Below are 72,089 nucleotides of genomic sequence, written 5' to 3'. Positions count from 1 at the left end.
GTCTCATGCTTTGGGAAATTGTGATCCTTATGAAGCAGAAGAATGGGTTGTTCTAAAAGGCATTCGAATAGCTTGGGATATGGCCTTTAAAAAAATTATTGTCAAGTTTGATTCAAAGAGTTTAGTGGATTTAATCAATAAGCATCACTATGGGCTAAATAGAGGAAGTTTAGTTTTTCTAGAAATTTGCTCTTCCTCCAATTCAATTGGAATGTCTAGGCAAACTAAATTTCTAGGGAAAGGAATAGGGTAGCAAACCTATTGGCTAAAGAGGGCATTTCTAGCTCTTCTTTTTTTCTTTTATTCAGCTACATCTTTTTGGAGGGATTTAGTATAGGAAGACTACTTGGGGTTTCAATCCTATCTTGATGTTTAGTTTTTTTTTATTTTAATTTGGGCCTTGCCCTCTTTTCTAAAAAATAGAAAAAGAACATCTAAAATGCTGCAGCACCAAAAGTTGGACCTCCACGATGCTACATCCCATGAAGACCACAAGGAGATTCATTCACTACACTGAGGTTTTTTGGCAAAACTAGAACTAAGAGCAAGATATGTTTTAGCAAAACAAAAGAAACTTTCTTTTCTTAACAGACCTTAAACGAACCAAATCCTAATACTAGGTGCAACAAAACCGAGCTTTGGTAAAGGTGATGGCATATTACATCTTTGTTCAAAGTATACCAATTGCCAATAAAAATACTCTCCACAATAATGAGGGAAAGGTATTAGTTCTCTATGAGCTTTCTATTACATGTATTATAGAATTAATATTATAAGCATGAACATTGCACATTTAATTATGTCTCCTCAACTTAAACTCCTTTCATCAATTTTAGAAGAGGTGTTATAGATTACAACAAGCTTGTTGTTACCATGCTCAAATCAAGACCGGTTGCCACATGGACATCTCCTTGATTTTCTCCAATTATCAACTATTTCTGTTTTATATTAGTCACTTTTTTGCACAAGCAATAGTTGCCTAACATTACAAGAAAATAAAAGGGAAAGGCACTACTTTTTGTTTAAATACTTTGCTCGAGTTTTGTTATAAATTTCTACACTTTTTTTTTGTTTTAAGTCTCTATATTTTTCTTCATCTACAAGATTGCTCCCTATAATTTCATAATAATGTTGATGTGGTATCAATGGTGTTAAAATTGCTGACATGTCCACTAACACTGTCAAATTTGTGTTGATACGTTATGGGTGTTGAATTAAACTTTTTAATAAGAAAAATAAATTTTAAAAACGTGACATCAAATAAAAAAAGCTGACAAGGAGTTAAGAAAAACTCTTGACTTAAAATATCTCAAAAATATTTAAAATGTATTTTAATCTTAATTTTAAAACTTTAACACTCATAAATGTTTTTAAAATAAATTTGAGTCTTTTACATTTTTTTAAGTATCCCAAAGATATATTCTACTTTTTTATAATATGAAAATAACTAATTTTAAAGTAAAAAAATTTTATAAATTTGAGCTCATTCTAGCTAGCTCAAATAAGCTTGATTCGCTTAAATTATTAGTTCTAGTTGGAAGTATATCAGGTTGAGAGTTTCAATTTTTTCCATTGCCCTTTTCTTTTAACCCTTCAAACTTTAGCTTTGGGTCAAGCTTATTTTAGTTGGCCCACTATAAAAAAAAATTATATATTTAAGCTCAATCCTAATATATTTGAGCTTATTTGAGTCAACTAGAATATTCGAATTGTCGAATTTTTATTTTTTTAAATAAATTTTTAGTTTAAAGTAATTATTTTTATATTTTAAAATATATAGTATATTTGTTGGATACTTAAAAAATATAAAAGACTCAATTTTCAAAAACAATTTTGGGTCGTAAAGTTTAAAAATAAAGATTCAAATACATTTTAAATATTTTTTGATATATTTTATAAATATTTTAAGTTGAATGTTTTTTAACTCTTGGTTTGCCTTTTTTATCTAGTATAAGATTTTTAATTTATTTTGCTATTAAAAAGTCCAACTCAACACATATGTAATACATCGACACAAACTTAACAGTGTTAGTGAACATGTCAGTAATTATAACACTGTCTATGCTACATCAACTTTCCTCTAAAATTATAAGGACTAACATTGTAGATGGAAAAAAGTGGTGTTAAGGTCTAATTTTGTCCCTGTATCTTTTTTCTAGAAGTGTTGGGTACCCTATACTCTTAAATGGGGCAAAATCTTTCTTAAACTATTTTTTAAGGGAGCAAAGATCCTCTTTATCAATTGGCTGTTTATTCTCCTATTATCTTATTACTTTTTCATGGTGTGGGGTCCAAGAAAATCTGACTTGGCTTCCAACTTGTGAAGGTTAGCATTTTGACTACCTGACTTGGCAACACACCCATACCACTTCCCCCTTTCTCTCTCCTTCTCTCTCTTATCATTTGAGCTCTAAAGTCTGAAAGACTAAACCCCGGTACTTAGCAAAGAAATAAAGAAGAAACCTCTCACCTAAAAATGGTGGCAAACTCTACGTTCCTAAATCGATCTTTTAGCTTTCATTAATTCACAGTGAAATTTTTTGACGAAAATGTATGGTCATAGAAAAGGAGGTAAGGGTATGGGCAAGGGAGGAACAAATAGGTGTCACAATATCCTCTCCAATAACACCTAGGGCATCAAGAAGCTTACGATTTGGAGATTTGCTAGAAGAAAAGGCGTCAAGAGAATTAATGGCTTGATCTATAAGGAGACGAGAGATGTGCTTAATATTTTCTTGGAAAATGTTATTAATGCATTGAGTTCTCGAATTAGAGGGATTAATGTAGAAATATTCTTTAGGTGAAATTATGTTTATCCTATGAAAACGAAATCAATCTTCAATCAACAAGTAGCTTTACTTCAAGCAACGATGATAATGAATGCAATTCAATTTTAATGCTAGGTAAGAAGACACACTTGAGTAGGTGAGGTTGTTGATTCCAATCTAGATATGGTCTGGGCTAAAATGTAACAACCCTAACCCTATACTCATACTTAACTATCTTATCATGGTAGTGAATGATTTACCTACCATGATAGAATTAGAACAATCTAACTATCATGGTAGAAAAGAACTATCCTTTGTATTATGATATTTTGAACAAACCTAGTTCATTAATATGAGCTCCTACTATAATATTCACATATCATATAGTAAGGTTTTCCTTACTAATCCACGTTAAACTTTAAAAACCAAGGTAATCATGAGTTAGGCCATTAGATTACCAAGTTAGTAGAATTTACACAAATGGAATTTCAAGTTTTTATAGTTTCAAAATTTTATTAAACATCATATAATAAACCTTAAATTAGAGTAAAATATTGTTTCAGAAGCATAAGATACCATAAAAGAGTCAAAAGACTCAAAATCAATCAAAAAATACCAAGAGTGAAAAATAGGGTGATACATCGTGACATATGCACATATGTTATGGTTGTTCTTTTCTATGCCACGTGCCGTGGTGTATTGCACATATCAAATAGCATTTTGGTATCAAATGACAACAACTAGTGGTGACTTCTGACACGTCCCATTTCTCCATTTAACATCCGATTGAGATGATCTAGATATCTATAGAAAACTCTTTTTATAAACTAGCTAATGGTATATATTTTACTTTCAAATTCTTTCACACAAGGAAGTGGATAACCAAATACATTTTCACAACTTTTCACAACTCACGGGTGTTCAAAACTCCGTACATGTGCCAAAAGCTATCACTAACACCCGTAACATACTCATTGGAATTATGACTACCTGTACAACACACCACATGCACACAATCTCAATAATACTGAATTTTCACTCATCAACCATTTTAATAGCAAAAACAGAGGGGGAGGTTTAACATTGCATAAATTTCTAAATCTATACTTGCACTAGTATTTTAGCCTTAATAGAATCATTCAAAATGCTATTACAACATACTTAGAGCTCAAAATACAATCATTTAATCACAATTTTACACATAGTGCAAGTACAACAAAAGTGCATTTTTTAATTGGCAATATGTTATTAATTACACAAAATAAATAAAGTTAGGAAGTTTTACAATAGGAATACTAAGATTCCTAAGCCTTTAAAGTTTTTCCCTTATCCACACTTAAGCTAGAGCTAATAAATATTGAAAGAAAGGGGTGAGTACAATTACTCAGTAACTATGGTACATCTATCATATGCAGTTGAATGCAATTGTCAAAAACATGTGAATGGGAGTTGAATACTTGATTTCATAAAATCATACATAAAACATATATATTACAATTTACATCATTAACTTATTCTCAAATTTTCCACATGTTCACAATACATAAGATGTTGCCACAAGATAGACAACCATATGATAATGGCACAATCAACTATTATGACTTACCACAAACTTAACAACTATATGATACGTCAGATAAAAATATACATGATCAATTTCCTCTTTATATCCTCCATATTTCTTCTTACTAAAACTGTGGGTTTTAATATCAATCAAGGCTCTATCTATGTGACTGGACTATCCAAACTCACTAATTGTGAGGTGTGACCTGACCAAAGATCATAGTCCTCACTCTCAAACTATGGCTTTTCCCATCCTTGAATCCTTAGAGTGTTGTATATCCTAGGCTAATCTCTCGGACAAACAGGTGAAGATAGCTAATTCTAGTCTCTTAACAAACAATAGGACAAGGTTAGCCTTCATGCACTGAAAGGCTGCCATAAATATTATATGAATTTTATTTGCTCCTCTCCTTAGGTGAACTCCTACTAAACAATCATGCAACATCTCAAGCTCTCATACACAATTACACATTCTTGTAATTCATGATAACAAGCTTATTAATTTCAAATCATTTGATCAATTAACACACGTGAGCATAAACAATTATTGTTTATCACACACACAACCTCCCCCTTACTCAAGCGCAAATTTCTTTATAACACACAATTATCATAACACATACCATATACCTCTCATTCCATATATAGTAACTTGCTTCCAAGCTTGCTCTCTAAGCCAAATATGGTCCAATGATGATTAATCTACAATTAATCAAGTCCACAATCATCAACATTACCATATACATACTTCCAACTCTAATTTTTCACTTTTAAAATACCCAAAGTGCTTATTTCTTACATTTAGGCTTACCCATTGGGTGTATTAACTTCTATCAATCCCTAACTAATAATCATTAATCTCACATAAGGTCATTAATGCCTCAACAACTCTTATAACTCATATTTAATGTTTATTTTTAGACATTAATGTGTCTAACCAACCAAAAGTGTATAAAAACCTTAATCATTGGTTTAAATACCTCAAACAGCTACCCTTAACTCCGTTTAAGTCAATAGGTATAGACTCATAACCTATATAGACTGAAAATTATCTCCCACTTACAAATCCTAACCATAGATTTAAGAAAATGAATTAGGGAGGGAGAAGAAGAGGTTAGGAGACTTATTCTTAGAGTTTAATGGCTTAAAAACACCTCCAATCTTCAAGGAATTGAAGGCCTAATAAAGCCCTTTTCATTCTCTTTGTTTTTCTCACACTTTCTCTTTTAATTTTTATGAATTAATGATCCCCTTCTTTGCAAAATTTTGGTCATGCATTGTAGCCCACACTGTTGGCTATGCCATGACATGTGGCATAGAATGCCCCAACTCTGAGACCATGCATCGTGGTGGATGGCATAAAGAAGCTCCCCTCTCTCTTTCTCAACCTATTACACCAAGGTGGACCATGTACATGCCGTGACACATGATACAGAACCATACACCTCTATTTTCCCTTTCTTTTAGGACTACATGGCCTACACTCAGTTCTCAAACCCCTTTCTTAAGGTCATTGCCTAGCCCAAATGGTCTTTTAATCCTCTTTAACCATTCTCTACATCAATTTCATTTAATTAAACTTAATTACTTTGTTAATAAACTAAATATTAAATTTGAGATGTTACACCTACTAAGGTAGAAAAGGTTTTTATGCCACATTTAGGGCTACCATAACAGAAACAACTAAAAGCTTTTGATCCCGTAGTAAATTTACAATCAATTAGTTGTCCATATCTACTATGGTAAAAAAAGAAAAAACTCCCATATGCTGCCTACTATTGTAGGAAAGGAATAAACGTACACAATTATAATTCAGATAAATGATAAAGGCAAATATAAATAGAAACAAAAATAAATAAAAATATCACGCATGCCTCCAATCAAATCCCCTCAACCTAGGGCCTATAGACAAATAGAATGCTACTATCCAATACAAATAGAAATATCAACTAGATAAATAAAATGTCCAAACTAAATGCCCTTCAGTATGGTAGCAAGCTTATTCCTCCACGGTCATACTTCTCATAAAGCTAGTGGTCCCTAGGTTTGTTCCCTTCTTTGAGCTCCATTATTAGTTCCTACGATATTTAAGAAAGGGGTAAGACAATGTCTCAATAATCTCTTAGAGGTTATGGTGTATCCATGGCCTGTAAATGATCAATTTAATGGGTTTTCACAAATGTTTCACTTCCCACTAATAGTCATCACAAAGAAATTTTAAGTATATCTCAATTCAGTGCAACAATCCCTACTAGCTAGCATGCTGGAAAAGGTTTTTTCTAATATATAATTATCTCACAAATAACACAGACATGCTAGAAAAGTTTCCTTCATATAACAAAAGAATTTAGATAAACGATATGAAAATCCATCAACATCATCTAGTAATTCAAGTATATACTATCTAGAGAACATCAATAATATTAAACCAATATCACAATAAAAAAGTATAAACCATCTGAAGGACAATAATAATAGATTAAAAGTCTATTTTATTTCGTATTAAATTCCTTTTGATCTCCTTATTTCCTCAGGCTGAAGCCTTAGGTGAAAGGAGCTAATGCCTAACCAAAAGCTCCATTACTCCATATCAAGCCTTAGATTCCCCTTTTGATTGAAAGAGGTTCCCAAAAAGGTATTGAGCTTACCCAACCTTAGTCAAGAAACTGGGTAGCTCAGGCACAAAATAAGACCTCTTCATGCTGCTACATGGAGGTAAATGGGTGATTATAATCCTACCTTATTTCCTTTATTTTATCCCACAACTTGCAAACACCTCATGTGCTGAACAATTCCAATACATTATAGAGTAAATCACAGTTTCATTTATTACATTGTTATTTAGTAGCGTTCAATGACCAAGAACTATAATCCAAAACAGTTATATTTAAGTCCTCACCCTAGAATCAAATTTTACATGATATATCATATTTATGCCATAATGACAATTAAATTATACAATCAATCAAGCTCAATCAATATCTATCCAATTCTAAATTTTTCATACAAGAAAAGTATCATTCCTAAAGGTTTCATCATGAAACATAAATTCTCAATTTCTTTTTACACTTCACAAGACAGAATTTTCACAAAACGTTAAATAGACATACTTTATTAGATTCAATTTAATATAAGTATTATAAAATATATAGTTACCTACCAACACTTGTATACAAAATAACCCAAAAGAAGTTACCTGAACTCAAGTTTACTCAAAAAACCCAAGGTTTGTTTATAAGAGATAATCCAACTAACTCAATATCAAAGCAACTTTAGAAGCTCCTTAGGAAACTCCTAACACCTCTACAAATAATAATTTAAACAATTAGAATCTCATAAAATTTATATTTAATTATTTGTTACTCTCAAGTTATCTCAAAATACTTATGGAAGTTATATTTAATTCTAAAACTATACTTGTTAAACTCTACTAATTTTATTTTATACATATCACACTTTTCAAAGATTCCTCAAAGCAACTTTGTATCATATTAATTATTATTTAAAGTGCTCGTGAGCATGTTTTATTAGTTTCAAGTATTTAATAAGTTAAATTTTCATCCCCAAATAATTAAAATAAATTTCAATTAGTTATAATCTATTTCATAAAGTCACTTTTAATTTATAAACGGTTTTAAAGGGGACTAAAATAATTTCTATAGCTCTCAAAATTACTCAAAATTATCTAAAATTCTCAAAAATTACTCTTTTTTTATCGTCTCAATATAATTAAAGAGTTACAACTCAACAATTCTATCTAGTCCCTAGGATCTCTCCAATTTTAAATCCACCTAAAATTAGTGATATTAGCTAGAATAAAAATTATGCAACACTTACCCAATCTTGAAAAGTTTCAACCTACTCTTACTCTAATAATTTTGATGTTGCTTCTCCAAGATTTATATTCAACGCTCGTTGTCCTTATTTCTCTCTCTCACAGTCATAGCATTATAGCAGAACAGGAATAAAAGCCCTCTCTGAAACTTGAATGAGGGTATGTATAACCCTAAATTTTCAATAAAGACCATTTAACCACACTTATTTAAATTTAAAAGTCTTAAATTTTTGAAATTTTACGACAATATAAGGGTATTAATTTGATATAAAATTTTTGAGAAAAATAACAAAATTACCCTACATTTAAATTAGTATAAAAAATTTTATACTTCACTTATTAATTGCCTTACTTCACTTATTTATTTATATGTGAAATGTTGTTAATTGCCCCATTTCACTTGTTCATTTCCTATAATAAAATCAAGTGAAAGCCTGACAATGAACAAGTGAAATAAGACAATAAATAATATTTCGTAAATAAATGAATGACATATAATATAGGAATCAACAAGTTGTCTTAAGATGAATTAAATACACAAAATGAAAACAAGTTAAATTGGGTGATTAATAACATTCTATAAGTAAATTAATAAGTGAAGTAGGCTTATGAACAAATGAAATAAGGAAGTTCTAATATTAATTTAATGAGGGGCAATTTTGTCATTTCTCTTAAAAATTTAAGATCAAATCAGTACCTCTAAACTGCAGTGTAATTTCAAAAATTTAGGAGTTTTGAATTTAAATAAGTATAACTAAGGAGTTTTTATTGAAAGTTTCCTTATATATAATGCCTTTATTCAACAAATGGTGGGCCTGCACGCGCGCGCATGCACGCACCTAAAAATACCCACAAAGTGATTAGCCAGGGGCATCTTGTATCTTAAAGTGAGAAAAATAACAAAAATACCTATAATATTATATGAGTGGAAGTAAAAGTGACCAAACCATTAATTTTGACCTAACGTCATTAACTTTAACCATAAAATGCTAACTATGCATGCCATGTGTCAAACTTTACTTATGTATGTGGACTAATAAAAGGGTAAAAATACCTACAAATTCATCGACCAAGAGCAAAAATACCCATAATGTTACTAGAGTTAGTGCAAAAGTAATCAATCCATCAAATCTTTTAAATATTGATTGTTTAGCTTATACCTGAATAAAAGTTGACCATTTTTTTGCTGACACAGACAAAATATTTCCAGATAAAATTTTCTGAAGGTTAATCGATCATTATATAAATATCATATGAGAAAATGTCATTTTAACCAAATATCAAATTAAATCACTTTTTTCTTTATAGCAGTGGCGAAAACCATTTGAAAATTTTGAACTTATCATGAGCGAAATTACTTAAGGTTGTTACAATATTCTCAAAGTAGTGTGGCATAGAAGGTGTGTTCAGTCTCAATCTTTAATGTGTAAAACCTATCTTACTATATTAAATATTCGGTTTTACAAACAAAAAAATTAATGGAAAGGGAAGAAGGAAAAGGACAAGATATGTTACGATAGAAAGAAATCATATGGCATGGATTTTGATGAATTGGTCACTAATTATGAGTACTCATATGATGATTGATTAACATCCATAAAAATTCATTTGGGAATATTTTTGGTCTACATCAATAAAAAAAAGTAATCAACTTGTGTTTTAATGTCAGCTAAACAGTTAACATTTAAAAAATTTGATAGATTGATCATTTTTGCACCAAGTTTGGTAACGTTATAAGTATTTTTGCTCTTAGTGTCAACTTCGTGGATAGTTTGGCCCCTTTATTAGTTCCCATCAATAAAAGCTAACACGTGGCATGCACAATCAGCATTTAACGGTCAAAGTTAACGGTATTAGTTTAAAATTAAAGGTCTGGTCATTTTTATACCCACTCATGTAACGTCATAGGTATTTTTGTCCTTTTTTTCACTGTAGGATCTTGGATGCCCCTAGCTGACCACTTTGTGGGTATATTTTTCCCTTTACCCTTATTTTTTTTCTCTTTCTTCTTTTTTTATAAATACAATCATTACTTTTTTATTTTTTCTCTATAAACTATTATCATTATCAGTATTAATATTATTATTATCCAACTTACTCCACTATCATTTATCATATATATAATTTGTTAAAGTTCTTTTAAAATCAAAAATTAAATGTTAACTATATTTGGTTTCAATATAATTTAAATTTAAATAATATTTGAATAAATATAATTTTTAAAAATTTAAGATCCTATTGATTTAATCTCATTCAACCTTATAAATTTTTCCTTCCTCAAAAATATGCCTTAAAATTAAATGCCCAGATTTTATTTTATTATACGTAAATCTTTCTTATTCAAGTAATTAGATGATAAATTCATGAAGTCTTTCCCTTCATTTATGTGGAGGTAGATCATCAAAAGTGAACTATAATTTCTTCTTAATATTAATTAAGTTCTAAAAATTAAGGGTTATGATTTTTTTCAAACCCCAACTATCTTAAACTATTTTAAATGTGACCTTATCTTATTCTTAAACCCAAAAATAATTCCAAGGGACTTTCTAGAAAGGGAGGATGTTATGTAATACATTGTGATGTGGTCTACATTGATCTAATATGGTCTTGGTTCATCCTATTCTTGAATTTTTTTTTTTCATATTTATGTTGAATTGGTTGTTAATTGCTATTATGAAATTTGGATTTCTAGATTTGTGAATGAATTGATTCTTCTATGATTGATTTTCTTGCATAGTTTTTGGGTTTGTGATTGATATGCAATTTTAGGTTTCTTGTGTAGTTTTCTGAGCCTATGATTGATTTGCATTTTTGGGTTTCTTATCTAGTTTCTAGGTTTGTGATTTCTAGATTTTTGGATTTGCATTTCACTCAACACCAACAAAAGATGCAACTATGTTGGAGAGACTGAGCATTTAATACCTTAGGTTTGTTTGCCTATTTAAAAGGAATTCAATCAAAATCCTTGACTTAACTAAATAAGATGCTCAAATGATCAGAATGTCAGCCTTCATAGGTTGGAAGTCAAGTCAAATTTCCCTAAATCCCATCTAATGATAAGTTATCAGATAATAGGAGACTAAATAACAAATTAACAAAAGGAAAATTTTACTCTCTTAAAAAATAGTTAGGAAAAATTTGTTCACTCAATGTTCCAAAAAAAAAAGATACAAAAGAAAAATTCAACCTTAATCCAAAAAAATATAAAGACATAGAATAATGAAAAAATTGCAAGTACTTATAATAGGAGAAAAATACAGCAACCAAGGGTAGTTTTTTCTTGGATAAAAACATAGCGAACTTTGAGTAATATATGTAATATCATCCTCATGTAAAACTAATCAATAGATAATAATAGTAATTAGTAGGTAATGTAAGACGGCAAAATGAGAATTTTTTTAATAACTATTTAACATAGAAGAGTTGAGTATAAATTTATAAATATAAATTAATTAATTATTGAAATACAATTAATTATTTTAGAGTAATTAATTTGTATATTTGAATAATTAATTTTGGACCTGTACGATATTCTTCCTAAAATAAACCCCGATAACACCCATTCTCGTGGGTGGCGCCGGCGGACCCAATTCTCTTCGCCGTGGAACAAGCATCACATACTCCGTCGGACGCTGTCCGCCGTTGTCAGCCCTGCGTGGTTGTCCTCGGGAAAGCAGTGAAGAAGATTCGAACCCTGGCGCTTTTTCTACTCCCACGGTGACATTGCTTTGTTCAATCTGGTGTTTTGAATCTTGATTTGAATTTTTCCTCGCGTACTCTGTTCCCGCTGTTCTTGCTATGTTTTAAACTTTTCATTTTAATTTGGCTTTGAATCTGGTCGTGTAATAGTTTAATATTGACACCTTTGGATTTGGGAATATTTGCATGTTGAGTTTATTTGTTTATTTTTGTTTAACTAGTTTTTGCTTGAATGGTGTGTAATTGGCTATTATACTTCTTCCCTCTTCATTTTGATTACTAGGGACTTGTATGATTTGGATTTTTTTTTTTTTTTTGCAATGTTGGATTTGTTGTGTTTTGGTATTCTGTTTATTAATCTTTTTATATTAACATCAAATTTGGAAATTCTCAAGTTACTTGTGATGTATAATCTTGTAAATGACTTGGCTCGAGTTGTGTCAAAGTATCTGGAACAAAAATTAAAAGGACCTTGTATCAACTATGCATATTTCAAAGTATGATAAATGCCCCCAGTGAGTGTAGTATAGCTCCGCCTATGGATTGGTATTCTCTTATATGAATTTGAACTCTGATTGGAATTAAATCTATGACTGGTATAATCAGCTTTGATTCTCATCTATTGATTCGGGAATGGCATGAATTCTGTGTTTCATTGTATCTGTGAAATGGTTATATGGGGAAAATATCCTTAACAGGTTGGGGACTATTGTTGGTGTATGTAAAATGGTTTCATCATAAACCCCGATAAAATCCTTTCTCGTGAGTAGTGGATCCAGTTCTCTTAGTCGATGAACAAGCATCACATTCTCCGTTGGATGTTGTCTGCCGTTCAGCCATGTGTGGTTGTTCTCGGGCAAGCAATGAAGAAGGCTTGAACCCTAGGGCTATTTTCTACTCCCAAAATCTGGCGAGATTGATTTGTCCAGTCTGGTTTTGAAGCTAGATTTGAATTCATTTTCTACTGCCAAATTAATTATAAGATTAAATGATGCACTTAATTGCTGCTGTTTTCCAGTACATATTAATGCTTCTCATATGATGAAAATTAATTGCTACAATTTCTTAATTTGTTGCTCACCCTTGGCGTTCCTTGAGAAGCTAATGAATATCACCTCTGTTTGATTAGTATGAGCATGGACTTGGATCTCAAGAAGGTGGAATAAATTGAACATGTCCACCTTATTTTTTTTTTTATCCTTCTGAATGAAATGTACTTGAACAACTAATATTTGACTGAACATGCAAGCACAGAGTGTTTACTGTATGTGTGTAATTTATTGTATGGATAAAGCTTGTTGGGTGGAACTTTAAAGTTTCCATTATAGGGTGTCAATTGACAGGCTGTCTTACTATTCTCTGCACGTACCAATGCCAGTTGGGTTGTATAATCATATTTGAACAAGCTAGGTTTCCGTTGCAGATCTAAATCCATGAAACCTTAAAGGAAGGAGAATTTTTGGCAGCAGCAAAGGTTTTTTTCCATTATTCCGTTCTGGCTATCCCATGAGCAATTAAAACAACCTGATATTAATTGCTAGTAAGTTTTGGTCCCACAACCTAAAGTTGGATTTTATTTTTCTTTTTTTCTTTTTTGTTTTGTTTTTTTTTTTAAGTTTGGGTTTCAGTGATTTCTCGTTTTGATACCCTTTGAGATGTACCTGGATGATTGACGTGATATAGAATTCTTTCTATTTGTTTAGTTGACCTCGATCATATCCAAAATTTCCTTTATAGATGAAGTTTTTGAAATTCTGAAGCTGACAAGGTTTGGTATTTATTCTCTTTCAGCAATGCCAACCATAAATTTTCATTCATTGCTTGTGTTCTCTGTCTTTTTCCGTGTGGCTTTAATTCTATATGGAGAATGGCAAGATGCTCATATGGAGGTTAGGTATACTGATGTTGACTACCTTGTATTCTCTGATGCTGCATCTTATATGGCTTCGGGTGATTCCCCTTATAAGAGAACCACTTATCGCTATTCCCCCTTACTTGCTTTTCTTCTTATTCCAAATTCTATCATCCATCGATCATGGGGGAAGTTTCTATTCTCAGCATCAGGTATGAAAACATTTCAATGTTCAGTTTCTCTAGACAATTGTGGCTGATCTACTGAATTGAAGTGGTTATTGCTCACTTGTTTTGGAAAGATTTTTATTCTGTATTCCTAAGCATGTGTCAAATCCCTGTTTGAAAGTATTGATTTGTGGGGCCATTTGTTTAAGGATGGATCAATTGGATGAGTAGTAATTAGCATGCACACATTAGATGCCATTTGCTCATGAGCCCTGTGCTTGTTGCAACTTGTTTGACCTTTTCATGGTTGGAAGGCTTTTACCTATGACGCAAAGTGAGTTTGTAATTGCTAGACAAGTAACATTTAGTAACTGTCATCTTTTATAGATTTTATCTTGTACCTTTGCATCAAGTCCAAATCCCTATACTTTTATTGAGAAGGCATTGCCTGCAGTTTTTTCAATTGTGGTTCATTACATCTAAGAACATCTTATCATGTTCAAAATTCAGATATACTTGTGGGATACTTCATATATTATATTTTGAAGCAGCGTAAGGTGCCTGAAAATCTATGCAACTACTGTGTCATGACGTGGCTCTTTAATCCATTTACCTTCACCATCGGGACGCGTGGGAACTGTGAGCCCATTGTTTGTGCTTTGGTCTTGTGGACCATTATCTGTCTTATAAACGGTATGTTTTTGCTTTCTTGTTGGCTTAAATTGATGCTGTTGTGATATTAGATTCGTGAGTATGGATGGTCAATCTTTTAACCTGTTATTGGGTATTGGCTTTAATAATAGGTTTTTAGTTGTTGTTTACCATTATTTGGTTATATATATATATATATATATATTTTCTAAGATGTTAGTGAGGGAAATTAGTTGTGAGGATTATGGTGGAAACCTGTAGTTTACTATCAAAACTAAAATATTACCTGCAAAAGTAGAGAACATCTCGTATTAAAAAAAAAAAAGAACAAAAGAAAGAAAGAAAGAAAGTAGAGAACATCAGAAGCGAGAAAAGGAAAACCTGTACGGAGAGTAGACTCCTTACCAAGACTTACTGAAATTCCCCTTTATTCTCCTACTTCTTCCCAAGTCTCTTTTTAACCTTCAACTTAGCAAATTTCTTCTAGAAATTCTACTCACCTGTCTCCATGTGTCATTCGACATAGCTTCCTCCTATCAACCATTTTTGTGCCAGTGACGCTGCTCATTTGCCCAACCATGCCAGTTTTCTTTCAAACTGTATAGACTTCCCTAATTGTGGTTTTGAGATGTAAGGTGCTTTTAACCCATTTCCCTATTTTTTTCTAGACACCAGGAGACGAAAATTATAACCTTTTCATTCTTTTTTAACTTCACCCCCTGTTCTGTTTTCCACCTCTCCTACCATGCAAGGTAAAAGTTCAAAAAGGTGCGGTATATAAATTAAAACATTAGTTGACACGTAATAAACTCAAAGACTGCCTTTCCCCTGGCTTTTGAATCTTTTGCTTTCTCGTTATAAAATTGAAGAGTCCAGATGTATGATTATTAGGCTTCTTGTTTGTTGATGCATCATGCAACAGATAAACCCTCGTTTGCTGATGGTATAAAATTAAATCCTAGCATTTCTCTTGATGTTTTTCTTATTGGCTGTCATTTCTTTAGATGCCTTATTTTTTTGGCCATTTTCCTGGCTTTGGTTTGCAGGTAATGTGGTACAGTCAGCATTTTGGTACGGAGTTGTAGTCCATTTCAGGATTTACCCTATTATATATTCCATTCCTATATTGTTGGTTCTTGATCCTAGCTGCTTCCACTCTGGTCAGAAACCTGTCCTAAGGGTCTGGAGTGCTGTTGAAGGAGAGAAACCCAAGGATGGGGATAAATGCTGTTCTTTATATAATCTATTAAAAAGCATATTTACAAGGGATAGGCTAATGTTTGGAATAATATCAGGGGGAGTTTTTCTCCTTTTCACTGCTCTGTTCTTCCATTTATATGGGTGGGAATTCCTGCATGAGGCACTGCTGTACCATCTTACACGGACAGATCCGAGGCACAACTTCTCCATCTATTTCTATCACATATATCTTAATTACAGCAACAAAATTTCAATGGTGGAGAAGCTGGTCTCCTTTTTGCCGCAATTTGTGGTGCAACTAGTTCTTATATTCAGCCTCGCACGGGACTTGCCGTTTTGCCTTTTCATGCAAACTGTGGCATTTGTAGCGTTCAATAAGGTTTGTTCATTTATAATCTAAAGGAAATGAAATCCTGATTCAAATAGCCACACAGAGTTACTTTCCCCCCAATTCAAGTTAATACAAATTCAGTGAAATTGAACTTAATTGTTCCAAGCACAACTTTTATGTTGAAGTCCTCTCTGGCTTGCATAAGGATCATGCTTCTAGATTGGGATCCTCTAAATTTCCCAAGGGAAGTAGCATTATCATTTTTAGAGACGAATACTCCATGCAAGTTTCTTGATTAGTTGTGTAATTAAATGTGGATCCAACAAGCATTGTTTTATTTTTTCACTGTTTGATTTCTATTTGTTGCCACAAGATGTATATTATTTGATTTGACAAATCATCTTAGCAAGAGAAGAAAATATAGGGAGGGATACAGAGGATCCTAGTCCCAAGCTTCATACATTTGAGCCCTTCAATATGCCCATCTGATTTCTGCACACTGTTGCATGAATTTTTGTTTTGGCAGGTGATTACTGCACAATACTTTGTTTGGTTCTTTTGCCTGTTGCCTCTAATACTTCCATGGAGCAAGATGAAACTCAAATGGCAAGGCTTGTCATGCATTCTTTTGTGGATTGGAGCTCAGATCCATTGGTTATTGTGGGGTTACCTTCTTGAGTTCAAGGGTAAAAATGTCTTTTTACAGCTTTGGGCAGCGGGCCTGCTGTTTTTGGCAGCCAACGTTTTTGTTCTTGTCATGATTATCCGCCACCATAGATGTGCTTCAATTTTCAAAAGTGTTGAGCATGCAAATTCCAAGAACGTGGCTAAGCTTGAGTGACTGTGAATAGAGTTTTATCCTAGTCATCAGCATCTGCCACTGTAGGTGTGCTTTAGTTTTGGAAGATTCAATGTATTGATAGCTACAAATTATTTAGAGGATCCATAATCACAGATCACATTGAAATTTGAAGTTTAATGATCCTTATTTGTATGTTATTTGAACCTTGAGCAATTTTCATGATCTTTAGTGGCCAACTAAACTGTGTATCTATACTTTTATTTAGAGCCTGTTTGATATCTTTTTTTAATAAATATTTTTTTGTTGCATGCAAATGGCATATCCGATTCTGATCAACTACAAATTTTAATTTCTGGTTCGCAAATTATAAAATTAAGTTATTCATCTGCCTAATCTCATGAAATTAATAATTATAATCACAAAATTGATGGTTGATTTTCTACAACTAAATTAAATATTTTACCTTATTTAATGTATTATACTATGTTAATTTTTTTTAAATTTGTCAATTTATCTTAGATTTTTCAATTTGCCTTTGTAAAGAAATTGTTATTTAAAGTCTATTATTCTTTTACCAAAAAAAAATTTAATAATTGTTTTTCAAAAACTATCACATTAGTTACAAATATATATATATATATATATTATAAATTTCATGCCATTTTTTATCATTATATATCTAAATTGGTTTTTGAATTATACTCCCTCTATTTTTAATTTAAAAGAAAAACTATCACTTTTAGCTTTTTTTTTTATATAAGTAAAATTATATTTTTCAATAAGCATTTATTATAATTTTTTTAAATTATCCCTCATAATTTCATCATTCACAATCTTAAGGAACAATTAATGAAGGATATTTTAGTCTAAGTTTTTTATTTTTAGAGATAATTAATATAGTTAATTAATTTTTTAAACTGTGTAATATAATTTTTTCTCCTTCAAATAGAAACAAAGGAAGTATCATTTAAACAAGTTTCAATTTGTCTATCTAATTCTTTATTTTTTAAAGAGAAGATATTCAAATATAAATTTTGTTACAATCACAAATTTTTATCATAATTTTAGTTTGCAAGTCTCAATTCATTTTAACTTTAGTTTTGCAATTTTTATTCCAAACACACTTAGATCAAATTGAGTAAATTCATATTCAATACTTTTTTCTCAAAGCACATTCATAAAGAGACCTTCATCTCATTTTTTTTTTTAATGTCCAAACAATTTTTAACTTTCAAAGTTTTTTTATATCCAAATAATTTTGAACTTTAAAAAAATATCTAAAACACTCTCTATAAGTTAAAAATTAGATAGCCTAAGGGGCTTAATGGGTATGATGTTCTTTATATTTCATTCACGTTCAATAAAATGTACCCCTTAGCCAAATAAAATAAAATAAAATAAAATATATTTCTTAAAATTTCAAGGAGGATAAATGGTAAAAGGTGTTAGTCTCATTATTCTTTCTTTTACTGTATCTTTTGTATAGTCCAATGATTTAATAGAACTTCTTTTCATCCAAAAAAAAAAATTGCCTTCATCTTCAATGTAATTGTATGAAGTCATTCTTGTCATTATTTATTTTCAAATCAATCCTATCTTTTTATATTTATTTTTATTTAATAAAATATTTTATTTTAAAATAAATATAAAATGATTTATTTAAAATAAATATAAAATAATTTATTTAATAGGAACATTTTTTTTAAATTAGTTAATACATTTTAAAAAACTTAAAAATATTTTACATTTTTAAATATATAAATTTTTAAAAACCGAGGCAGTATAAGTTTTTTATATAAAAAAATTCGACCAATAACACTTCTTAAATTCAAATTAATTAATTAATTCAATAATTCGTTGATTAAATTATTATATTTTTCTTCTTCCATGCCACAGCAAATCTGTGCAGTGAGACTGGGCTCCAAGGCCATGAACAGTTCATCTTGCGTGCCTTTGTCCACTTCCACTTCTCTTCACATCGTTATCATATTATCTTAAGCTCTCTTTAGTCATTCCCTTCAAGCTCTCGGCTTCCTTACTTCGTTTTCCTCCAATTTTGGTGCTTTTCGCCCCTAGAGCTACGAAACATCACTTTTGATTTTCGGAGGCAAAGAGAAACCCTAATTATCGTTGCATTCTTGGTTTGGTTCTCTGAGAAAATTTAAATGCTTTGTCCTATTTGTGGATCCGAGTTTTGAACATATTTGATTTGCTTGTAATAGCTGTCTCCCCCTCTCTGTTCTCTCTTAATTAGAATTTGGGAGCTCTGCTCCTGGAGAGCAAGAGGCTTTTTGAGTACAAAGTTTGTTCTTTTCTGCTGAAGAGTTGGTGGTTCTTTCAGAGAGATTGACTTAGAAACTCTAGTATGGTAAGTTTTTTCTTGTTCTTCTACTTATCTCTTAGAAAATACTGCCTATGAGTTCGGTTTCGCTTGTTGAGTGATACATTGTCGTTGGTTCAGAATTTGGTGGTCAAATCAAAATATATGCACTACGAAGGGCCAAATTCGCGTGGAACCTTGTTATCGTTTATTCTGTTTTCGATTACTGTAATTAAGCGTCTCGTTTTGTTGACTTCAGGAAGTGTTTAAAAGGGCCATACTGGAGCCTGGCCCGCCTGAAAGTTTTGCTTTGCAGACTGTTCAGGAAGTGATAAAGCCTCAGGTATCTCTTCTTATCCAATCTTTCGAGTTTCCAGCTCCTCTCCTGTTAATGGAAAATAACCATTGTTTCACTAACTAGCCTATAGAGTATAGACTCCCAGATGTACTAGTGATTTCAACTAGCGTTTTGATGAAATATGCTGTTTTGTAGTTTCTGTAATTAGTTATAGATTTTCTTCTGGTGACTTGAATCTTTAAGATGTGTAGCCATGTGTAGAGTTTAAAAAGATTAGATCACAGAATTTAATATACCATAAATAAAAGAAGGGGCGGAGGTGGGGGCAGGGGCAGTTTTTGGGTAAGTAATAAGCTTGTGCATTATTTGGTATGCATGTCCAGAGACTGTTAAGCCTTCAAAATGAAAGAACAATAATCTTGAAAGAAAAAAAATATCTTTATTAGTTTATGAAATAGTGATCATTTATTTGTTGTATACAAGTCAAGCTTTAAACTCCTTTTGTTTGACAGAGGCAAACAAAATTGGCTCAAGACGAGAATCAGTTCCTGGAAAATATTCTACGGATGCTGCTTCAAGAACTAGTGGCATGTCTTTCTACTGCCTTCGTTCATATATTAGTCTTAGTAGTTTATTGCACTGATTGAATTGATAATATTGATTTGTTTTATCATTAAAGAAAACCAAATCAGAATTATACCTCATCGTTAATTTTTGTGGCAAAATTCTAATGTTCGTATCATATGTCATGTCAAATATCTTTAATAACTACAATTGACAGTGTTGTGGAGATTCCCTCCTTTTTTTCATGTATTCTTCAAATGATTAAAAGTCTGAAGAAACGCTGCAAGTTTTCTTGTGGGAGATCCAATCATATATTTCTGTCAGGCGGGGAATGAAGCAACATGGGAACCACTCAAATGTGAAGAAACTTATGAACATAATTCTTTCTATAAAGTCCGTTCAACTATATGTTGTTTGCCCTTGATCCCTTTCTACTTTATTTGTTTAATTTTTTTTTATATTGGCCTTCAATTTATATTGCCTTTCTCAGTAATATCATATTTAGTCACCTTATAATCCTTTGCTTTGCTGAAATCTATGTAAGTCATGACAGATTCTTTGATCAACTTGATATTAGTTACTTAGACTTGCCTCCTAAGAATTGTCTTTATTTTCTTTATTCAAGTATTGAAGTAGTCTTCGATTCTTAAATGGTGCTATATAGCGTGCTAATGCAGAATATTTTATGCCATTGTGACACTCTGTCTACTTCTTTATAAGTGAAGCGTAAACAAAAAATGTTATTGTGCCAAAAACAATGGTTCATGGACATCAAGTTATGTTGCAGATATAATTCTTCCTTTTATTTATTTACTTTTCCTTCTGCCAGTATTCTTTATCATCTGAGTTATGTCTATTTATGATATGTATTGTTCGTTTGCACTTTTTCACAGTCCTCTGCAGTGCAGTCAGGAGAGCAGATAATGCTGTATGGACAATCAATGGATGACAATGAGACAACTCAGGGTCACATTCCTCGCCTTCTTGGTTAGAACATGATTTAACTTGCCAAACTGTTCAGTCTTGTGTTTTTCCTTTTCCTTTTTCTTTTTTCAGAGCAATTTTTTAACTTTGAATGATGCAGTGTGTATTCCTTATTCTAATTAGAACTGTAATGGGTGAACTGGAATTGAGCTGCGTAGTTTATCCCAAAAAATGTAAATAAACAATATAAATATGAGAAAACTGGTTAACAAGCTGGAGGAATTTTAAATAAATAGACGCTACAGCCAAAAAAAGCTAAGGACTAAGCATTTTAGATTATGTTTTACAAATACGACATGCATGTTGAACAACATATGATGGATTCAGCTAGTAATTGTTGACAAAAGAAAATTAAAATACTGCCGAGGACTAGTTAAATTCACAAATTCAGCTAGCCCGTGAATTACTTTATGAAATCTCTAACATACTCCCTCACAGGAAAGCCCTCTGGGTGTGTAGTGTGTGGGAAATCAGCTTATCAAAATTTATGCTGATTGAAGGAGTCAAGGATCAAATTCTTGACCTTATGGTTATGAAGGCTGTGATATCATGTCAAGGAATAATTCAACACAAAAGCTTAAGCTATTAAATGGAGGCCTAAAAATAGTCTATTATAATATCTAGCAATCACATTCTAATCTACCAGTTATTTTAGTAGTTTATAAATTGTTTTTCTTTCTTGTGTATTGCTACTTGGAACTTTGCAGTGAATGTCTCCCATGGCAACATCTTGTGTAATTGGCATTCTTCACCTTGATAAACATGTGCAATTATAAAGCTTCTAACAATAGTTGTGTTATTGTTTTCTTGAATTAGGGATGGATTTTCATTGACTAGAGTGCTAAACAGGAGTACTAGCATTTAAGGTTTTGAGTAGTGAACTTGTATGATAATTTCTTATCAACTATTAGTATTTGCTTCATCACAAAGACCGTTTTAGGGTTCCTATCTTGTCCATTCCGTGATGCTGGGATGGTTGGAATAGATACAAAGGAAGGGGGTCTAGAATTAAGTTTGCAGCATTTTTAGTGCATGATTGGACATCTCGTACTGTGTTTTTTCTGAATGAATCAACTTGATGGTTCATGCTTGCTACCTTGGTCAGCTTTTGAGAAATTCATGCTTCAATTCTGCTTTGTTGTTCCAATTTGGGTCGGCTTATTTTAGTGGCATGTTTTTTATATCAAGTGTGAAACTCTATCTTCTTCTTATCCTTGGGTATGTTTCTCTGCCATTTTCAGATATAGTGCTATATCTTTGTGAGAAAGAACATGTTGAAGGTGGCATGATTTTTCAGCTGTTGGAAGACTTAACAGAAATGTCTACAATGAAAAACTGCAAAGACATTTTTGGGTATATTGAGAGCAAACAAGATATTTTAGGAAAGGTGTGTGCTGTGTATATGTTATACGGCTTCTTTCTTGTTTGTTATTATCTCTTTTACTTTAATAACTATTTATTTGATAGCTATCATCTTGTGACCCTCTATTTGTCTGGATTTTTTATGGTTGCATCACATACAGCAAGAACTTTTTGCTCGGGGAAAACTTGTGATGCTGAGGACCTGCAATCAGCTTCTTCGCCGGTTGTCAAAGGTACACTCAATCCTAGTAATATTCATAGCATCCTTAAAATTTAAGCAATAGAGCTAGTTTCCTCTCTTTCCAGTTTACTGTCTCAGTTTACTATACATTTTACTCCTGTAATCACTCCAGCATCTTTCATCAATTGACATGCTTTGCAAGTGAAGAATTGAGACTAAAATCCAATACTCAAATCAGTCAGCTCTTTAGATTTAAAGAAGAAAAAAACCGACAGTTTCTGTTAGATGTTTGTTATTCTGATAGGAGGGAGAGAAGGGAAAGAGAGGGTGTTGAGAGAGAATTGAGTGAGGAACAGGAAGGAATTGAGAGTGAAACAGGGGAAACAGAGTCTGACTAATGCACCCTGAATTATTCGTATCATAATCTGAATACAGGATAGCTGAGTGTATCTTATTTATAGGCTCAATATAGCAAACTAAATCAGCCTGAATGGTCACTTAACTAAGTATGTAACAAACATTGATTTGCTCTCGTAATTACAAATGTACAACAGTTTCCTTACTTGTTTCACTTATTTTATGATTCTATTTAAATTTATGTGAAAACCAATATGATGCAAGTCTACAACAACGACAAAAGCTTTATCTGACTAAGTGGGGTCGACTATAAGGATCACATGATGCCATTATGCCATGTCTGAGACCAATTCTTTGATGAGCCATTAATTGAGAGATCTTGATTAATGAATGGCTTCTTTAAGTGTTCTTCTTGGTCTCCCTCTACCTTTCTTTATAAGGTTAAAGTCTATCTGCACGCACCTCCTCATTGGTGCCTCCAATGGCCTTCTTTACACATGGCCAAATCATCTTAAATGATTTTTTTACAATATAAATTCTACCATCTTCTTCTCAATAAATGCGACACCAACTTTTCCTCTTGTATGGTCATTACTTATCTTATCCATCTTTGTATCTCAGCATCCTCCTCTTTGCAAGCCCTCATTTTATGCTCATGTTTCCCCTTTAATGCCCAACATTCACTATCATATAGCATTGCTGGCCTTATAGCGGAACTATAAAATTTCCTTTAAGCTTATTAGGGATCTTGCAATCACGAAGAACTCCTGATGCTGTTCTCCATTTCATCCACCCTGCTTGTATCCTATACGTAATATCATTAATTTCACTGTTTCTTTGTAGGATCGATCCTTCGTACTTAAACTTCATGATTTGTGGTGCATGAATAACTTTCCAATATGATATAAGGATTTGTGAAACAAATTTCTACGTCAATAACTCAATTTGAATGTATCAGTTTTGATATTAATAGGCAAATGATGTGGTCTTTTGTGGACGAATTCTCACATTTCTGGCTCATTTCTTCCCACTATCTGAGCGTTCAGGTACATATCTGTAAATCTATCTTCAATTTTGGTTTTGATTATTTCCTGAGTGCTCTGTCATTCGATTTGCTTGGTAAATTTTTGCAGCCTTAAATATTAAAGGAGTTTTTAACACATCAAATGAAACAAAATATGAGAAAGACCCCCCTGAAGGTGCATCCTTGCTACACAATCTTGGCTTTTGCTTTTCTGATCTCTTCGTAACATGAGTGCTTCAGTAAAGTTTGCTCACTTGATTCCAGCTTCTTATTTCTCTTTTTTCCCTTCCCTTTTATTCCAGGTATATCTATAGATTTCAATTTTTATAAGACTTTCTGGAGCTTACAGGTAGGTCATCTCCCTGAAATAATGTGTCTTGAAAGATGTGTCTTTGACTCTATCTCAAGTGAATAGTTAGTTTATGAACAGTATTTATCTTTGTGCATTGCAATCTAAATTACCAAAAAATAATAATAATATAAGATTACAAAATCTGTTGACCTCTGTTAATTGCTGGCTTAGCATGCTACTTGTGAGTCAGTAAAAGGTGTTTATGGCAGTTGCCTTCTGTCAATATTTCAGTGGTGATGTTGATGGGTCTGAATGGCCCAGCCCGATGAAGCTTGAAAAAAACAGAAAGAAGAGAGAGAGGTGGGGTGATGAACGGGCATAGAGAGTTGGTGAGGACATTGTAACAAACTCTGACAAATATAGCGGGGACAGAGAAGGAGAAGGCAAGGAATGGGTAATGGAGAGTGCTAGCACCTTTTGAATGCTAGTGTGAAGAAGTGTGTCTGATCTCTTTTCTGGTTTTCCTTTTCCTTTTCATTTCTTTTTTCAGTGACTCTAGTGTGCTTTACTGTTGTTATTAACTAAGCTAAATGATTCATTCTTACACTGATTGGAGGTGTGCTTGTTAATATATAATACTTGCACTTCATTTGAAGCCTTAACATGAGCTGTTCATGAATGAGATGACTTGAATGAAAAGAAACTCAAAATTTGGGGCATGACGCCACTCCTTTCCTGTCCCCAGGATTGCATGAATTGCATGTCCTGTCTTGTGTTAGTGTCCATGGTTCTTAGATTGAAATTCATAAGCTGACGTTTAAGTCATTGAGTGAGTACAAGCATTGTTCTTTTGGTGTCTTGACACGGAATAATTTCTTATGGGAGGTCCTTTAGTTTATATTATTACAGGAGATTCAGATTCTTTAACCGTGTGCTTCAGAAGAAATCCTTGGATTTTTTTAATGTATTTTTTAATCTATTGGGTGCAGGAATATTTTTCTAATCCGAATTCTCTAAATCTTGCTCCGACAAAGTGGCAGAAATTTACATCTAGCTTAACGGTTGTCCTTTATTTTATTTTATTTTTTATATTGATTTTCGATTTATAACATTTTCTTTGTTTTTGATGTCTTACATTGTAAATTTTTCTGATATAAAGGTCGTGCTGAATACTTTTGAAGCACAACCTTTAAGTGATGAAGTAGGAGATGCTAATAATTTGGAGGAAGAGTCAGCTAATTTTAGTATAAAATATCTCACTAGCAGTAAGCTAATGGGCCTAGAGGTACAGAATTTGATGTAGAGTTGATGCTTCATGATACAAATATATGTTTTGATTATTTAGAATGTTGTTTTTGTCCTGATTCCAAATCTTCTCTGTTTTTTTTTTTTTGGCATGTTTTCCGGTGGTGGTGCTAAATAGTTAAAAGACCCAAGTTTTCGACGCCATATTCTTGTCCAGTGTCTCATATTGTTCGACTATTTGAAGGTAATAATTTTCTGAAGACTACACTCTGTAAAGATATTTTCACTTTTCACTGTGTCAAGTATCATTTCCTCCCCAAGTCATAAGTGAAGGCCTTCTGTCTAACACTTCTTTCCACATGAAGGCCCTTCTGTGCTTGAAGAATGGGCAAACCACCAGCCCAGATCTTGTGCTAAAAGTTAATTTCTAATTAGGAGATGATTGGCTGCAAGTATCAGACTTTAGTCCTGACTGCTTGATCATATATGTTTAAGGGCCATTTCATTACAAATGCTTACGCTATTATGAAGGCCTAGAATGTTCTAATTATAGCCTATCACTGTATGTAATCCATTTTATTAGTTTCTGATTGCTATTTTACTTGCTCTTAGGCTCCTGGAAAAGGTGACAAGGATTTGCCATCTGAAAGCATGGTTAGTGTGGTTTATCTGATGAAGAAGCAAAACTGTACTTCTTTAGTTTACCGCTCATTCCTTTGTTGTTTTTGCCACCTTATGTACTTTCAAGTCCTACTAAATGAATTGGTAGCACTTGCAGTTTACTTGATGCAATATATATCCTGATTAATTTCAGAAAGAAGAGATAAAATCATGTGAGGAGCGTGTTAAAAAGCTTCTTGAACTAACTCCACCCAAAGGGAGGGCATTTCTTCATAAAATTGAGCATGTACTGGAACGAGAAAAGAATTGGGTAAGCTTACTAGTAAATTCTCCTTCTCCCTGTCTTTGTCGTTGATAGAAACACTGGATTTGAATTTATGACTATAGCAGTTAAGTACGTGTGTTGACTGTTTAACGAAAGATACAACTTCTCTGTTTTAGGTATGGTGGAAACGTGATGGCTGCCCGCCATATGAAAAACAGCCAATGGAGAAGAAAGTAGTGCAAGATGGGGCCAAGAAGCGGTATGCTTATTATTTGAAAAATTAGTTTGTGTCATAACAGCTTTATGATTAAAGGTATTTTAGAACTTTCAGGAAGATAAGAAAAAATACATAGATTATCAATATAAAATATGAGGTATGAGGAGACACTGTTTATTAGTTGAATAGTAGCAGCTCATCCTTGGCTCCTTACAAATGCACATGGCCTACTCTAATTTTAATAAAAGTACATATATTTTTTATATTATAAAATACAATATATTCAAATAAATAGAAAATAAAAATACATAATATGTGAATAATATATATTGTTACATGGAATTAGTAGGAGTTAGGTGTTTTTAGTTGGTTAGGGGAGCCCTACCATGCCATTTGTATAAGTAGGGGATGAATAGATGTAGAAGGTGTGGCATTGATAGGATCCAAGATAGGTTGAGAGAAAGAAGGAAGAGAAATCTTTATTAGAATTATGAAATCAGAATCTAACTTCATGAATCAATAATGATGGAGGAAAATCTTTAGCAGATGAGCAAGAATCTTAAACTCATACAACTAATAAAGCCAAGGAGAACGATATGTAATTTGTAATTAATTAAATAAATCAGTCAGTCAGTTAATTCGTTGGGTAATTTGTTGGTTAGTTGATATTAAGGATAAAGAACTTAGGAACCTATATAAGGGATCCTAATTGTAATCAAATGATGTGCTTGATGAAATTCAGAGTATTATTCAGAACTTCTTGTCTTTCTCTGTGTTTTTCTCTCTTTCTTTCCTTCTCTCTTCTTTCTATTTCTTCTATTCTCTTTTCACCACTATTTTTCATACTCAGACCCCCCCCCCCAAAAAAAAAAAAACAAAGAAAGAAAAATTGCATTGAGCAAGGACTCTGTTGTAGTAGGATTTGAGTGCAACAATTTCCATTAGCAAGGAGAATTGGGGCGTTTTGACGGGTGGACATAAACAGGTGTCATGATATAGTACCAAGCAGTATGGGATAGTGCATGATTTGGGGAGTTAGAGATATATTAGGAATAAATATTATTTTAGATATTTTCTATTTAATATTTGTTAGTTAGGGTATTTTCTGTTTTGTTGATTGTCCCTCAAATTTAGGAGTAGTGGGTACTTGTAGATTAAGTCAATTATTTTATTTATTTCAGGTATCTATGCGCCATTATCTGAGTTATGGATTAATGGGAGTCTTTTAAGGAATTTCTAGTTATTTTTCCCTTCTGGAAATACAATCATTATTTTGTTATATTAATGGACATTCTCCTTGGGCTTTATTAGTTGTATGAGTTTAAACTTCTTGCTCATCTTCTTTTAAAGATTTTCCAATTATCTTTATTAATTTATGAAGTTAGATTCTGATTTTATATTTTAATAAAGATTTTTCTTTCTTATTTCTCTCTACCTATCATGGATCCTATGATGTCATCAAGGGGACTCAAGAATTAGAAGAGGGAAGAATTATCCATAACCACTCTAGGCCTATGTGGAGTGAGGAAGTGGGCAAACTAAACACCATGCATGTAGGTACAATTATTCTTGGCCACAATTATGGATCGGCCATTATAACAACTTGATATGAAGAGTGCTTTTCTCAATAAGGATATGTTACAAGTCTAAATAACTTTGTAATCTGAATTTAGTGAAATGGGTCGGAAAAATCTAGTTTGTAAACTCAAAAAGTCCTTTCGTGGGCCCAAGCTGTCTTTTAGGGCATGATTTGAAAGATTTACAGAAGTATTAAGGAAAGAGGACAAACAAGCAAGGCCAAAGAAATCGCACTATGATTTATAACCATAGAGAGAACAAAAGAATATTCTTTTGTGTGGATGCTATCATTGTAACCGGAGTTTATGCTGAGGAAATGGAGATTAAAAAGGGTTCTTGCTTCTAAATTTGAAGTTAAGGATGTTGGCCATATGAAGTACATCCTAGAAATGGAAACTGCTTTAATCAAAGAGAGGAATTAGCATCTCACTAAGGAAATATGCTTTTGATCTTTTGACTCAAATAGGAATGCTGGGATGTAAATTAAGTGATACATCCATATAAGCAGGGTGTGAAGACATGGGAGAACTAGTTTACAAAGAAAAAGTTCTTCAAGCTGGTTGGTAAACTGATCTATCTCTCACATACTAAAGCTGACATTGTCTTTGTTGTGAGTGTTATCAGTCAACGCATGCACTAATGAAGGTATGTTCACTTAGAGGCCATGAATAAAATCTTGAGATATCTTAAAAGGTTCACCAATACATGCACTCACCATCAGTGGGCTAGGGGAATAACACTCTAGCTGAAGGATGAAATGATATATATAGAACAACTACATTAGTTGACTTGTGATACATTAATTGATAGCACATATCAATAACTTGTCTCCTTTCTTTTACTACAACAACAATAACAAGCCTTAACCTAATTAAGGCTTGATTAATATTAATTACATGTATTGAACGACATTATTGTGCTCTATCATTAACAAACCTTTTAGGAATATTGTTAATCAAGAGGTCATGCTTTTCTCCTTTCTTTTTACAAGTTAATATTATACTGGAATGAAAGAAAATTAATTATATGTAAGTAGAATTTGACATTAAAAAAATTTGTTTTATTTGGGACGATATACTTATAAGTCAATTTGAACATTTAGGGTAACTTAGTCATTCTCTCTGTACTCAAAATATAATAACAGTAATTCACTTTCCTATCTAAAACATACTTGTTGAGATTTATTGATATCATTTCATTCCATTCTCATTTCCATTGATCTTTTTATTCCATTATGATTCACTCCAACGTATCAAACATGCCGTTGGTTAATTTGCATGACTTTGTTTGGTCTTTGCATTCTTGCGTGATGCCTAGTCTTTTGGGATTCTTGGTCAACTTTTCACATTCAAAGCAGGGCTGTTGTCATATTCAAGTTGTTGTTTTCATTTTCTTTTTGAATGCTTGAGTGCTGGCTGATAAGTATAGCAAATGCTTTTGCTATGCTATGCTGGGTCTGCTTACAAATTTGTTCTTTATTTGAATTCCAGTAGGCCAAGATATAGATTGGGCAACAAAGAACTCTCTCAGTTGTGGAGGTGGGCTGATCAAAATCCGGTATGTGAATTATTCCATTTCTTTCTCACTTTTTCTTTTGTTAGAAAGCAAGGAATTAATTTTGCAGAGGCCAACCTTATGGAATCTCCACCCCATGTCAAGAGTGGCTGGATAGCTGGTTTTGAATGTACTTATATCCCGACTCCCTCTACAATTTAGATAAATCAATGGTTATCAAAATTGTGTTTTGTAATTTGAATAATAAAAGACACTGCAGTACACAAGACCGTCTATGTGAATCAGTAGATGAATTGGAAAAGTACGGAAATGGAAGTATCATGCAAGGTGGTGTAATTTATGGCTTTATTTGCAATGCACATACTGCATGTGTCACGTGGTTGCCTCCTTCTCAGCAGTTCGTACTTTTGTTTCACCATGTTAAAAATTGCCTAGCTGGCCCATGGTGTAATTTATGACTGAAATTTATTTTGTCCGATTGATGGGAAAGTTGTTTCTTTGATGGATTAATTCCTTTCTTTTGGTCATATCATGGACGCACTGCTGCCTATTCAACTGATTACTACTACATTATTTCTTGAATGGTCAGAATGCTTTAACTGATCCTCAGCGTGTTAGAACTCCTTCAATTATGGAATACTGGAAACCTTTGGCTGAAGATGTAAGCTGCTTATCTTCTCATGGAGCTTCATCGTGTGCATTGAGTTTTCAATTCCAAGATTTTTCCCTTTTCCTTTAACAGCTAGGAATTGGTTATGGCAATTTTTCCTCTTCATATAAGGATTACTTTTTTTTTTCCTTTTGTATTTGAACTATCAGTCTTGAATCCTTTGCTTTTTAAAATTTCAGATGGATCCATCAGCGGGTATAGAAGCTGAATATCACCGCAAGAATAACCGGGTTCGTCCCTGATTAAGATTTCATATTAGTAATTTTAAACATTATCAGATTTGACATCCATGTCCTGATTTTTTTTTTTTTTTTTGGGTAGTAAAGTACTCAGATTTTCCTTGAGTTTTTATTGAAAACATACAAACCTCCCTTCTATTTTCAAAATACAATTAAATTCCTGTTTTTATTCTTGTTACTAAACACCCTCCATAGGAAAATATGTAGAAGTGGTTATGTAGTATATTGTAGTGTAAAAAAGGGACTAATGTTAAAGTGTTATGTGACTTTTGATTTCAAGGGAGAACAATTTATACTTTGGAAATATGTGGGAATTTTGTATAATTTCAGCAAAAGTAAGAAAATTAGTTGTAATTTACTCTTATTTTTTAAATCTTGGGTTATTTTTATGGATGTCCGCTAGATAACTTAATGGCAAGGCATAGTTTTTGTAGAAGTTTCTTCATCAAGTTGGTTATTTACACCACTCGCATCTTTTTTTTCCATAATTGGCATACAATGTATAGATTCTAAATAATGTGCTTTGTGATTCCTTAATTGCTTGGAATATACAGTGTTTGCTGATTGGCATTCTTTGGCAAGCTGATCTTGGAATATTATGTATTATGATTCTGTTGGTGTTATTAGGGACCTGTGGAAATGCTTAGTGTTGTTTTAATTGAGTCCTTGGAATGCTAGCTCAATGGTAGGATCTTTAAGGACTATTTTGAGTTCATGCTCTTCATTGTGAGAGAGAGCGCCCTACTGTTATCCGTTCAATGGAAGTTCTAATGTAGGCTTTTATTCAGGTGATTTTTCTAATTAATGTTCAATGTGATAAATTTTCATGTTTTCTGTTAATTTTTTGTGGGTGGATATTCCCTCTTAATTATACTTCTTATATCCTCTACTAAATAAGTTATTTTATCCTAATAAAAACCATATAAATAATTAAAGTGAAAGAACTTTTTGATAGATACTAGATGGAACTTACCAACACACTAGCAATATATGCGGAATATAGGTGGCTTTTCACAACACAAGGTTGTGTATGATGTGTAATTTGTAAATAAATTTATAGGTTAGTTAGTGATCAGTATATCTTAGGATGATCAGTAGCCGTTAAAAGGGATATGTGTAAACTCAGTGGCTTATGCCTAATCTGAATGAAAATCTCAGTTTTCATACCTCAGTCTTATCTCTGTTCTTCTCTCTCTCTCTCTCTTTCTGTGACTACCACCATAGAACAGTGTAAGATTGTACACATGTTTCTGCCATTCCAAACTGAGTAGTTTTGCTTAATACTTGAATGTGCGTGACTGACTGAGATAGTGAGATGTGGCGTTCTACCAAAGCCACACAACTAGCTAATTGCTTGTGATAGTTGCATCATCTGCAATTATCAAGCTTGAGCTAGGGTACCTCTGATTTAGTTTGGACATCCGAAGTTCATATTTTATCTGCAGCAGGAAACAGGTGGATAAAGTTTATGGAAGGTTGATAAGCTATACTCCATTATGCTGCCTCCAATGGCCCCAAAAAGACAGTTTCTCTTAATGTTGAAATCATATTATTCTTCATGTGATCAGTAGTAAAGCAGCTAAAACCCTTCAGGTCAACCAGCCAAAAAAAAAAAAAAAATTCATTTTACTGGTTTAGTTGTTAACTTCTTACGCCTAGATTTCTGATTTCTATATCTGTTGAAATAGGAATGCCTTTTCAAAAGTTCATAGAACTCATTTGGTGTGTTTTTGTGGCTCTGAGTTCTTTCATTTGTGGGTTTGCTATCATGATTTTATCATTTTAATTGTTATGCGGAGTTATGTATATGGCATTAAATCAGAACAGCTATATTTGATGAAATAGGTTATGAATTTTAAAATGGTCTGCTTAAATTATCATGCACTAATAAGCATGTTAAGTATATTTTTTGTTCTGTTAAATGCAGGTTTATTGTTGGAAAGGTCTTCGTTTTTCAGCTCGACAAGACTTGGAGGGATTTTCTAGGGTAAGATAAATTCCTTAACCACTGATGTCTTAATCTACCTAAATTTTTTAGGTTCAATGAACTTGGTTGATTTTGGTTGCAGTTTACAGACCATGGCATTGAAGGGGTTGTCCCGCTGGAACTTTTGCCACCTGACGTTCGATCTAAATATCAAGCTAAACCAAATGACAGGGCAAAACGGGCAAAAAAGGAAGAAACAAAAGGCACTGTTCATCATGTTGAGGGAAATCAGGTTTCTTAATCCACATCTAGCTTACCAATTTTGTTTTGAAACATATTTTTAGTCTTGCACGTCAGACCAATTGAAAGTACATTATCTTTTTCAGTGGATAATGAAGGAAGTAGTAGTTCTGTTTTGCTGGTTGGTTGCTCCTGTTTATATCATATCATCCCTCTTGCCTCAAATTGTTGGCAGAACTTTTAGATAGTCCCAAACATTTGCGTGTCTAATTCAAGGATTATATGGAGACGGCGCTAACACTTCAATTTGATATTGTTGCCTAAATATCTTCTGAATGTTGACTTTTGACACCTATGAAAAACAATTGCATTAATGAATTGGGAGTAAGAAAATATCAAGAGCATGCACTAGCAAACAGCCTTGAGAACTAGGCTCTCCAATCAATGATGCTAGATTTTATATAATGTTTGAACTACGTTCTACTCCAGTAATTTCATGAACATTGTCTAAGGTTCAGATATGAAATTCAATTGGAAACAAATTGCAACAGAGCTAGGGAGATTCTGTTGGGGAAGCAGAGTAGAGCCAGCTTAAACCGTTAGTTATAAATGTGAAAGAAAAGGCCTTTCATTGGATCCTCTATACTTGCTTTTGTGTCCTCATCTGTTTGTTAACTGGGTGAATTTTCTTCAAAAGGCTTTATCAGATGATTTCAAAACTCAGTTTCGGGACAATCCATGGTCCCATCTTCTTGACCTTTAGCATGGAGTGTCTTCGTGAACACTTGATATTCCCCTTGTTATAGGGGGAAAAAAAATAGGTTGGGAAATTGGGTTTCCATATTGACAAGTTAAATAATTGATAATTTTTGGCAGACTGAAAGGGTCACAAGACCAGAAACTAAGCAACGGTAATTGTAGAAATAAGGTGTGGACATTTGTCCTTTCAATAGCACAAGAACCAGCTGGCCACACCAAGGAGGGTGTGATGTAGATAAAACAAAGCTTCCTCGGGTGAGGAGCTTGATTCCAATTCGCAACCTTGTTACCCTCACTGTAATTGTTGAGGCATTGATTGTTAAAGCAAAAGAATTTGATTCTCTTTACTTAAACATTTTGCAATGCTCAATATGTTTTTGCAAGCATTACTGAATAGTTTCCATCTCTTGTATCATCTTTTTAGTTGCTGAAGCACAACAGTTATTTTTATCCTCAATCCCGTTTTTCTTTTTATTTTTCATTTCCTTCAATTCGGTGCACCAAATGTTGCCTATCGCTCCTTTCTCAAGTCAGCGAGTCTGTCCAGCCTTTTACTTAGAAAGGATGAATGACCTTGTGATTCACATCCCACACTCTGGGACTTTGAAATCAGCCTCAACCCAGACTTTCTTGGTCCTACTACCTTTTGTTTGCTATTTCTTACGGTCTTATTTATAAATCATTTCTAACATATTTTATTTAAACTAAGGAAGACCTTAAAACTCACTGTCTTAAATTTAACAATTCTCCAACTTTATCCTTAGTAAAATATTTATACTTTCTCTCACCAGCATATAATGCGGGTTAAGGAGGAAATTTTTGATAAAAATTTAATGATACAACTTATAAATAAGATTGAAAAAATTCTCTCAATGTCTTATAAATAGAATTGGAGAAGTATTTTGTTTTGTGCTGTTCTGTGTTTTCTGTGATCTGCATGTACCTTGTTCTGCTTTTCTCCCTTCGTTGTCTCTCTCCCTCTCTTCCTTCCAAAGTAAGGAGCAAGGTTTTGTTTTTGTTGTTCTATTTAGCATGAGAGTAACAGAGTTCAATGTCTGAATGAATTCCCCCTAGTTACTTGGGTTCCTCAATGTCAGTTTTGCCTTTTGGAATAGATTGCTGCGCCTGCTGCTGAGGCTGATGGAGAAGGTACAAGAGCTGATGCATCGGCAGCTCCGATGGAGTTTGATGCTGTCGCTGTCCCAGCTTCTCAAGGCGGAACACTGACACCAGATGAACTCCAGAAGCAGAGCTCCGACACCGACGTTGGTCAGGAAGCAGGGCAATTGGAAGCAGATGCTGAGGGTGAGGTAGAGGCTGGTATGATAGATGGAGAGACAGATGCAGATGTTGATTTATAAGCAGTTGGAGTTTTCAGATCGTCATGCTAAGGAATCATGGTGAAACTCGAACAATTTTTCATCTATCAGTGATGATCGACAGTCTATTTGAATTCAATTGGCCTCTCGCGTGAATGCTAGAGTTAATTCCCATTTTCATAATTAAATTATGAATGGATCAAATATTGTAGATCAAATTGGTTTCCGTGCTTATTGTGCTCGCACTAATTTTTCATATTCATATCAAGCTTGAATTGTTGATGATATCAAGGTTTTTTAAGACCTAGACTGACTTAGATGGTCAGACTGAGCGGACTGTCACCTGTTGAAAAAAATGGCCTGATTCAATCATTTGGCCTGTTTTGGTAATTGAGTTGGGATGGCTTGCCTCAAACCGGGGCCGTTTTAAAGACCTTAAAAAAAGAGAAGCAGCTGAAACGAGCTTTTGTGGGTCAAAGAAGGGGTAAAATTGGCATTAGACTTTGTCACATTCACTTCTCACTGCTCTCTCGGTCAAGCGCTCCCACTTCTCACGTGTATATGGAATGGAGTCAAACGATGATGTCTTTGAGTCTGTTTGGATTTCAGTTGAGTATAATAGATTATAAAAATAATTGATTAAGTGATAGATTTTAATCATAATTGATTATGTTATAATGCAATTTGTTTGGATATTGTTTTTTTAAAATTGATTTTAACAGAATTGAAGATGTTTGGATAATTTAATCAGAATTAATTTTTAACTATATAAATTACTATATAATTTAATTTTTAAATACCAAATATTAATTTTTTGAAGATACAAAGTTTAAATTTTATTAAAAAGAAAAAAGGAAAAAGAAGGGAGTTTAATTTTATTTTTATTAAATTATGTGTTTTTTTGTAATTTTTTTTTGTGCCTGTCTTTGTAATTTTTCTCAATGTTTTTGACAAATTTTTGGTAAAAAGCAGATGGAAGGAGCTTATGAAAAAACGCGCGTTTCTTTTCTTTTCAAACACACGCTTCTTCATTTCTCAACATTGACGTTCTACATTTTCCGTGGCTTTTCTTCGTATAAGCACTTGTTTGGTTTTGTGTAGTTAAGGGGAGGTCAAAAAGAAAATAATTTTTTTAATTTTATTTATGAGTGACTTTCAACATGTTTTATAAGAACTAAAAAAAAACTTTAAACTACATTAAATTTGTTTTAAAATTTAATAAATTTTTACTTTTATCTCTAATAAATGTTATTAAATTTAATTATTAGTATTTTTATTTAAAACATTTAATAAGGGTACAAACATAAAGAAGAGCATTAAAAATTGATAAACGTCTTGTAAATATGATTATATTTTTTCTCCTCTATTTGCCCTATAAATAAAATTAAAGGAGTATACTCTCTATTTGGTGCCCTGATTTACGAAGACGAAGAGCTTTCTTACAAGGATGATGCTGTAAAGGTAATCATTGTTCCTTTTGTGTATGAAAATTGAGGCTGCATCATGAAAGGTTTTTCCTTTGGTATATAAGAATAGTTTCTTTCTCCTTATTTCATTACTTGTTATATTCTTTGCTTTGATTAACTTTCTGTTTCTGTCTACTTTTGATTTATTAATTTACTTGTTTGTGTATAGAAAATGTCATATGAACAAGCATATTGTGTGCTTTTATTGTATTAATGACTTGTGATGTTGTATTGTTCTATTTTATTTCTCGCACACACACGCAAACATATAAATATTTTTTTATTTAATTATCAGGTTACCAATTCACCCATCGATCCAATCGGTTGAACCATAAGACTTGTGATCTGTTGACATTTTTAGTTCGCTATTCAGTCTGAATTTTAAAACATAGGATGATATTGATGTTCTAAGCTAACTTTTTGTTCAGTTGAAATATTTGCACGAACACTAATATTTAAAACTCTATTAGATCATGTAAAAACTCTTAGAAAGAGATTATACATATTTGAATTAGAAGTGCAAGCTTTTTTTTTTGGCCAAAAATAGAAGGGCAAGCTAACAATTTGAGATTATAAATAAATATATATATATATATATAACAAACTTAATTAAATCAAGAAAAAATTGATTAAAAAGGATACAATTTCATGTAGATATATCCTTTTAAAAAAACAAGTAAATATATGAAAAGGAAAATTTACATATTTCTAATGAGCAAATTAATTTTTAATAGATGCATAAATTTGTGAAAATTATTTCAAATTCCTTTCACCCAGCACTTTTGACTTATGTTGGGCCCACCAAGGGCTTATTTTAGGTAGTGTCTGGATTTCAGATTTGAAAATTTTATATTTCAAATTAGATAATATAAAAAAACTTTTAAAAGAAAAGGTCAAAGAGATATTGAAAGTAACTAGCTTATAATTTCAATTGACGAAAGACAAGTCACGAGAGCAAGAGATTGAATGAAAAGACGAGAGTAATAAAGGTCCAATAGTTAAAAAAACACGAAGAACATAGGAGAATTGAATTTTAAAATATTTAGGATTCAGGAAAAAATTTAAATTAGAAAGAAGTTTTAATAAAATAAAAATTTGGATATGAATCAAAGTTGAATCCATGAATTTTTATATATCCAAATGAGAGATTTAGTTAAAATTTGTGTTTAAATCCCTATAATCTGAACATTTAACAGTAAAAATTTTGATATTAGATATTAATATATTCACATTTACATGTCAGTATCCTAGATATACAAGCAAACCTCAAATTTACCAGTATTTATAAATATACTCAGGTATTCTTTGTCCTCTTTGCTAACTTGTAAATTTCAAAGTTTGCATCTTAAATTTTAGAGAAGAGCTTGTAATTTTGTAAATGTAAGAGATTTACTTGTAATTCTATATGTAAATCTTCATTAACCAATGTTAGAATTATGCAAATTCAATTATAAATCTTAAAAATTGATTTGTATATGAATGAGATTGACTTCAACATCTTAGATTTTACGTAATCTTAGATAAGGCTTTGTATTTCTAAGAGGTTAATTTGCACTCAAATATGTAATTACAGATTTACAAGTCAATTTCTTTTATTTACAACTAAATTTACATAATTTTTGCATTGGGTATTGAAATTTTACCTATTAAATTACAAGTCAACCTCTTCAATTTACAAGTTGACAGGGGCATAGAATACTCAAGTCCACTTGTAAATCTAATTTCAACTTTACTCTTAAATCTAGAAGAGTAACTTATACATATAAAGGTATTCATATTTAATTTAAATTTTTTAAAAAAATTAATTATTCTCTTTGATAGCTTGTTGACCGATCAACAATTACCCATCATGGATCAATGACCACCGACCAGTACCAATACCAATCATCATTAATGAAAAGTTATGGGTCAAATTTCAAGGGACATGTGTCACTCTAATAAAAATTGTCTACAACTAAATTCCAAAGACTCCAAATATTTTTACAAATTTGTAAGGCTTTATTTATAAATAAGTCCTCAAGAAAAATATAGCGAGCAATAGGCTTAAATATCACATTCTCTATCCCCATTCTTAATGCATAATTTTACAGTTGCAAATGATCTAATTCTTTAAATTTCTTTAGACACGTTGCTCACGTTGACTAAATGCCCCATTAATTGTCTTTATTTTTGTCCTCACTTTAAGGTTCCATCGTTGCACAAGCTTAGATTCCCCAATGTTACAGTGACATCATGTTGGTTTGACTAAATTTGTTTTTAAAAAAGTTTGTCTACGGAATATAATTCCTTATATGTGGTAAGTTAACCAGTAGGCCCCACCATCTTCTTTATTCTTCTCCTTCTTGCATAGTCCTCCGTTGTAATTTCTTCAGACATTGTGAGTAGACTTCTAATCATGTTGATAATATTGAAGAGAGAAATCTAATTTTTTGCCGTTATTAAACATATCTTCTATCTCTTGAAGTTGTTTAAGATGACATGTGTTATAAAATGTTACACTATGAATAATACTATCAAAGATATATTCTCTCTTTCTTGAAGTTGTTCAAGACAGCACTTATCATCATTAGATGCTATATTGTGGATAATACTAAAAAGAGAAATATAATCTTTTGCAATTACTAAGAATATATTTTCTCCCTCTTGAAGTTGTTTGAGACAACACATGTCATTAGATGAATAGATGCCACACAGTGGATATTATTAAAATGAGAAATCTAATCTTTTGTGATTATTAAAGAAATCTTCTCTCTTTTAAAATTGTTCAAGACAGCATGTGTCATTAGATGATACAGTGAATAATACTAAAGAGAAACATAATCTTTTGCAGTTATTAAAGATATATTCTCTTTTTTAAAGTTATTCAAGACGACACATGTCATCCGATGCAACACTGATTATTGTTGAATTATCTAAATTTTAATTCTTTGTTACAACTTTAGTTTGATGTTTTTTCCTTGTAAATATTCTTTTATTATGAAAAGAAGAAAAGGTCTACGTACATGAGATTGGCGGGTTCCCATTTATTATGTTTTCATATAAGTGAATTAATGTGTTAATTTGCTTGCTCATCAAATAGCTCACAGCGATTTCATTATTAAGACTCTTAATATTCCCTCATCTAAGGCCATGTTTGGTATCTTAAAATTGTGAGTAGGAAATGGAATCAGACGTGGAATTATTCAATTGACTTGTTTAGTATGCTGGAATTACTTTTTTGAAGGAATCTGATTCCATCAAAATTGATGGAATCCAATTCTATTGTAGAAGTCATGGAATTGACAACCTCAACATGAAATTGGCTTATGTGTCTTTAAAATAAAATAAAATAAAGGGTATTTTAAGTTTTAAAAGTACATTCTTTATTTATTAATTGCTAAGTTTTTTATTAAAAAAATAAAATAAAGGGTGTTTTGATTTTTCTATTTTAAATACATATACTTATTAAAATTATATCATGACTTCATCTTCATACCAAACACACTTTTAAACTCAATTCAATTCTAATTCTGATTCCGATTTTAATTCTAATTTCGATTCTAATTCTATCAAAAATTCTTCTATTATATCAAACGAGGCCTAAGTGTAGAAACTTTTTACCATTGGATTCCTAGTAATGGGTTTGTAATTACATGGTATATTAACCGTGGCCCTTTCTATTAAAAAAAAAATTGGGTTTCTTAAATTTATATCATCATCCTTCTTAGGTTAACCAAGATCTAACAAAATTTATATTTTCTATTGACATGCTAATAAGATTAACCTAATGCCTTCATTACTCTACCACTCCTTTTATTGCACAGTTCCAGTATTTCTGAAGATCTAATTCTTTAAAAGTATGCCCTAACATGTTTCTTAATTTGATCAAATCTTTACAATGCAAAATAGTAAATATAATGTACCTATTATATTTTTTTCTAAATAAATTTTATATTTTATTTTTTTAAAAATACTTTTTCGTATACTAAACAATGGTATAGTAGTAATCAAATGGTCTACTGCTCTCCCTATCCCTCAATTTATTGTACAAGCCCACTATTTCATGCGGCCTAATTACTTAAATGTATGTTGACATGTTGCTCAGATTATTAACCAAGCCTTGAATTTATTAGTTAGAGATACAAAGAGTGGTGAGCCGAATCTATCCCTCTCTTTAGGGGGACCAATTTTTTAAAATTTGGCTAAAATATATAAAACTTTTCTTGAACTTTGAATCAATTGCATATAATTCTCCTCATTTTTCAATGTTTAAAATTAACCATCCTAATATTTCTTTTTTTTTCAAAATCCCTGCCATTAATTAACTATTATTTTATTAGTATAGTTATTGTCATGTCATATTAATACAATACACATGGCACATAACATGAAAAAAAATACTCTTATTATTTTTAAATACAATTTAAGGAAGGGTAAAATTGTAATTTTTATTTTAACATACATGATGATTCTTTCATTTTTTTTTAGTTTAGCAATATTTTTTTCATTATTCACAGGTAATACAATTTAAGAAAAAAATTATAATTTTATTATTTTTGTCAATTAAAATAGCCTTTTATATTAAACAAATGAAAAAAAAATCTAAAAAGCTATCATTGATAAAAAATCATATTAACTTCATTACTTGTGTTGTTTATTTTCTTCAAACTCTTATTTGTTTGTAACTATTATTTTTTTCATTTGAATGAAGTTTTCAATACTTATTCAAACAAAAAGTATGTTTTGCTTTAGAATAAGATTTTTTTTTTTCTATTGGTGATTTGTATCGATTTTTTAAAAACAACTTGCAAAATATCATAATTTTTTATATTAAGGGATAAATTTTTATTTATATGATTCTTATCAATGACAGCTTTTAGATATTTTCTTTTCATTCTTTTAATATAAAAGGCTATTTTAATTAATAAAAAATAATAAAATTATAATTTTTCTCTTCAATTGTATTACTCATGAATAATGAGAATAATATTGCTTAACTAAAAAATGAAAGCACCATCATGTGTGTTAAAAATAAAAATTACAATTTTACCACTCCTTAAATTGTGTTAAAAAATAATAAAAATATTTTTTCAATATCATGTGCTGTGTGTATCGTATTAATATGATATGAAAAAATCAATATTAATAAAATAATAGTTAATTAATGAAAGGGGTTTTTGAAAAACAAAATGAAATGTTAAAAGGGTTAATTTTAAATATTGAATAATAAGGGAAGTTATATATAACTGTCTAAAGTTTGGAAGGATTTTATTGAAAAGAGTGTATGGTTCATGTTAAAAATCACTGCAAAAAGTTTCTAATGGTTTTTTTTACATGAAACTAAATATACATTTGGGTTAACCTTATGTTCTATTACTTTCTCTATTTTGCTCCTGATTACAATAATGATTTCACTCTTATTTATCTTAACATATAGGGTTAAGGTTCATTTTTATTCTTGAACATTTTTTTTTAGAAATGCTGGACACCTTATATTGAAAAGTGGGACAATTTTTTTCTTAAACTATTTTTCTGAGGAGCAAAAAGCCCTTTTTATTAGTCACTTGTTAACTTTTCCATTTTATGTTGATGTACCAAGTTTGAGGGGCCTACATGCAGTGACAGGTCTTTGGTGCTAAGTTGCCCCTAAACCTTGAAATATTGTTAAAATAAAATTTGATAAATATTATGAAAATATTAGGTATTTAATATTTAATAATTTAAATATTATTATTTATAAATATTCATTCAAAATTTATAAATTATTTTTTAAATATTAGTGGCTCAAACTAGTTATAGATTGCTTGCAATTTGTGAGTAAAGATCTGTAGATAATAATATAATAATATTTACAGATAAACTCATAAGCCATCAGACAAGTTTGATCATTACATGAATATTCAGCTGGAAAACCAAGGCCCACCTAGGCCACCGAAGAAGAAAATGGACTCGAAATCACATGTTAAAATGCCATCGCAGGGATAAAAGAGAAGAATGCTAGTTCCTCCAAAGAAGAGCCTCGAGCCTTCATATTATTATTCATAAGTATTATTATTATTAGACAGTCCACATAATAAAAACACCCACATGATAATAGGATTTAATTTGTAGCAGTTGAAAAAGTGGAAATAACAACACGATAATATATGAAAGATGGCGGACGCAAATAGCTGACGAGATCATCAAGGACATTGGAAGCCAGGAGGGACTTGCCTAGAGCAAACATTGAGAAGCAAGCTGAGATTGATTGGAACGTTGAGGTTGATGCCCGGAGCGCTAGCTCGTATGGCGGTGCAAAGGCAGACGGCGGCCTCAAGTCGACGAGTCCGTCAATGAGAGAGCAGCATGGGGTCACCGGTGGCTGACCGATTGTCACGTTCACTAAACCGTTCAACACATTGGCGCATGCTCCTATTTTTAGTGCGTCCCTGGGACACGTGCCTGTTCCATTTTCGGTTGCCGGTGATAGACCTAGAATTTTGAAACCGTGGGTAGGGCCCCTACCGTAGGGGCATCGTATATTTGCACGTGTGAAGATACACTTGTAATATAAAACATGCATCATATTTTCAGCAAGCTTTCCTGTGAAGTTTCATATTTTGGTAATGTTGAATTTTTTTTTCCAATTTTCAATACTATCAAAAATATATTTCTCTATGTGAGGAACCAAACAATCATTTAACAATCTATCTCCTATGCAATTTTGCTACTTTATGCTTGATGATATTTAGGGTTTTAGTTTTCTGAACTGAAGCAAGAAGAAATGAAAAAAAATAGAAACAAGAGGGGAAAGTCAGTTTCAATGAGAAGAAAATAAATAGCCATAAATAAAATAATGAAATATAAAATGTGCGATATTTTTTATGTGAGCTATGAATTATGAATATAAAAGATAATAAAAATGAATGACATTAGAAAGTAATATTATTTAGTATCCATGGGATGGGGATATATGATGCACATACTACATGTATTTAGTAAAGAAATTGCAATAAGTTTGTGGTGTCCATCCTTACCAACTCCGATTCCAATTCCAGTTTCGAGTGAGAGGCCAAGGATAGGTCTTGGGCTGGGCATTGGCTTTAAACTGCCATGACCAGAGACTGTGGAAAAGAAGAGAAGATTGAGAAGCAGGAAAAGAGCAAAAGGGGGAACAAGGTTTGGAGGCCATTGATAAGGTGATAAGGAAACCCTAGCAATAAGTGTATAGCTAGTGGAGCTTGGAAGAGATGAGAGGAATGGGAACCCAAGGGTTGTTTATATAGTGGTGGATATGTGGGTGGGGGACGTGAAAGAGTCAGCGAAGGATGTAATAGCAAGCATGTGTGAAGTAAATAGTATTTTATACATTTTCTATTTTCTTTCTAAGGTATTAAAAATCAAACAGAACATTAAACCAGTCAAAATAGTAGGTTAATAGTTAGTGGTTCAGCTGAGGGTCAACCAGGATTCAGATCGGTCTTAATTAAAATAATTTAATTTAATTATATATATGAATATTTATATTTGAATCCGAAAAAATTGAATATTTAAATAAAAAATATTAGTTCTATTTAAACAACCTAACAAAAATTCAATAAGGAGAAAAAATTCTTATACACATCAGCATAATCCCAATAAAAATTCAACTTAAAATAGTTTTAACGATTAGACAATTTTTTTTTTTTTGGAAACTCTAATTTAGTATTCTTTTAACAAGGAAAAAGTTGAAAATTGCAAGAGATAGAAGACGTCACAACTGAAAAAACAGCTTTTATATAATGTCTTTTATATAATGGTTATTTAAGTAAATAACCGTTACCGGGACTATATAATTGTTATATGCGATAACTATTATACAGTCTCCAGGTCTATATAGCAATTAAAATGAAAACCTGCTATATAGTCTCTATCTTTTAAAAGCCCACTTTATTATAACTAACTTTATTTTATTTTTGTTTGATGATCAAAAGAGTCTAAAACAATGTCACAAGGTTGATGATTGTGGCTATAATATCATGAGATATATGAAAGACATAATCAAACATGTGCCGGATGATAGGATATATGCACATCACTTAAACTTGATTTATCTTATGTTTGTGACTTAACAGTACTTCCATGATACATTTGAAGAGGAATATAGTCTAGCCCATATTGAAGAAGTCCTCCAAGAGTTGGACGAGAGTTTATTCAAGCGATGGATATAAAATAGATAACCACAACCATTTTAGCTTGCTTAATTTTGTTTGCAATATATAGGTTCTTTATACTTAGGCAAAATAAACTTACTTTGGCCAATTCTAGTTTTTGATTAACTTTGACTTTTTAAACTTACAATAGGTTTTACTTGGCAAATTTTTTTCTTATAATTACTTTAGTGTATATATATTTTTTGAGAATTCTAAAATATTTTTAAATAGATTTTAGAAGTTATTATAGGTTTGAATAACATGAATTTTGGTTGACATTGTAATGTTCTATTACTGGTGCATTTATGGGATATGTGTAATTTGTTTGCAGGTGACTCCCACTTTTTTTCAAAAAAGACTGAACTATATAGCCATTATTTCAAATAACCGCTATATAATTCTATAAATTTAATGGTTATTTTTAATAATCGTTATCTAGACATAACTATTTAGCAATTATTTTTAAAAAAAACTGCTAAATAGTTTCTAGGCAACCAATTGAAACTTGATCAAAACTAGGCAAAACTATTTAACGGTGTTTTTGAAATAATCGTTAAATATTGCACAACTATTTAGTGCATGGTTATTTTAAAAAAAACTGCTATATAATTTATTCAATGGTTTATTGAAACCAAAACTAAAAAAATCTATTCAATAGTTTTTTTTTTGTAAATAACCAATATATAGACTTGAACTATATAACAATTAAAAATTACTTTATAGTTTATCAAAAAAAAATTGCTATCTAGTTGCCCTTCAACTATATAGCACCTGATATATAATAGTTAAAAACCATTATACATTAGCAAAAATAACCATTATATAAAGGATTTTTTAGTAGTGCGTGCAAGGGAGGCTAAATTTGCTTTGGCAAGTGTGAGTTGAATGAAACAATAATGGGCAATTTGATCTCAATACTAATAAAAAAATTAATTTACCCATGTATTACACTTTCAAAAATATTTTCTCATATATTATAAATTTGAGACTTGGTTTATATTAGACCAAGATCCAATTTGTTTAAATATGAAAGTACAAAACTCAGTCTTTGTCAAACCGGGTTTAGTACTCATAATTAGAAAGGGGGAAAAAAAAAGTCTATGCATAGCCTTGTAAGATAACCTAACATACCATCCCATGTACCCTTACCCAACTTCTCACTTCCTCTCTCCCTCCACCCTCTCCCTCCCCCTTGTGTGTGTGAGTGATACAGGTGTTTAACTTGGTGCTCATCATATTAGAGTGATGAGATTTTGTTCATCGAGATCTTTATGTAAATGGTCTAAATTTAAAATTTAAAATTTGTATTTGTATTTTATATTTATTAATAAAAAATTAAAATATTTCTAAAAATATGTTCATAATCAATTTGGTATATTTGATATGAATAGCCTAATTTAATATTAAAAATTTTAATAAATTTTATAAATTGATTACCCATAGTTATCTTAGATAGTTCAGATTTAAAAATTTGAACATGTAATTTTTTAAAAGTACTCGTTAGAATATTATATTTATTTTTAAAATTATATTTCTCAAAATAAAAATTTATAAAAATTATTAAGAAATTAGTATTAATCTAGACTTCAAAAATACATCCAGATAGTCAATTTATATATATTATAAATATTTAATATTAAATTGGATTACTCATATTGAATTTGTATGGTCTTTTTTTTTTTTTGAATTAGTCAGTTGCTACACACCAAAGACAAACCCATATATTTGTATGTTATTATTATACAAATATTTTCATTTTAAAATTTATATCTTCTTTAAGGTATTTCAAAATTTTTTTCATATACATAATTACAATGTTAAATTTAGTAATGACACCACCATATATTATATACTCATTTCATTAAAAAAATGTAAGGCATTTAGTTAATTATTTTCAAACTAACACCATCTTTTATATTTACCTCTATTTATAAGAAATTTCACTTTAAAATAAATATAAAGTAATTTATTTATTATGAAAAAAATATTAATTACACTTTAAAATTATAAAATTCTTTATATTTTTTTACATTAAATTTTTCAAAAAATACCTTATATTTTTTAATAAAAAAAGTGTAACACAAAAATATATATACTCATGCACACGAGGAGGAGAGTGGAGGAAGAGATGAAGTGGAAAGTGAGAGAGGAGTACTTGAGATGGCAAGCTATTCTGCAAGGCCATGCATAGAATTTTTTTTTTTTTAAATTATGAATACAGAACTTGATAGAGATCGAGTTCTATTATTCCACATTAAAAGAATTTGGGTCTCTATGTGACTATGATATAAACCAAGTCTCAAATTTATAGCATCTAGAAAAATATTTTTGAAAGTGTAGCATGTAGGTAAATAATTTTTCTTTTTTTTTTATTGAGATCAAATTGCCCAATAATGGTGATTGACATATGAGCACTGTACTGTCATTTTTTTTAAAAAATAAATTTAAATCCTAGTTTTGATCCAAAAAAAATTATATCATAGCCATTGATTTTTCATGTTAGGAGATAACATTATCGTTGATTTGAAACCTCTCATTTTCCTAGTATGAGGCATCTTTTCCACTTCCCTCTCTAAAACCAATATTTTTTTGTAGTTCTTTTATCCTTCATTTTCAGATCTCGTATGAGAAACAGAAGGAAGGAAAAAATGTTGCCATGGGAGTGATTCAACCATGCAAGAAACCTCACTGTGTCTGTGAGAGTGCGTGCGCTTGCGCGTGTGGTTCAACAAAATAAGGTTTAATTGAAATCTTGGACTGGCCACTTGATCAATTTGCTAGTTTATTAGTTGACTCGCCAATCCAATCCAGTTTTCCATATAATAAGTAAATCAAACGATCTAGTACTCTCTCTATCCCTCCCCTTGTTGCATAACCCCACTATTGCTGAAGGTCTAATTACTTAAATGTATGTTGACATGTTGTTTAGATTATTAACGGACCATGAATTTATTAGTAGAGAATATAAAGAGTGGTGGGTCCAATATATCTCCCTTTTAGTGGGACCAAATTTTTTAAATTTTTATTGATAAGAGTGTTTGGTTTCATGTTAAAAATCACAGCAAAAATGTATTAAATAGTTTTTAACATGAAACTAAATATGCACTTGGGTTAACCAAATATTCCATTACTTTCTCTATTTCTTTCCTTATTACACAACACCATTGTTGTAAATGATTTTATTCTTTAAATTTATATGAAAGAATCGCATTTATAGGCCTTTCAAGAGAATTATTCATAGATAGGGACAATAACAAATTACCACACCATTTGGAAAAAAAAAAAGAGCAAAGAAAAAGAGCCGCTAATACCATTTTAACAACAAATAATTTGTATTAGTTTTTGTCTACGAATAATTCTTTTGAAATGTGATTCTTCCAATTTATATTTACATATAATGTTCCAGTTGACAAAATCCCAACTCTTTAAACAAGGCAATCTATCAATTGAAGTTTTGGGCTTTTTGACCTGCGTGCTTTAGGACCTGCATGCTGTAAGGGGAAAAATTCCCAATATAGTACATGGTGGAAAGAATTTGTCACATTACTGCAAATTCAAACTCAATTTATACCAAACTAATTTATAAACATGATAGATTTAAAAGAAATTGGCCTAACATTGAAAATGAAAATAGATTAGATCAGACTAGACCTGAGCTTATGTGGTAAGCCAAAAGCTTGAGCTTGGCCTGAAACTTATATAAAGCTTTCTATAATTAGTGGAGCTTGAAAGAGATAAGAGGAATGAGAAGTCAAGGATGATTTATGTAGTAGTGGATATGTGGGTGATGGACCTTACGAGTCAGGGAAGGATGTAAAGCATGTGTGAAGTAAATATTATTATTTTATGAATATTTCTATTTTGTTTTTTAAAAATAATTTTTTAAAAAGTGAATGATAAAGTATTGAAGATTAAACTGATCATTGAACTAGTCAAAACAATCGATCAAAGGTTAATGGTTTAATGAGGAGTAAACCTGGAGTCAAACAGATATTAATTAAAATAATTTAATTTAATTTATACTTATAAATATTTACATTTGAATATGAAAAAATGAATTTAAATAAAAAATATTAATTTTACTTAAAAAAGCTAACAAAAATTCAATAAAAAGATAAAAAATTTATATAAGTTAGCACAATTCTAATAAAAATTCAGCAAAATCAGCAAAGGTAAAAGTTGAAAATTGCAAGACATAGAAAAGGTACATGGGAGGCTAAATTTGTTTGGCATGCGTGAGTTCAATGAAACAATAATGGTGATTGACATATGAGTACGGGACCGTACTATCATTTCATTTTTTCTTTTAATAAATTTAAATCATAGTTTTGACCAAAAAAAATTTAAATCATGGCCACTGATTTTTTCAGGAGATAACATTACCGTTGATCTGATGCCTCCATTTTCACAAGGCATCTTTTCTACTTTTTTCCCTTTAAAACTTCAAATTAGCTTTTCTCCATTTCTTTTTTATTTATTTCCATTCTGTTTCTCATGTCAAGCATTAGGCTGTTTTTTTAGACAGATCAACCATTGGATCAAACTTTGAATTATTAAAATTTTAAATATATTCATTTCCTTTCGACTTCCTTTATCAACCATTGGATATTTGTTTATGGGTAGAAAATATATCATATAAACAAACATGTTGTGGTATTTTTGTTGTATTAATGACTTGTGGTGAAATGTTATATTGTTCTATTTTATTTCTTATATATATATATATAGTTCCACATATTAGGTTACGGTTCAATTGCCAATCCAACCATCTAAATCATGAGATTCATGACCTACTAACATTTTTGGTTTGCTATGAGGTCCGGGTTTTAAAACTGGGATGATATTGATGTTCAAAGACTTCTTGATCAGTTGTTGAATATTTGCATGAACACTAATTGTTTAAAACTCTATCAGGTCAATAAAAACTCTTAGAAAGTAAGAGATTATACACATTTGAATGAGAAGGGCGAGCTTTTTTTTTTTTTTTGCCAGAATTAGAAGAGCGAGCTAAAAATTTAAAATTATATATATATATATATATATATAAATCAAGAAAAAATTTATAAAAAAGGGACAACAAAAAATTGTTATTTTAAAGATGCACAATAATTCATTTCTAACTAGTTAAAAATTCATCTTTAAACAAGTAGAGACGGATTTAGAGACGAATATAGTAGTATCTCAAAAGGAGCATTATTAAATAATGAGAGATGGATTTTTTAAGCCATCACTGATTGTCTGTCTCTAAATAAAAAATACCGTCTTTAATTTTTATGAAAAATCTGTTGCTGTAAAAATTATATAAAATGATAGAAACGAAATAAAATAGTCTCTAAAAAATGAAAAAATAAATTCTTTATATCTCTATTGCCATGTCAGTGATACATCACTTGACACTTCACCAGCCACATGTGCATTTACACATGCCAACTCACCTACCCATGTGGGGGTCAACCAATGCCATGTCACACATCATGTCACCACCTCATGTTATATCAATTGCCATCACCGGCACATCACATATTGGTTATAAAATATGTCAAGGCCAATATTTGATCCTTTACCTTCTACCTTTTAGTCTGAAAGCTTCCTTCGGGGTCAGGGAAACTAAAATACACCTGCAATTATTATACACAAAATTAAATATGGGACGAAACTACATACACAGAAAGAAAATATATTAGGATAAAAAGATACATATATTTTATTTTATTTTCAATTATAATAGGATAAAATTATTTATAAGACTATTTATAGGAGTTTTTTTAATAAAATATTACTTTTGTTAGGAAAATGAACTTAAAATGAAACAAATTTTTTAATATCAAATATTTTCTTTTAAATGAAAAATAATTAAGTATATAATTTATTTAAAAATATGTAGTATTTTAGTTTGTATACATATTATTTTTATCTTCTCCATATTATTCTCAAAAATTAATAATAAATAATTAAATTTTTATCTTCTTTCAAAATGGTTAAATGGTTTCCCATTCTTTTCTTACAAATAACTTTTATTCACAATTTCTTGAATTATTTTTTAAAATTATTTTAATAAAAATAATTATGGCCATATAAAGTTTGTTAATTATTATTTGAAAAAATTTTTAATTTTTTATAATACTGATAAATTTTAAAATAAAAGTATTTACATTAAATATTAAATTAAATATATTTATATGAATTTTTTTAAAAAAAATTATTTTAAACAAAATTATTTTTATCAAATTTATTTAATATGGAACAAAATTAAAATTGAAAATATTATAACTATGTTATATATATATATATATATATATTAATACATAATTCTATTTATCATAAATTAAATATTATTTTATATATATAATTTTAAGTTATACTATATATTAATAAAATAATTTTTTTTATATATTTCAAAATTTATTTTATTTTCTCTTTCCTATGCTAAAAATGAATATTATTTGTGTGTGTGTGTGTCTGTGTGTGTGTATATAATTAATGAATATTAAATAAGAATTTAAAAATGAGAATTGTTAAATTTAAAGAAAGAGGGAAGAAAGAAGAGAAAATTTAAATGATGTACAAAAAATTTTAAACACTCTATAAATTTAAAGGTAAATTTTTTTGAACACAAGTATTGAATCTTTGTTGTTTGCATTGAATGGGAAGCTTACTAAACAATGATGAAATTTTTTCTAAATGTTTTAAAATTAATTTTCATTTTAAAATATTTCAAACATGTATTAAAATAATTGATAATTCAAAAATAAAAAATTACAAATATAACTCCGTCTCTAAATTTGTCTCTACTTTAAATTAGAGACACATTAATAAATAAAAATAATTTCATTTCTAATATATTTATTGAATCATTTCTAATTTCATCTGTAAATTAATAAAAATAAAATTATGAAATTTTAAAGAAATGTAGAGAGGGAAATAGAGACAGTTAAATTTTTGTCTCTAAATACATTAAAAAAAATGTCACAAATTCAGTTTCTAAATTTAAAAAAAATATAAAATTAATATTAGAGACAGTTTTGAGATGACAAGTTTAGAGATGAAATTTATTTGTCTCTAAACATGTCTCTAAAATTTTATTTTTTAAAAAATTAAATTTTCAATGAATAATAATAGAAATTGAGATGTATTTTGCTACACTTTTTTGAGAGACATGTATAATCATCTCTAAATATGTCTTTATATTTTAAAATATTTTTAAAGTTAAATCTGTCTCTAAAAATATAATTAATCCCTATTTCTGTCTCTATTAAAGATGATAATTAGGTCATCTTTAATTTTTGTCTTTATTTTAATATTTTGTTGTGGTGAGGATACAAATTTCATATAGATATGTCCTTTGAAAAAACAAGTAAATATGTCAAAAGGAAAATTTACATATTTCTAAGAATCAAATCAATTTTTAATTAGATTCGTAATCTATGAAAATTATTTCAAATTCCTTCTACCAGCACTTTTGACTTATGTTGACTAGTGACCTAACATGTTGGTCAATCAAAGGCTCGTCAAGGAACATGATTATTTTAGGTAGTAATTAGATTTTATATTTTAGATTTGAAATTAAAAATCATTTATTTAAATAATATAAAAAATTTTAAAAGAAAGGGTCAAATTGATATTGAAAGTAACTAACTCTATTAATTCTTATAGAGATAACTTAGGTTACACTTTATTGTAAAATTCAGTCTTATTAATTTTAATACTGTTCGACAGTAGTGTCAATGCCCTAACATGTTTCTTAATTCAACCAAATATTTACAATGCAAAATAGTAAATATAATGTACCTATTACATTTTTCCTAAATACATTTTATATTTTCTTTTTTTTAAAGAATACTTTTTCATATACTAAACAATGTTATAGAAGTAAATCAAATGGTCAACTACTCTCCCTATCCCTCAGTTTACTGTACAATCCCACTATTGCATAAGGCCTATTTACTTGAATGTATGTTGACATGTTGCTAAGGTTATTAACCAAACCTTGAATTTATTAGTTGGAGATATAAAGAGTGGTGAGCCCAATCTATTCCTCTCTTTAGGGGGACCAATTTTTTAAAATTTGGTTAAAATGTATAAAACATTTCTTGAACTTTAAAACAATTATATATAATTTTCCTCATTTTTCAATGTTTAAAACTAACCATTCTAATATTTCATTTTTCTTTTGAAATCCCCTATCATTAATTAACTATTATTTTATTAGTATAGTTATTGTCATGTCATATTAATGTAATACAAATGACACATAACATAAAAAAAAATACTTTCATTATTTTTAAATACAATTTAAGGAAGGGTAAAATTATAATTTTTATTTTAACACACGTGATGATTCTTTAATTTTTTTTTTGTTTTTTGTTGAGTGATATTATTCTCATTGTTCATGGGTAAAGCAATTTAAGAAAAAAATTATTATTTTATTATTTTTATCAAAGAAAACAGCATTTTATATTAAACAAATGAAAAGAAAAATATCTGAAAAGCTATCATTGATAAAAATCACATTAACTTCATTACCTGCATTGTTTATTTTCTTCAAACTCTTATTTATTTCTAAATGTTATTTTCTCATTTGAATGAAGTTTTTAATAGTTATTCAAACAAAAAGTATGTTGTGCTTTAGAATAAGATATTTTTTGCTATTGGAGATTTGTATTGATTTTGTTAAAAACGACTTGCAAAATATCATAGCCTTTTATATTAAAGGATAAGTTTGTCTTTATATGATTCTTATCAATGATAGATTTTAGATATTTTCTTTTCATTTTTTTAATATAAAGGCTATTTTAGTTGGTAAAAAATAATAAAATTATATTTTTTCTCTTAAATTGTATTATCCATGAACAATAAAAACAATATTGCTTAACTAAAAAAAATGAAAGCACCATCATGTGTGTTAAAAACAAAAATTACAATTTTACACCTCCTTAAATTGTGTTACAAATAATGAAAATATTTTTTCATGTCATGTGCCATGTGTATTGCATTAATATGACATAAAAAATCTATGTTAATAAAATAACAGTTAATTAATGATAGGGAATTTTGAAAAAAGAAATGAAAGGTTAAGAGGGTTAATTTTAAATATTGAATGATAAGAGAAGTTATATGCAACTGCTTTAAAGTTCGAAAAATTTCATTGATAAAAGTGTATGGTTCATGTTAAAAATCATTGCAAAAAAGTTTTTAATAGTTTTTAACATGAAACTAAATATACACTTGGGTTAAACTTATGTTCCATTACTTTCTCTATTTCATTTCTTATTACACAATAATGATTTCACTCTTTAAATTTATCTCAACATATAGGGTTAGGTTCATTTTTATTTATTAACTTTTTTTAAGAGGCACTAGGCATCTTATATTGATAAATAGAACAATTTTCTCTCTAAATTATTTTTTCGAAGAGCAAAAAACTCCTTTCATTAGTCATTCGTTAATATTTCTATTTTCTGCTAATGTAGCATGTTTGTAGAGCCCACACACAGTAATAGATCTTCAGTGCTTATTTGCCTTTGAGCCTTGAAATCTTGTCAAAATAAAATTTAATAAATATTATTAAAATATTAAATATTTAATATTTAATAATTTAAATATTATTCTTTATAAATATTCATTCAAAATTTATAAATTATTTTTTGAATATTAACAGCTCAAACTAATTATAAATTACTTGCAATTTGTGATTAAAGATTTACAGATAATAATAATAATATTTATAAATAAATTAACAAGCCATCAGATGATTTTGATTATTAAGACCCACCTAGGCCACTAAAGAAGAAAGTGAACTCGAAATCACATGTTAAAATTTCTTTAGACGTGTTGCTCACGTTGACTAAATGCTCCATTAATTCTCTTTTTGTTTGTCCTTACTGCAAGGTTCCATCGTTGCACGAGCTTAGATTCCTTAATGTTATACTGACATGTCGTTGCTAGTTTGACTGAATTTGTTTTTAAAAAAGTTTGTCTTGACAATGGGATATGATTCCTCATATGCGCTGAGTTAACTAGTCATCAGGAGCTAGAGATGGCAGGCCCAACCATTTTCTTTATTCTTCTCTTCCTTGCATATTCTTCCATAATAATTTCTTTAGACATTGTAAGTAGAGTTTATTGGACATAATAACTGATGATATTATGTTTAAATTTAAGTTTTAATAATGATAAATATAGTTGTATTATTATAACTAATATATTTGAAAATATAGAATGGTTGACTATATGCATTAGTTGTTTTCCTATATATATTAGTTAACTATAACTATGGAGCAACTTTTTTAAAGTGTTTTTACTTTTATTGTCTCATACTATATAAGATTTGGAAAAAAAATGATTTATGTCCTCAAAAGTTATTTTATCCTATCAAATTTTTTCTTATCCTAAATTGATTATATATCCAAGAATGATTAAGGTATTATTTTTCATAACTTGGATATTTACAATTTATATAACATTTTTTTATATGCATGGCATGATATAATAACTTTTTTGCTTATTCCTGTGCATATTGATACTTAGACTAACCACTTTATTCTTGACATGTTATTAGAGGTTATCTAAAGTAGAAATATGAGTGAGTATGAAGAAGAAGCCATTTGAGTAGTCATTAGCATGCTTCACTCAAAGATGAAGAACAAAAAGATGATGAGAAAGATGATTCAATTGGAACTCAAGTGAATGAAGACTTATAAGCTTGGATTCATCATAGCCTTGGTTATGATAAGTATAATGTCATTAGGCTTTCTAATCTTTATACTAAATTCATTGTTTTATATGCATCATAACATATAGTTTAGTTTTAAAACAAATAGTGAGATGTAATATTAATCTTGTTTTCAATCAATTACATCTCATAGATTTTGAAAATGTTTCTCTTAAATATTATTTAAAAAATAACTCCATAAAGTTTCTTAAAGGATATATTTACCCAAAGTGGAGTTATGTTATTAACATTTGAAGTTCATTAATTTGGGAGATATTTAATTTTGACCTTGATTCAGTATTTTTTTTATATCTCTTAATATACAAATTTATTTAATGTGAAACTTCTTTCATTTAAAATAGACTTGTAAAGTTTTCTAAAAGACATCTATTTCATTCAAAATAGATTTTATATGAAGTAGATATAATTTTTTAAAATTGGTTGTTAAAACTTCTAGTACTCAAAAAAATGCTACTGACCTTTGCTCACATTTTTGATCATATATCTCAAACTTCTTTGAATTTGTGAGTGGGTATTATTTCGTTGGAAACTAAACATCCAGAACTTTCCAACCATAGGTCAATTTCCTAATTTGGACTTAAAATAAAAGAGTTGTGATTGTTAGTATCTGACCTATAAACTGTATTTTGGAATCCTAGAACAAAGTGCTTTAGCACCCATTACTTTGCAAGTAGCACCCATGCTATTCTCTAGCACCCATGCTATTCTTGCTTTAGCACCGGTACTTTGCAAGTAACACCTATGCTATTCTTGCCTCAGCACTTATGCTATTTTTTAGCACCCATGCTATTTTCAAGCACTTGTTCTATTTGTATTTTCTTTTCTTTCGGCTATGCATCTTTACTCTTTGACATTCCTTTAGCACCTATACTAAGGTATCAACACCAGTACTAATTCATCTTTCTTCAAAAATTCTAGTATCTATTTACATGTTTCAATAGAAAGCTTCGATGCTATCTCTTCAGCCCTATTCAACTTGCTCTCTAGAAGAAATCGTTTAAGTTATTTTAACACTTATGCTATTTATTAACATCAGTAATATTTTCAAAGCTTTAAAATTGTAGGTTTCATCCAATTTACATCAACATCGGCTTTACTATAAATCATCTTTTGAAATAACTTCTTTATTTTTATAAAATGCAAAATATCATCATCATTTACAAAGAGCCCTGTACTAGTACCATCAAAGTAACACATATTATTTTCATTGTGCTGTCATCATTTCTCATCACAGCACCAGTAGTATTGTAGATAGCACTGGTACTAAATTGGTTTTTCATTCTCTGTTTGTCATTCTCAATTCTAAACTCTTTGAAACTCATTTCTTAGCTATTCTTTTCATCCGACATCAATTGTGTTCAATTAATAACCTTTTCTAGAATCTATCTAAACATGATTATTACTTGGATCAAACTCTTTGTGATTCATTCTTGATTTACACCACCTGTGCTAAAATGCTTTGCCAATATAACCTTCACTAACTTTTGCCAGAGCATTAAATGCATGAATATCGTAAACCCATCTAAAAAGATGCCAATTCCTACTATCGTTTTCTAGTAACAATGCTATTGCAAAGCTATAAAGCTACATTTATAATATCAATGTTAAAGATTGAATAGCAATGAAAAATTAATTGTGTCTAATGGACACTCTGCAAGATGCAAGAGGAGAGAAGACGACTACTTCCATAGCTATTTTGAATAAGTCTAAAGAATTATTTATTAATTCCAACTATAAAAGGACTCATATATGAAGATTGAAGTAGAGATGTGAGTGGCCAAGCTATGACATTCAATACCTTCGACTACTCTTTTTATTTGTCTCGAATATTATTGTACTTCAATATATTCATCTACTTAATGAGTGAATTTGTATTAGGATTACTTTATGATCAAAATTTCTCTATTACTTATCTAAGCAAACTTAAGATTAGGGGATCTTAAGTGAGTGCTAAAATTCCTCTGTAAAGGGGAGAGAAATAGACTTGTAAGTTTGAGAGATTGTAAGTGGCTTCACAAGTGTCTTGAATTGAACTTCTGGGATTTTTGTAAAGGATAGTAATACAGACGCTAAATCTAAGATTGTAGTGTGGCTTCACAAATGCCCGGATCGAACTTGTGGTTATAGTGAAAATCTCAAAAGGTTTCTGGGGACCGGACGTAGGCTAAGTGGATTGGGCTAAACCAGTGTGTTTTGCTCGTTATCTTTCTCATCTTGATTAGCTCTATTTATCCTTTCATCATTCATATTTCAAGTTTCTATGGTCAAGAGCTTTAAGCAAAAAAAAAAAAACAGAGAGAGAATACCTAATTCACCCCCTCTTAGGTGATCGACATATCTTATAGAATTCTAATCATATTGATAATATTGAAGAGAGAAATTTAATCTTTTGTCGTTACTAAAAATATCTTCTCTTTTGAAATTATTCAAGATGACACGTGCTATTAGATGTTACACTATGAATAACACTATTAAAGATATCTTCTCCCTCTTGAACAACAAGTTGTTCAAGATGGCACTTGTTATTATTAGATGCCATATTGTAGAAAGAGAGAAATCTAACTTGATATTTTGCAGTTACTAAATATATATATTCTCTCTCTTAAAGTTGTTCGAGACGACATGTGTTCTTTGATGCTACACAGAGGATATTGCTAAAGAGAGAAATCTAATCTTTTACAATTACTAAAAATGTTTATCTAATCTTTTACAATTACTAAAAATGTTTTCTTTGTCTTAAAGTTGTTCAAGATGGCATTTATCATTAGATGTTACACTGTGAAAAATACTAAAAAGAGAAATATAATTGTTTGTAGTTACTAAGGATATCTTTTCCCTCCTGAAGTTATTCAAGGCGAAACATGTCCTCAAATGCAACACTGTGATCATTGTTAAATTATATAATTTTTCATTCTTTGTTACAACTTTAGTTTGATGTTTTTTCCTTGTAAATATTCTTTTATTATGAAGAGAAGAAAAGGTCTTCATATATGAGATTGGCAGGTTCCCATTTATTATGTTTTCATATAAGTGAATAAATGTGTAATTTGCTTGCTCATCAAACAGCTCATAACGATTTCAATATTAAGATTCTTAATATTCCCTCATCTAAATGTAGAAACCTTTTACGATTAGATTCCTGGTAATGGGTTTGTATTACATGGCACATTAACTGGGGTCCTTTCTATTTAAATAAAAAAAGATTGGGTTTTTTAAATTTACATCATCATCCTTCTTAGGTTAACGAAGATCTAACAAAATTTATATTTTCTATTGACATGCTAAAAAGATTAACATAATGCCTCCATTACTCTACCACTCTTTTTATTGTACAGTTTCAGCATTTGCAGAAGATCTATTTCTTTAAATTTATGCGCTAACATTTGTTTCTTAGTTTGAACAAATCTTTACAATGCAAAATAATAAATGTATCTATTACACTTTTTTTTAGATACATTTTATATTTCATTTTTACAAAATACTTTTCTGTATGCTAAACAATGCTATAGTAGTAAATTAAATAGTCTACTACTCTCTCTATCCCTTAGTTTACTGTACAATCCCGCTATTGCATGAGGCCTAATTACTTAAATATAGGTTGACATGTTGCTCAGATTATTAAACAAATCTTAAATTTATTAGGAGGAGATATAGAGAGGGGTGAGCCCAATCTATCCCTCTCTTTAGGGGGACCAGTTTTTCAAAATTTGATTAAAATATATAAAATTTTCTTAAATTTTAAGACAGTTTTATATGATTTCTCTCATTTTTTAATGTTAAAAATTAACCACCCTAACCCTTCATTTTCTTTTCAAAACCCCCTACCGTTAATTAACTATTATTTTATTAACATAATTATTGTTATGTCATATGAATGCAATACACATGGCACATGATATGAAAAAAAATATTTTTATTATTTTTAACATAATTTTAGGAGGGATAAAATTGTAATTTTTATTTTTAACACACATGATGATTCTCTCTTCTTCTTTTTTTACTATGCTCATTATCCACAAGTAATACAATTTAAAATAAAAATTATAATTTTATTATTTTTTATCAATTAAAACAATCTTTTATATTAAACAAATGAAAAGAAAAATAAATAAAAAGCTGTTATTGATAAAAAATCATATAAATTTCATTACCTTTGTTTATTTTCTTCAAACTATTATTTGTTCGCAACTATGATTTTCTCCTTTGAATGAAATTTTCAATACTTATTCAAACAAAATGTATGCTCTGCTTTTGAGTAAGATATATATATATATATATATATTTGCTATTGGTGATTTGTATTGGTTTTGTTAAAAACAACTTGCAAAATAACATAGTTTTCTTGTATTAAAGAATAATTTTTTATTTATAAGATTCTTATCAATGAGAGCTTTTAAATATTTTTCTTTTCATTTGTTTAATATAAAAGGCTATTTTAATTGATGAAAAATAATAAAATTATAATTTTTCTATTAAATTGTATTACCCGTGAACAATGAGAATAATACTTCTTAACTAAAAAAATGAGAGCATCATCATGTGTGTTAAAAATGAAAAATACAATTTTATCCCTCCTTAAATTGTGTTAAAAAATAATAAAAAAAATTTCCATATCATGTGGCATGTAGGGGGTTTTGAAAATCAAACGAAAGGTTGAGTTAATTTTAAATATTAATTATGAGATAGGTCAAATGCAACTACCTCAAAATTTATAAAAGTTTAATACATTCTAATTTTAACATTTTTATTGGTAAGATTATTTGGTTTCATGTTAAAAATTATAGCAAAAATGTTTTTAATGGTTTTCAACATGAAACTAAATATGCACTTGGGTTAACCATATGTTCTATTACTTTCTCTATTTCTCTCCTTATTACACAATAATGATTGTACTCTTTAAATTTATCTTAATATATAAAGTTAAGATTTATTTTTATTCTTAAACTTTTTTTTCAAAAAGCTCTATGAGGCCCACTTGCAATGACATGTCTTTAGTGCTAGTTTGCTCCCGAACCATGAAACCTTTTTAAAATAAAATTTAATAAATAATTTAAAAGTATTAAGTATTTTAATATTTAATAATTTAAATATTATTATTTATAAATTATTTTTTAAATATTAACAGCTCAAATTCATTATAGATTACTTGCAATTTGTGAGTATAGATTTGTATATAATAATGATAATTATAAATTATTTTATAAATATTCAATTAGAAAACCAAGACCCACCTAGGGCTGCAGGCACCATAAAAGAAGATGGACTCGAAATTACAGCATGTGAGAATGCCATCACAAGGATAGAAGAGAAGAACGCTAGTTACTCCAAAAAGAGTCGCAAACATTCATATTATTATTCATAAATATTATTATTATTATTGATTACATAGTCCACATAATAAAGCACACCCACATGATAATAGGATTTAATTTGTAGCAGTCGAAACATGTGGAATAACAACACGATAACATATGAAAGATGGTAGACACATATATAGCTGACTGGATCATCAAGCAATACATTGGTAGCCACGAGGGACTTGCTTAGAGCAACGGTTGAGAATCAAGTTGAGAGAGATCGGAAGGTTGAGGTTGATGCCCAGAATGTTAGCTCGCAGGGCAGTGCAAAGGCAGACGGCGGCGTCAAGGTCGACGAGCCCTTGGATGAGAGAGCAGCATGGGGTCACCGGCGGCTGACCAATTGTCACGTTCACTAAATTCAGCACATTGGCGCATACCCCTAGTTTTAATGCGTCTATAGGACACGTGCCTGTTCCATTTCCAGGTGCCGGTGATGGACCTAGAAATTTTGAATCGTGGTTCGGGGCGTCATATATTATATATTTACACATGTAAAGATACACTTTTAATCTAATACAAAACATGCATCATATTTTCAACAAGCTTTTCTATGAAGTTTCATATTTTGGTAATATTGAATAATTTTTTTTTCATTTTCAATGCTATTAAAAATTTATTTCTCTGTGTAAAGAACCAAACAATCATTTAACAATCTATCTCATTCCCATGCAATTTTTCTTCTGATTCTTGATGATATTTAGGGATTTAGTTTTCTGAACTGAAGCAGGGAAGAAATTTTAAAAAAAATAGAAATAAGAGGGGAAAGTCAATTTCAATGAGAAGAAAATAAATAGCCACAAATAAAAATAATGAAATATAAAATGTGTGATATTTTTTTATATGAGCCATGAAATTATGAATATAAAAGATAATAAAAAAATGAATGACATAAGAAAGTAATATTACTCAGTATCTATGAGATGAGGACACATGATGCACATATATACTACATATATTAGTAAAGAAATTGCAAAAGGTTTATGGTGTCCATCCTTACCAGTTCCAGGTGAGGGGCTGATCATAGGTCTCGGGCTAGGCATTGGATTGGGGATTGGTCTAGGCCTGGGCATTGGACTAGGGATAGGTCTCGGGCTGGGCATTGGATTGGGGATGGGCCTCGGGTTGGGCATTGGCTTTGAGCAATCTTGACCAGAGACTATGGAAAAGAAGAGAGGACTGAGGAGCAGGAAAAGAGCAAAGGCAGAGGAACAAGGTTTGGAGGCCATTGATGAGGTGATCTATTAGCCCTAGTAGCAATAAGTGTATCACTGGGAGAGCTTGGAAGAGATGAGAGGAATGGGAAGCCAAGGGTGGCTTATATAGTGGTGGATATGTATGTGGGTGAGGGACGTGAAGAGTCAGCGAAGGATGTAATGGCAAGCATACGTGAAGTAAATATTATTATTTTATGCGTTTTTCTATTTTCCTTTTTGAAAACACTTTTCCATATAGTAAATAATTAACAAGACATTAAAAACTGAATTGATTATTGAACTGATCAAGACAACGGATCAAGGGTTAGTAATTTAATCGAAAGTCAACCCGAAGTGAAACATGTCTTGATTAAAATAATATAATTCAATATATATATATATATATATGTTCATATTTGAATATGAAAAAAAGCCAATGACTTTGTATCTTAATGGCATGTAAGCTCCCCCATAAGTGGGAAGCCACAGCTTCTATCTTGCTTGTAATCTCAAGCCATTAGTGCATGTTCCTTTAATTCAAAATGTGAAAAAAAATATATTTAAGGAAAAAAAATCTTTAATTCTTCTTAAATAACCCAACAAAAGTTCAATAAAGAGATAAAAATCTTACATAAGTTGGCACAATTTTAACAAAAATTCGGCAAATTCAGTAAAATAATATTGATGATTAAATAATTTACTATTTTTTTCAACACTTATTTAGTATTCTTTAGGCAAAAGTTGAAAATTGCAAGAGATAGAAAACGTGCAAGAGAGGCTAAATTTGTTTGGCAAGCATGAGTTTAATGAGACAATAATGGTGATTGGCATATGAATGCTGGACCGTACTATCATTTATTTTTTCTTTTAATAAATTTAAATCATAGTTTTGACCAGAAAAAATTTAAATCATAGCCATTGATTGTTTTTTTTAAAAAAAAAAAGAGATAACATTACCGTTGATATGAAACCTCTCATTCTCTCATTATGAGGCATCTTTTCCAGTTTCCCTCTAAAGCTCTCAATTGGCTTCTCCCCATTTCTTTTTTATCCATTTCCTTTCTACTTTCTATGTCAACCATTACGTTTTTTTCTTTTAGCCGGATCAAACATTGAATCAAATTTTCATTGATTAGAATTTAATATTTCATAAAATTAATAAACTTATGAAAAATTTTAATGTTAAAATTTATTAAATAAATTTAAAATATAACAAATTTAATCTAAACTACAATTCAAGATTTATGATTGTAATAAAAAGATTTAAAATATTAGTTTTACAAATATTAAATCCTAACCATTCAAAATTTGATCCAAAGGTTGAGATGGAAAGTGGAGAGAAAATCGAGAGAGAAAAATTGGAGAGACACAAAGTCCTTAAAACCAATACTTTCAGGCAGTTCTTTTATCCTTCATTCCAGATCTCATATGGGAAATAGAAGGAAGGACAAAATGTTGCCATGGGAGCAATTCAACTGTGCAAGAAAGCTTATAGTATATAGCAAAATCGACAAGGAATGAGTTTCAATCTGTGGCCTGTCTTTTTTATTTTGACTTTTCTCTTCTTCATTCTTTATCGTCTTCGTAAATCTTCATCTTCTTCCTTTTTTGTTTTCCTTTGCTATTCCAGTGTTCCTTCTTCTTTTTTTCACTCGAATATATTTTGTCTAGTCAATTTCCTTAACCTAGCAGAACCCATCAACCTGTTGAAATAGCCGGGTTCTACTGGGTCAACACCAGGTTGACCGGTCCAATTGGTTCAATAAAAATGGTTTAATTGAAATTTTAAATTGGCCACCTGACTGATTCATCGATTTACTAGTCTAATTGATTAGATCAATCCAATTTTTCATACAATAAGTAAATCAAATGGTCTACTGCTCTCTCTATCCCTCTCTTTATTGCACAATTCCATTATTGCAAAAGGCCTAATTACTTAAATGCATGTTGACACCTTGCTCAAATTGTTAACAAAACCTTGAATCTATTAGTAGAAGAGATAAAGAGTGGTGAGCCCAATCTATCCCTCTCTTTAGGGGGACCAATTTTTTTTTAAAAAAAAATCATGCTAAAAATCATCACAAAAATGTTTTTAATAATTTTTAACGTAAAACTAAATATGCCCTCAATTAACCAAATATTCTATTACTTTCTCTATTTCTCTCCTTATTACACAATACTTTCGTTGAAAATGATTTTACTCTTTAAATTTATAAAATTTATATGGACATATATTGTCCAAGTTGACTAAATTTCTCTTCCTTTGCATTCATTCATCAACTTCACTACCTTCTCAACTTCAACATTGCTGCGTTTGATCAACTTCTATCGAGACCGAATTGTAGATGTTGACTAGACTGGATAGACAGCCCCAATGAGGCTTGGATGGCTGACTTCAACTAGGATCGAACCACCGGCGACAATAGGGATTGCACCATTGACTTTAACTGGGATCGGACAACCTACATTGATCCATGCTACTAGTGATGTTGTTTGGGCTCAAATAGCTGAAGTCGACCAAGATCAGGTTGAGAGCCTTGATTGAGACCGAACAGCTAACTTTAACTAGGATAGGACTACAGATATTGTCTGAGTTGCCTTTAAATTCAAACATAGAATTTGAAATTTGGAATTTTATTTAAGATCAAAATAAAAAATTTTAATATTATAATTTAAAATTTTTATATCATCCAAAACAAAGAATTTAGAATCTATAAATATCAAATGCAAGATTTCAAACTCAATTTCCAACTCAAATCCACCCATTCAAACATAAACCATACAAAACTTTTGCATTGGTTATTAAAAGTTTACCTATTAAATGACAAGTCAACCTTTTCAATTTACAAGTTAACAAGGGCAAAGAATACTTAAGTCCATTGAAAATCTAATTTTAACTTGACTTGTAAATCAAGAAAATTGACTTATACAAATGAAGATACTCATATTTAAATTAAAAAATTTTAAAATAATGATTTGTGATAGTTTTGTTGACCAGTCAAACAATTACCCATCATCGATCAATGGCCACCGACCACCAATCATCATCAATCAAAATTTATAGGTCAAACTTCAAAGCATATGTGTCATTTCTTTGTCTAGTTGCTTATTTTCTCCTCCTAATGTTAGGAAAATTGTTTCATCAAAATAGCAATAATTAAAAGATGCCATGAATAAATTTTCAGTTAATGGTTCTTGATACTTGATTATAAAAAGAGATTCAAAACCAACATATATTCCCAACGTTTCTTGAGGTCCCATTTTTGTACATTGTGGTGCAGCCATAGGAACAAACACTATACATACAAAAATTTTAAGATGGAAAAATTTGACTCCTGACCAAAAGCCAATTGTAATAGAAAAAATTTATAATAACTTGTTGGCTTGATGAGCAAAAGTACTGTTACATGTAAAATCACATGTCCTCATGCTGAAATAGAAAGTTTTGTCCTCAAGAGCATTGATCTAGCTATTAATTGAAAGCGTTTAAATGAATGATTTTGCTAAATCATTTTGAGTATAGACATAAGTAACAAATTTTTCAACTATTATTCTAGTTGATACGCAATAATAATAAAAAATTATGATGAAAAATTCACTCACATTATGAAGATGAATATTCTTAATTGCATAATCTAGAAGATGTGCTGTTATTGAATTATCTGAGCAAGTAATCTAGCAAATGTTAAATTACGTGTTGATAACAAATACACATGTGACCATCTTGTAGGATATATATTAAAACTACAAAAATCTGAATGTCCATATAGTTCTTTACATATGTTGAATTTCACGGGATCACTTTTTCACTCTCTATCTTCTGAGGTCTTTTTTCTCTCTTTCATTCTAATGAACACATTAACAACCCTCTCTATCTAACAATCTCTCTACGTCCCCCATTCCTTACCATTGTCAAAATCTTCTACCATCAATTTCTCCTTGAAGTTCCTTGGACCCCTGATTGCCTCTCAACTAAAAGGCATCGGCTCTGTCCATCTAAGTCATCTCCCCTACCTTCTCTTTCTCTTTCGCCTTGATTGTCATTGTCTTTTGAGGATGTTGTCTCAGATGTGCTCAACAACCTCCATCGTCTCCTCAAATATGCCCTTCAAACTTTGCCCTCGCACAGAGCTCTCTCTACTCATCTTGTTTTTGCCAAGAATGGAAGAATTGGAGTTTCAATTTTCTGCCCCTTTGTTTTTGTTTTTGTGTTTTGACCAATGCCGTTGTTTTAAATTTTCTTTTCATCCTTTTTTTTTTCTTTGTTTTTAATATCAATTTGTTGATGCTTGTAGATCTATAAGATTATTTCTCGGAATTACAGATTTCCGAATTTTTGTTGTGATATGCTTCAATCACATTTTCTATTTTTATTTTTAATTTTTGAGTGCAACAAGTTAATAATAATTTTGTTTCACTTCTTCATGCGCACTCTTATCTTCATTTTAGATAATCTTTAATGATATAACATAAATAAGGGATTAGTTCAAGTGTTAATATGTATGAGAATAAATATGTAAGTCATTATGTCATATATTTGAAAAGTCGTGTATTTATTATATACATAATTTATGAAAAATAACACTTTGAATATTCTTATATACATTATCATTTCATGATAAAGAAAAAAAATGATAGTATAAAATAGCTTTTATATACATAATTTATTTTTCCAAATCTCACTCAATATAGAACAACGTAAATAAAAACACTTTAAAGCACTTACTCCTTTAGTCTTTTTTATAAGTTTTTCTATCAATTTTATCAATATCAATGCAAAAAAGTATAAGAAATAAAAGTTTGTATAATTTCAAATATGTCCTTATATAACAAATTCAAAAAGTAATGTCACGTTGCTTTTTTCTTCTCATGAAGAATAATTATAAAAATACCTTTTAAATATTATTAAAAAAGCCACACCATGATTTATAAATAAATGAAACCAAATGAATATTTTAAAATATGATTTATAAATGAAATTGGAGGGAGCATCTTATAATTAACACTTTAAAACACGAGTCTAAGGATGAGAAGACTGGAGGCCAGGGAGGAGTTCTGTGAATGTGATTCTGTCAAGCGATTGGCGAGTTACAAATTGGGAATTACTGACCAACGGTGATGTAGATAAACAAAGCTGTCTCGGGTGAGGAGCTTGATTCCAACTCGCAACTGGTTACCCTCACTGCAATTGTTGGGGCGTTGATTGTTAAAGTAAAAGAATTTGATTCTCTTTGCGTCAAAATTTGCAATGCTTAATATGTTTTTGCAATCGTTACTGAATAGTTTCCATCTCTGGTGTCATCTTTTTAGTAGCTGGAGCACAACAGTTATTTTTTATCCTCAATCCCTCTTTTCTTTTTATTTTTCTTTTCATTCCATTCGGTGCACCAAATGTTGCCTATCGCTCCTTTCTCAAGTCAGCGAGTCTGTCCAGCCTTTTACTTAGAGAGGATGAATGACCTTGTCATTCACATCCCACACTCTGCAACTTTCAAATCAGCCTCAACCCATACTTTCTTGGTCCTACTACCCTTTGTTTGTTACTCCTTATAATTTTATTTATAAGTCATTGTTAACATGTTTATTTAAACCAATAAAGACCTTGCTACTCATTCTGACTTAAATTTAACAAGTCTTCAACTTTATCTTTAATAAAATATATATAATTTCTCTCACCAACATATAATGGGGGTTAAGGAGGAAATTTTTGATAAAAATTTAATATGTAACTTATAAATAAGATCAAAAAAATTCTCTCAATATCTTATAAATAGATTCGGAGGATGCTAGAGCTCAATTGATCTATTAGTGATTATCACAATGACAATCTATTTGAATTCAATTGACCTCTCGCGAGAATGCTAGTGTAATCCCCATTTTCATAATTAAATTATGAATGGATCAAATATTGTAAATCAAATTGGTTTCCATGCTTATTGTGCTCGCAATAATTTTCACATTCATATCAAGCTTGAGTTGTTGATGATGTCAAGGTTTTAGGACTTGGACCGACTTAGATGATCAGACCAGTCGGATTGTCACCTGTTGAAAAAAAATTATTCAATTCAACCATTTGACCTATTTTAGTAATTGACTTAGGATGGCTTGCCTCAAATTGGGCGGTTTTTTAAAGACCAAAAAAAAACATAACTTGAAACGGTTTTTGTGGGTCAAAAAAGGGGTAAAATTGGAATTTTTTAAATTTTAAGCCCTTCATTTTCTAAGGTGATCAATCATCCTACTTTAATTTTTGCCAAATTCACTTCTCATTGCTCTCTCACTCGGTGTTGCTCTCCCGCTTCTCACTTGTACATGGAACGGAGTCAAACGATGATGTCTTCTTCGTTCTCAACGTCAACCTTCTTCATTTTTCATGGCTTTTCTTCATAAGCACTTGTTTGGTTTTGTGCAGTCAAGGAGAGGTCAAAAAGAAAATGTACTCTCTTTCTATTTGGTGCCCAAATTTATGAAGACAAAGAGCTTTTTTAGAAGGATGAACCCATAAAGGTAATCATTTTCCTTTAGTGTACAAAAATGAGGTTGCATCATGAAAAGTTTTTCCTTTGGCATATAAAAATAGTTTATTTCTCCTTGTTTCATTGTTTGTTATATTAGGAATTAGAATTGGGTAAAGGGATAAAATACCTATAACGTTAAATGGGTGGGTGCAAAAGTGACCTAATCATTAACTTTGACCTAACGTCATTAACTTCAACTGTTAAATACTGATTATGATGTCACATGTCAATCTTTGTTGATGTGGACTAATAAAAGAGAAAAAATACCCATGAAATCATCCACCAAGAGTAAAATACCTACAAAATCATTACCAAAAATACACATAACATCATTAAAATTAGTACAAAAGTGATCAATCCATCAAATTCCTTAAATGTTGACCCTTTAGCTGACACCTAAGTAAAAGTTGACTATTTTTTCACTGATTAGACAAAAAATATTCCCAAATAAATTTTTATGGATGTTGATTGATCATCATATGATTAGTCATAAAATTATTTTAGTATATACAATAGTGACCAATCCGTTAAAATTCATGTCACATGGTTTCTTTTCATTGCCATGTATCTTGCCCCCTTCCTTCCTCCCTCTCCACTCATTTTTCTTGTTTGTAAAACCTAAGATTCAACATAGTAAGATAGGTTGTATACAATTAAAGATTGAAACTGAGTACACCTCCTACACTGCCCTACTTTTAGAACATTGTCACGACCTTAAGAAATTTCATTCATGATAAGTTTAAAATTTTCAAATGATTTTTGCCACTGCTGCAAAGAAACAAGTAATTTATTTGATATTCAATTAAAATGACATTTTCTCACATGATATTCATACAATGATCAATTAACCTCCAGAGAATTTCATCTAGAAATATTTTTTATCCATATCAGCAAAAAAATGGTCAACTTTTGCAAGGTGGTAGCTAAATATTTAAGGAATTTGATGGATTAGTCACTTTTGCACCAACTCTAGTAACGTTCTAGGTATTTTTATTCATGGCCGACAACTTCATGAGAATTTTTGCACTTTTATTAGTCCACGTCAACAAAGATTGACACGTGACATGCACAGTTAGCATTTAACAATCAAAATTAATGCCGTTAGGTCAAAGTAAATAGTTTGGTCACTTTGGCACCCACTCATATAACATTATTAGTATTTTTACTCTTTTTTTAACTTTGGATGCTGGTTGCCCCTAGCTGACCACTTGGTGAGTATTTTACCCTTTAGGATTTGATTGCACATGGGCTTTATTAAATATTTATCCTTGAATGCCACAAACTCGACTCTTAGAAGGATATATTCTTTGCTTTGATTGACTTTCTGTTTCTATCTACTTCTGATTTATTAATTTATTTGTTTATGTATAAAAATGTCATATGAACAAAAATATTGTGTGTTGTTGTTGTATTAATGACTTGTGATGTTGTATTGTTCTATTTTATTTCTTAAACACACACGGTTATAAGCATATAAATATTATTTTTTATTTAATTATTAGGTTACCGATTCACCCGCCAATCCAACCGGCTAAACCATGAGACCCGTGACCTACTGACATTTCTAATTTGCTATCCAGTCTAGATTTTAAAACATAGGATGATATTATGTTCTAAGACTTCTTGATCAGGTGTTGAAATATTTGCATGAACACTGATTATTTAAAACTCTATTAGGTCATGTAAAAACTCTTAAAAAGTAAGAGATTATACATATTTGAATTAGAAGTGCAAGCTTCTTCTTTTTTTTTTTTTGCCAGAAATAGAAGGGCAAGCCAACAATTTGATATTATATATATATATATATATATAAACTTAATTAAATCAAGAAAAAATTTATTAAAAAGGGTACAAATTTCATGTAGAAATGTCCTTTAAAAAAACAAGTAAATATATCAAGAGGAAAATCTACATATTTTTAATAAGAAAATTAATTTTTAATAGATCCGTAAATTTGTGAAAATGATTTCAAATTGCTTTTACCCAGCACTTTTGACTTATGTTGACTAGTGACCAACATGTTGGTCAATCAAAGGCTCGTCAACGAACATGATTATTTTAGGTAGTGTTTGGATTTTGGATTTAAAAACTTTAAATTTAAAATCATTTGTTCAGAAAGTATAAAAAAATTTAACAGAAAAGGTCAAAGTGATATTGAAAGTAACTAACTTTCTTATAATTTCAATTGATGAAGACAAGTCACGAGAGCAAGAGATGAATGAAAAGACAAGAGTAATAAAGGTCCAATAGTTAATAAAACTATGAAGAAGATAAAAGGATTGAATTTTAAAATATTTAGGATACGGAAAAATTTTAAATTATAAAAAAATTTTAATGAAATAAAAATTTAGATATAATCAAATTTAAATTTATGAATTGTTAATATTCAATGGAGATTAGCTAACATTTTATATAATTCCATCATATTAGCTAATATTAAATCCCTATAAATCTAGACATTTAATGTTAAAAAATTTGATATTAGATATTAATATATTCATATTTACATGCCAGTATCCTAGATATACAAGCAAACCCCAAATTTAAAAGTATTTATAAATATATTTAGTTATTCTTTGTCCTCTTTGCCAACTTGTAAATTCCAAAGTTTGCATTTTAAATTTTAGAGAAGAGCTTGTAATTTTGTAAATGTAAGAGATTGACTTGTAATTCTATATGTAAATATTTATTAACCAACGTTAGAATTATGCAAATTCACTTATAAATCTTAAAATTGATTTGTATATGAATGAGATTGACTTCAACATCTTAGATTTTACGTAATCTTAGATAAGGTATTGTATATCTAAGAGGCTAATTGTAATTAAATATGTAATTACAGATTTACAAGTCAATTTCTTTTATTTACAACTAAATTTACATAATTTTTGCGTTGGTTATTAAAATTTTACCTATTAAATTACAAGTCAACTTCTTCAATTTACAAGTTGACAGGGGCAAAGAATACTCAAGTCTACTTTTAAATCTAATTTTAAGTTGACTCTTAAATCTAGAAGAGTAACTTATACATATGAAGGTATTCATATTTAATTTAATTTTTAAAAAATAATTATTATCTTTGATAGTTTGTTAACCAATCAACAATTACCTGTCACGGATCAATAGCCACCGACCACCAGTCATCGTTAATCAAAAGTTGTGGGTCAAACTTCAAGGGACATGTGTCACTCTACAATAAAAATTGTTTACAACTAAATTCCAAAGACTTCAAATATTTTCACAAATATGTATGACTTTATTTAAAAATAATTCCTCAAGTAAAATATAGAGAGCAATATACATAATATGACATTCTCCTCCCATTCTTAATGCATAATTTTACAGTTGCAAATGATCTAATTCCTTAAATTTCTTTAGACATGTTGCTCACATTGACTAAATGCCCCATTAATTCTCTTTATTTTTGTCCTCACTACAAGGTTCCATCGTTGCACAAGCTTAGATTTCTTGATGTTATAATGACATTCCCTAATGTTACACTGATATGTTGTTCGTTTGACTAAAAAAATTTTTAAAAAAAAGTTTGTCTACGGAATCTAATTCCTTATATGTGCTAAGTTAACCAGTAGGCCCAACCATTTCCTTTATTCTTCTCTTTCTTGCATAGTCTTCCCATTGTAATTTCTTTATACATTGTAAGTAGCTTCTAACAATGTTGATAATATTGAAGAGAGAAATCTAATCTTTTGCCATTATTGAAAATATCTTCTCTCTCTTGAAGTTGTTCAAGACGACATGTGTTATAAGATGTTGCAGTATGAATAACCTACTAAAAATATCTTCTCTCTCTTGAAGTTTGTTCAA

General features: G+C 30.3%; 4 protein-coding genes across 12 annotated transcripts; 2 read left to right on the top strand and 2 right to left on the bottom strand.

The window, feature by feature from the left end:
* The first annotated feature begins 11,697 nt into the window (after positions 1 to 11,697).
* LOC129313473 (GPI mannosyltransferase 1) lies at positions 11,698 to 17,109 on the top strand. 7 transcript variants are annotated; one of them, XM_054956626.1, is made up of 6 exons: positions 11,698 to 11,883; positions 13,289 to 13,405; positions 13,732 to 13,929; positions 14,436 to 14,577; positions 15,582 to 16,114; positions 16,593 to 17,109. In XM_054956626.1, the coding sequence occupies exons 3-6, from the start codon at positions 13,741 to 13,743 to the stop codon at positions 16,905 to 16,907; spliced, it is 1,179 nt and encodes a 392-aa protein (XP_054812601.1). In that variant the 5' UTR covers positions 11,698 to 11,883; positions 13,289 to 13,405; positions 13,732 to 13,740; the 3' UTR covers positions 16,908 to 17,109. The 7 variants fall into 7 exon arrangements, with proteins under 7 accessions (XP_054812601.1, XP_054812598.1, XP_054812599.1 ...); XM_054956623.1 differs by having other exon boundaries at positions 14,395 to 14,577; XM_054956624.1 differs by having other exon boundaries at positions 13,657 to 13,929.
* Positions 17,110 to 18,771: 1,662 nt separating this feature from the next.
* On the top strand, positions 18,772 to 35,132 carry LOC129313055 (THO complex subunit 1). Of its 3 annotated transcripts, XM_054955885.1 has the most exons (22): positions 18,772 to 19,009; positions 19,123 to 19,236; positions 19,448 to 19,531; positions 19,999 to 20,073; positions 20,944 to 21,037; positions 22,276 to 22,421; positions 22,558 to 22,629; positions 23,908 to 23,980; positions 24,068 to 24,133; positions 24,261 to 24,307; positions 25,240 to 25,311; positions 25,410 to 25,535; positions 25,674 to 25,739; positions 26,108 to 26,149; positions 26,310 to 26,426; positions 26,558 to 26,640; positions 29,667 to 29,733; positions 30,281 to 30,352; positions 30,541 to 30,591; positions 32,528 to 32,587; positions 32,670 to 32,819; positions 34,642 to 35,132. In XM_054955885.1, exons 2-22 carry the CDS (start codon positions 19,234 to 19,236, stop codon positions 34,885 to 34,887), a joined length of 1,812 nt encoding a protein of 603 aa, XP_054811860.1. In that variant the 5' UTR covers positions 18,772 to 19,009; positions 19,123 to 19,233; the 3' UTR covers positions 34,888 to 35,132. The 3 variants fall into 3 exon arrangements, with proteins under 3 accessions (XP_054811860.1, XP_054811859.1, XP_054811861.1); XM_054955884.1 differs by having other exon boundaries at positions 18,772 to 19,236; XM_054955886.1 differs by lacking the exons at positions 18,772 to 19,009; positions 19,123 to 19,236; positions 19,448 to 19,531; positions 19,999 to 20,073 and adding an exon at positions 20,127 to 20,408.
* Positions 35,133 to 42,472: 7,340 nt separating this feature from the next.
* Positions 42,473 to 43,461, bottom strand: LOC129314588 (putative lipid-binding protein AIR1). Its single transcript, XM_054958066.1, is given in 4 exon segments — positions 42,473 to 42,606; positions 42,609 to 42,761; positions 43,343 to 43,439; positions 43,441 to 43,461. Coding segments are annotated over 4 exon segments (405 nt in total).
* Positions 43,462 to 60,524: 17,063 nt separating this feature from the next.
* On the bottom strand, positions 60,525 to 61,818 carry LOC129314365 (lipid transfer protein EARLI 1-like). Its single transcript, XM_054957791.1, has 2 exons — positions 61,551 to 61,818; positions 60,525 to 60,992 (listed from the first exon to the last, which is right to left on the bottom strand). Exons 1-2 carry the CDS (start codon positions 61,777 to 61,779, stop codon positions 60,703 to 60,705), a joined length of 519 nt encoding a protein of 172 aa, XP_054813766.1. The 5' UTR covers positions 61,780 to 61,818; the 3' UTR covers positions 60,525 to 60,702.
* Between the last annotated feature and the right edge of the window lie 10,271 nt (positions 61,819 to 72,089).

This window comes from Prosopis cineraria, unplaced genomic scaffold (assembly GCF_029017545.1).
Source record: "Prosopis cineraria cultivar Desert tree isolate PC_DT_omini unplaced genomic scaffold, ASM2901754v1 PC6, whole genome shotgun sequence".
In the NCBI taxonomy this organism is placed as follows: domain Eukaryota; kingdom Viridiplantae; phylum Streptophyta; class Magnoliopsida; order Fabales; family Fabaceae; genus Prosopis; species Prosopis cineraria.
Note: the sequence above shows the minus strand (reverse complement) of the source record. Positions and strands in the feature narration are given on the sequence as shown.

What these genes read in the sequence shown, in the direction of transcription:
- LOC129313473 (XM_054956622.1), top strand. Translation starts at nt 13,659, where the DNA reads ATGCCAACCATAAATTTTCATTCATTGCTTGTGTTCTCTGTCTTTTTC. An exon ending in GTTTCTATTCTCAGCATCAG is followed by an intron (nt 13,930 to 14,394) that starts GTATGAAAACAT and finishes TTCAAAATTCAG; the next exon opens with ATATACTTGTGGGATACTTC. An exon ending in CATTATCTGTCTTATAAACG is followed by an intron (nt 14,578 to 15,581) that starts GTATGTTTTTGC and finishes TTTGGTTTGCAG; the next exon opens with GTAATGTGGTACAGTCAGCA.
- LOC129313055 (XM_054955885.1), top strand. An exon ending in TGCTGCTTCAAGAACTAGTG is followed by an intron (nt 20,074 to 20,943) that starts GCATGTCTTTCT and finishes ACTTTTTCACAG; the next exon opens with TCCTCTGCAGTGCAGTCAGG. An exon ending in GGTGGGCTGATCAAAATCCG is followed by an intron (nt 29,734 to 30,280) that starts GTATGTGAATTA and finishes TTGAATGGTCAG; the next exon opens with AATGCTTTAACTGATCCTCA.
- LOC129314365 (XM_054957791.1), bottom strand. Translation starts at nt 61,779, where the DNA reads ATGGCCTCCAAACCTTGTTCCTCTGCCTTTGCTCTTTTCCTGCTCCTC. An exon ending in CAGCCCCTCACCTGGAACTG is followed by an intron (nt 60,993 to 61,550) that starts GTAAGGATGGAC and finishes CAAAATTTCTAG; the next exon opens with GTCCATCACCGGCACCTGGA.